General features: G+C 45.0%; 2 protein-coding genes across 2 annotated transcripts in view; both read left to right on the top strand.

Moving 5' to 3' along the window:
* The window catches only part of LOC128907313 (protein ELYS-like), a 20,467-nt gene extending 1,502 nt beyond the window's left edge, over positions 1 to 18,965 (top strand). Inside the window, exons 3-24 of the mRNA XM_054196019.1 lie at positions 1,311 to 1,491; positions 2,300 to 2,507; positions 3,224 to 3,340; positions 4,307 to 4,391; positions 7,404 to 7,551; positions 8,202 to 8,334; positions 8,422 to 8,603; positions 8,985 to 9,046; positions 9,880 to 10,008; positions 11,747 to 11,837; positions 11,926 to 12,015; positions 12,178 to 12,318; positions 13,095 to 13,199; positions 13,957 to 14,050; positions 14,932 to 15,055; positions 15,177 to 15,233; positions 16,202 to 16,348; positions 16,440 to 16,627; positions 16,797 to 16,941; positions 17,037 to 17,168; positions 18,388 to 18,535; positions 18,623 to 18,965. Of these exons, the coding sequence (XP_054051994.1) occupies positions 1,311 to 1,491; positions 2,300 to 2,507; positions 3,224 to 3,340; positions 4,307 to 4,391; positions 7,404 to 7,551; positions 8,202 to 8,334; positions 8,422 to 8,603; positions 8,985 to 9,046; positions 9,880 to 10,008; positions 11,747 to 11,837; positions 11,926 to 12,015; positions 12,178 to 12,318; positions 13,095 to 13,199; positions 13,957 to 14,050; positions 14,932 to 15,055; positions 15,177 to 15,233; positions 16,202 to 16,348; positions 16,440 to 16,627; positions 16,797 to 16,941; positions 17,037 to 17,168; positions 18,388 to 18,535; positions 18,623 to 18,777 (2,862 nt within the window). The 3' untranslated portion in view covers positions 18,778 to 18,965. The remainder of the gene's footprint in view (positions 1 to 1,310; positions 1,492 to 2,299; positions 2,508 to 3,223; positions 3,341 to 4,306; positions 4,392 to 7,403; positions 7,552 to 8,201; positions 8,335 to 8,421; positions 8,604 to 8,984; positions 9,047 to 9,879; positions 10,009 to 11,746; positions 11,838 to 11,925; positions 12,016 to 12,177; positions 12,319 to 13,094; positions 13,200 to 13,956; positions 14,051 to 14,931; positions 15,056 to 15,176; positions 15,234 to 16,201; positions 16,349 to 16,439; positions 16,628 to 16,796; positions 16,942 to 17,036; positions 17,169 to 18,387; positions 18,536 to 18,622) is intronic.
* Positions 18,966 to 30,901: 11,936 nt separating this feature from the next.
* On the top strand, positions 30,902 to 51,289 carry LOC128907326 (protein ELYS-like). Its single transcript, XM_054196057.1, has 24 exons — positions 30,902 to 31,043; positions 31,763 to 32,016; positions 33,714 to 33,894; positions 34,703 to 34,910; positions 35,627 to 35,743; positions 36,710 to 36,794; positions 39,810 to 39,957; positions 40,608 to 40,740; positions 40,828 to 41,009; positions 41,391 to 41,452; positions 42,286 to 42,414; positions 44,153 to 44,243; positions 44,332 to 44,421; positions 44,584 to 44,724; positions 45,499 to 45,603; positions 46,375 to 46,468; positions 47,350 to 47,473; positions 47,595 to 47,651; positions 48,620 to 48,766; positions 48,858 to 49,045; positions 49,215 to 49,359; positions 49,455 to 49,586; positions 50,787 to 50,934; positions 51,022 to 51,289. Exons 1-24 carry the CDS (start codon positions 30,923 to 30,925, stop codon positions 51,174 to 51,176), a joined length of 3,237 nt encoding a protein of 1,078 aa, XP_054052032.1. The 5' UTR covers positions 30,902 to 30,922; the 3' UTR covers positions 51,177 to 51,289.
* The last annotated feature ends 9,659 nt before the right edge of the window (positions 51,290 to 60,948 follow it).

A 60,948-nucleotide genomic window follows, 5' to 3' on the forward strand; every position in this document is an offset into this window, starting at 1 on the left:
TGAATCTCAGCCTAGCAAGCAGGCTGAGGAGAACACATTTTTCTGTTGACTTAGGAGAGGAAAAAAGAGCCTCTAGTGAGTTATCTGACAGATTGTTGGGAGGTCACCTTTCAGCCTGCAGTCCTTGAATCTCTGCTCTCTGACTAGTGTGTTTGTGTAGATGGGACACACTGGTGTAATGTTGCTGATGTTTTCTGTCTTCTGTAACCCAGAAACTCAAATGATGTGTGTCCCCTAGCCTCATTATCTTAATGTAAACAAGAATCGGTGGAAGTCAATAGAACATGAAGATTCATTTTTATCATCTTAGAATCTGCAACAACTAACTAACTAACTTCTTAGCCAGCTTTCCATCAGGTGCTTTGGTTTGACTTGCTAGAATACAGGTGGAGTTTTGTTTGTTTGTAATGCTACAGTGTGATGACTAGTAGTAAGCATTCGTATTGGGGTCACTGAGAGAGAGAAATACGTGCAGCTTTAGCGCAGGAGTCTTCGTGTGCTCGTGTCTCTGCTCTAGCAGTCAGTGTTGTCCTGGGATGTGCTGCAACGTGTGCTGAAAGGTCTGTCTTCGCCTTGTGAGACAGTTGCGTGCAGACTGCTGGGCACGTGAAAGAGCAGCGTGCGCTTCCTCCTTTAGGTGGAGTCACCTTTTTATCTGAGAAGCTGCTGCTTTAGGCTGGCTTTTAACATTTTTCTCAACATTCGTGAAAGCGCTGGTGTGCATTTAAAGCTTCTTTTCCTTTATGTGGTTGTTACTTTTCTTCTAAATGCGGACTAGTGTGAATTTTACTAAGCTGGTCTCTCCCTTCAACGCTTTCTAAATACGTTTCACTCCCATGGAAATGGTGTGTCTCCCATGCAACTTGGCCGCTGCCTCGTCTGACTCTCGAGCCCTGATTTATCCTAACGCCCGTTTGTCAAAGAAGGCATAGACTGTATCGCGGTGCTGGTGGGCTGTGAGCGGTGGGAGACCTCGATGTAGTTGTGTTTGTCTGTCTTAAGCCCCTTGAATACGATAAAGTTTCTTGCGTATAACTGATTTTCTGTGTTTTCCTCCAGTTAATTACTGCGAAGTAGGAAATGGAAATTGCTAAGCTGTACTAATAGAATGCCCCATGTAAGTTGAAGTTAAGTCACTTACCCGCAGGAAATCTAGTAAATGGAAGGCAGTAACAGGTTTTTGTACGGGGCTTTTTTGTCTTTGTCTCTTTTCTTGATCTAATTGCAAACAATGCTTTGATGCTCCTGGATTTACTTTTTCTATTGAGCTTGTCAAAGAGCTCAAATAGTAACTTGTAGTTTTCCTGTAGGTAACCGCTATAGAACCCATAGCGAATCACGGAGGACCCAGCGTGAGCACTCAGCACCTCCATCAGAGTCTGCGATGGCTCTTTGGGGTGGCAGCAGTGGCTACAGATGCTGGCCATCTCCTTCTGGTTGACCTTAGTTTGGATGATTGCTCCTGCACTCAGAATGATATCGAAGCATTGGGTGAGCCTGCAGTTTTTCCACGTGAATTTAAACGCAAGAAAACTTCTGTCTTCTAACGAAACAGTATGCATCCCACTTTGAAGACCCTTGTGTCAGACATTTCTGACGACTGGTTACAGGTGGCAGTTTGACATCGTATAGTCCTGACCTGATTAAACCTGGGAGTGTCTGACTGCTCCTCCCAGTGTTGTAAATGCCCCCTCCCACCAAGATCCCTGTGCCACTACGATTCTTGCCAGAGAGGTGTAGGAATTTTGCCACATGAGCCGGTGCGGCCGCCTGGTAGGAAGTTGTGTTGGAGGAGCCCTGTTTCCCGGGAATGCTCTTCTGCTTGTGTTAATTGACTTGGGGCAAATTTTGGGCTTGTTTTTTAAAATAAACCCGACTTACCAACACCCATGCATTTGGATGAATGAAATCTCGAATAGGTGTACTCAGATTGCATACACCGTTTTGGCTATTACAACAGCAGCTTCAGAAATTGGTGCCACTTCAAACACGAGCTGCCACTTCAAATTTCATCACGAGGCCCAGACTCCTGCTTTTCAGAGTCCAGGAAGAATTTGGTTACGTTATTAAGGTTACGTTTTTACCTAGCTTTCAAATGTGAGTGAGAATACTTGTCTTATCCGAGAGTTCTTATGTTCTTTGAAGACATACATAATGGAAATGGCAAAAAAAAGTGTTGCATAAATGGCTATTTTGCCTGGCACGGTAGCATTAGATGATAGGGGTTGTCACATCAGTGCCTAAAATGCAGCCTAAATGGCATAACGTATTCATTTATTGCTTGGTTTTGTGTGTGTAGATCTAGAAGTTGTCACTAAAAATCCTGCTGAAGTTGCACAAAGAAGAGAAACTGTGACCAGCGAAGGGAGACGTCTCTGTTTTCAACTACAAAATGCTTCCGGAACAGCAGTATCAGCCCTGTGCTACATAAGCAGAAGCAACCAGCTCGTTGTGGGTTTCTCGGATGGCTACCTGTCGCTCTGGAATATGAAAACTTTGAAGAGAGAGTAAGTAGGCCTTTACACTTGGCCATGCCTGGAGGTGTGGGGCTCTCGATTTGTTGCTTAAGGAAGTATGTGAATGTAAAGAGAACTTTTTCAGGGACTGACATGAGTATGAGTATAATCTTGGCACGTTCAGAAATCCTCTTCTGACATAACTTTTCAGTCATACCTGGATCAAGTGGTCCGCCTTCTCCCCAGTGGACTAGGATTGTTTTCCTTATTGTGCCTGTGGATTGAGGAACTGTGGAAAGCATGCTTCCTGGGGTTTTCAGAACCGGTTACTGCAACTGGGGCATCCATTGAAAGGCTGAAGTATGTCAGTGATGTGATTTTGGTGCCGATATTCTCTAAAGTGTCCAGGGTGAAACTAGTGAGACATGAAAACTCAATAGCTGACCTGTGCCTGAAAAATGTATTCTTTCCTGCATGTCAGCTTTGGCCGAAAGAGCAATCTCACCTGAAATATTTGGCTAACTTCTGGTCGGGATTCACTTCAGCAGATCTGCACTGACTCCCCAGAAGCTGTTGGATGCATAAATAGACAGTGGAGGAATAATTAGGTGGCAAGAGTAGAGTGTGGAGGTACAAATAAGGTTCAGAAGTCAGGAAGAACAATGCTTGACGTAGTCCAAGAAACGAGAAACTACCTGTGTTTGGGCCACTAGGCTCACCTTTTGTTTTCTTTTTCGTTTTGCTTTTTTTTTCCCCTAAACCTGTAGGCACCACTCTCAGCTTGAAGGAGGGAGGATTCCTGTCTATGCTGTCACTTTTCAAGAGCCCGAGAATGATCCTCGCAATTGTTGCTACTTGTGGGCTGTTCAGTCTACGCGGGAAAGGTGAATAAAAACTTTAACTATCAGCCACTGAATTAATTCTTTTTTTTTTTAAGGATATTTGTTCCCATACAGTTGAACATGTGTATTTGTTGTGTGTCTGCGATTCTTTCCGGTACGGAAGGTGTTAAACTTAGAATGCAATTTTTACAGGATTTACCAGACGTGAAGAGGGACCTACTAGTTCCTGCCTTCTGTCAGAAGGCAAAGCAACAGTGGCCATATTCTTCTGCTCGCATTCTCAAATGGTTTGCTTTTGTTCCTCGATGACCGCTTCATCATTTGTTTGATAGTCACACCGTGGTATTAAAATACCACTAGGAGCAGTTGAGGCTGCAGATCTAGAACACCAGATGTGCCCACACAACAGCCTGCCACCCCTAAAGGCGGCGGTGACAGTATTGCCGATGGCCTTGTGCCAGCGTCAGCAGTCTGTGGAGCCTTGGTGAGCCAGTGCAGCTCCCCGGGCAGAAAACGATTCAGCAGAAAAGCCAATGGGTTCCTGCTGTTCTGCTGAATCAAATCGGACTTGGAAGGGTGCAGAGTGTGCAAGAGGGGGAGGGGAACTTTGGTGGTAAGGGAAGGGCAGAGAGATCTCTCTTTCTGCATCAGCAAGCGATTCCATCAGCTCAGCTGTTGGTAGAGTGGCAGTCTTTTAAAATTTGACTTCAAAGCAGTTTTGATGGAGAACTCTTCATTGTGAAGAACTATTTCCAACAATTCTTAGTCCATACAACATATTACAGCTTTCCAAATGTACGGTTGGCTTTTGCCCCTGAAGCTGTTAGTGTCAAAACGCCCTCCTTCATGTTTCAGTGGCTAAATGTGGCCGATGATCATGTTTTGGGAAGAGGTGGTGTTCTTTTCAGCAGGAGCATGCTATTAAGAAAACGTCTAGGTCTACTAACACGACAATGAGGACTATAAAGCAGCTTTGTAACCAAATTTCATAATTTATCCCTTTTTCAGTGAAGGTGATGTGGTGAGTTTACACCTGCTGCAGTTAGCGTTTGGTGACAGAAAACGCGTGGCCTCAGGACAAGTCATGTATGAGGTAAGAGGTGCATGCGTGGGAAAAGCAGACAATAGTAATTTTCTCTAAGGGAGTATCAGTTGAGTTACAGGGGTGAGATTTACCATCAAACTTCAGAGCTGGCTGAAAAAATAATAATGTTTTGCTGAGTCTTCTTGGGCACGGCCTTTGTCCATACCTTTTGGAAAGAAGGCATACCATTTTATACTGCAGTGTCGTGTGTTCCAGCTAGATTCATCTGCAAAGAGCCCGTATAAATGAAATTCCTGAAGAGGACGCGGCTTTTGCAAATAAAATTATTCTGAAATACCAAATGAATGGCATGTAGGAAGAGAAGATTGGGCCTTGAATCGCTTGGTTTAACCAAGCTTCGGACTTGAATAAGCTTCTGTCTCTCTCCCTTTCTTAAAATACAGTCATACTCTATTCTTTGCTGATCTTCAGTTTTATATTCTTGGTTTCCCTTAGAGCTTTGTCAGCCGGACTTCTCACGTGAAATGCACCTACAGTGTCTCTTCAGTGTTGATCCTGACACTTAGTAGCTGTAAAGATAACTTGTTCTTCTTTTTGGCTGGGTGACCTATTCAATCTACTCTTAAAGCCAGGAAAATATGTAATTTGGTCAGAAGAGTGTACCTAAATGTTAGATCTGTCTCCAAGAGGATGCGTTTAAAATACAGATGTGAGGTATCCTTGTATCTCAGATAGCTAACAGAGACAAGGCGCATCTGTTAGATGTGTAATTCCATTCAGTTGTACGCCTGGAAGTCTTCCAAAATCTTTTTGAGGGGACAGTAATCTTAGTTCAGAGCAAGTCTTTCCTCCTGATTTGGTACTTTCTCTTGCATGTTCTCAATAGCTATGGAACGAAACAGGGGTGACTCTTGTATCGTGGTACTCTGGTTTTTGTAGGGACTGTGCCTTTTGATTTTTTTGGATTAATTTAGATTTTGAGTGTTTTGCTTATGTGTAGGAAAGGTGCTTCCTCATTTGCCACTGTTGCTTTTGCATAGAGAGAGGTTAGGTGTTTGGAAAAGGTGGTGTTTCTTTAAAATGCATTATCTATCACGGTGACCAAGTAGAAGGATCTTCCAGTGATTCATCGCGTGCTGGATGCTATCTCTTTATCTTTGTTGATGTGCGGGACCTGTGCTCCACAGCGGATGCTTTTAGTCTCAGAACACTTCCTTGTAGTCACAGATTGGTTAGTACTACATGACTGTCTGCCTGCATGGCTGTCTGAGTCAAGTTTCTTGTCCATCTTCAGGGGTAGAAAATTTAAGTGTCTCCCGTTTGCTAGGCCAAGTTTGAGTAAAGAAGGAGGAATCTACTGTTGATCCTTGTTCATTGGATAGAGTTCATAGGAGCTCAAAAGACTTTTTCAATACAGCAGTGCTTTTTGTTCCAGGAATTAGGTTTGAGGCTATGAAGCTCTTTGACTGTGTGTCATGGTAAAAGTCACAAATAGGACTTATGGAACATGTGGTACTGTGTTTTTCTATACGCGTGTCAAACTCTTGTCTCCATTGCCTTCAAGGCTGGTTTAAGTCTGCTTAAGTAATTAAACAGAAAGGTATGTTTAAGTAATGCTTCCAAAGACCTTTTTTGTACTGTCGCAGCAGTTGCTAAATCTGGTGCATCAAATCACGATCGTAGAGCGCATCTTTACCCTCGTTCTGCACAATGCTTGCGGATGGGCAGAGTATACACTCTCTACTTTGATACCAGAGTTTGACCAGTGCATCTCGTTTGAAAACTTGTTTTTGTGTTTTGCTAGTCAATGGAGTCATTACTTAACATCTCCCATACAATGGAGTTCCTTAGAATGACTTTGCCCGGCGTGGAAAGTTTAAAATGCACTGCTTTGCTTCAGAAGCATTTTCTTTTTAGTTATGAAAGACTTTTTTTAATTATTTAATTTTTCTTTTTAGACAACCTTCATATTTATTTGTAACACTTCCTGGAATCATTAAGAGAAAGCTCGCCTCTTCTCAGATTAGGTGAATTAGATGTATCCTATGAGATCATACGGGAATGTGTGGTTTCATGCCAGTTCGTTTCAGAGCTCTGCAAGTTTAGGAAACTTGGGTAGAATGTGGCGTTATCAGTTTATGGGTTGTGTGGGTTGGGTTTCTTTTTCCCTCTTTTTTTTTTTTTTTTTAATTATAGAGCTGCTATTTGTCCCCAGTACACCCATTCATGTGTTGTATGGTAGACAGTTTGAATGAATGCTGTATTTGGAAAGACGGTATTTCACTTCACGCTTACTTAAAAAATGGCGCTATCAGAGGTTCACCACAATCGTGCCGGGGTTTCTGTGTATCTCAAAATTAGTTTGTTTACTGTGTAGTAATTCGTGATGCTAAAAGCCTTGGCCACGTGCACCCCGTGTCCTTTCTGGTTTTCCCTTTTGCTGTTGGCTGTGCTTGGTGAAGGAGCTGAGGGATATTTCACCCGTTAGTCTCTGACAAGATGAGAGGAGGAGCTGTCATAGCTTACGTGGCTTGAAAGAAGATTGCTAATCAGTATGAAGTTCTCACAGTAACTAGAGAGGGGTGCACGGTCACTCTGGTGGTGTGCCCATAGAAAATACCTCTTGACAGCTTTAGCTGCTCTAATGCTGGGGCTTCTCTAACTTCATCAGTTCTGCAATCAAGACATGGAGCAAAGAGCTTTGCATGCATGTGTGTTGCATCATTTTAGATATCTCTTTGTAGCGATATATTTATTTTTATAAAGAACATTCTTGGATGTCACAAGGAATTCTGCAAAACATGTTTAGATCTGAATAATGTTAGGGAAATTCTAAATTTTGAAAAAGTGCAAAGCCTTTACAGCCAAACTTACCCGTTACGATTTGACACTGCATTCTCTTGCATGTCAGGCGTAGTTTCTGTTTACCATCAGAAATAGGCTCATGCGAAATACACAGTATAATAAGCCTATTCTGTTAGACTGTCTTTCATATTTAGCCATAATGTATGTTTTTATCTTAGAATGACCTTTGCTCTCTTCTCTGATTTTTTCCCCCAGGGTTTGGAATACCGTGGCAAAAAGTTCAGTTTAGATCTCACGGGTGGAGTCTTTCCCTTGAGAGGCCAGATGAGTACTAAATTAATCAGCTGCCAGAGTGTCGAAAAATTCCGCAGCGACGTTGACGGAGAGGATAGCGTAAATGAAGGTTTGTTCTGATGTCCGTGTTTGGTGATTTTAAAAGAAGTGCTTTTGGAACCTAAGCAACGAATGCTGTTCTGTCCCCACAGTCTGAAAGTCTTGCCTATCTGCATAGACTAGATTGTTGGGATTATTTACGAAGAAAAAATGGATGCTTAAGTTATGTGGGACTTCTTTAAGGGAAAATATATGTTTTATTTTATGCTTGCTGACATGCTATCGCGATGTATGGTGGGGCCGTTTGTATGATGATGGTCAGTCGTTTTACTCCTCCAGCTGCCATCTTTGAACAAGAAGTTCAAACTCTCCATTGCTTAGGAATGTGACCAGAATTTTTTCCCTTCTTCAAACCGATGTCCGCATCTGCATCCAGATGGTAGCCTGTCACAAGTGGTGCTCCCCAGGGCACTGCACTGGGGCCACTTCTCTTTAGTATCTTGACCAGTGATCTGGACGAGGGGACAAGAAAAAGGGGCAGTGTGACTGAAACCTATCACAGAGATGTTTGCTATTCCGTAAGTACTGTAATCACTCTTAGGAAGTGTTGTGTTTCACGAGTGACAGAACAGAATGAAGCCAAAATAGAAAGTGGTGTTTTAAAAATATCGGATCTATCGTATTTTCTACAAGTCAGAAACAATGTCTTGTCTTTTACAGTCACGTCTCCTGACACCAGTGTCTCAGTCTTCAGTTGGCAAGTGAATACGTACGGTCAGGGAAAACCATCTACTTACCTGGGTGTATTTGACATTAATCGCTGGTATTCTGCTCAAATGCCAGATTCACTAAGGTAGATTTTTCTTCAGTAGTTTTCCATATGCCTGCCAATAATTCATTTGAATGTCGGCATTTAGCTTACGCGCTTGTTTTCTTTAAGGCCGGAAGAATTCCCTCATGAGTGCCCCTATTTTGCACTGTGGTCGCTGGATACTGTAGTGAGCGTGACTTCTCCGAAGCTCCTTTTGGATATTCTGGTCCATGAGCGGAGTCTAAGTTGGGGAGTTCCTCCTTCTTATCCACCACCTGAGCAGTTTTTTCATCCAGGCAACTATAACTTTGGTAGGTATTTCACTGCTTTTGAGAGTGATAAGCCTAAAATGAGGTCAAATGCCATTCATTGGTTCTCTTGTTCAGTCATTGTTTGTCATTCAAAACCCAAACCAAACCAAAAAAACACCCAGTCCCCCACAAACCCAACTCTGATCACGTTGTACTGACAAGGTATTTACTATTGTGGAACATATCTGACAGCCGGCTGAGTTTTGGTGCTTTTGTAATGTAGGCGGTGAAGTGGTGCTGGTTATAGCCTGAAATGACTGTGAACTGAAGCTCAAAGCACTCAGTTATATGTTTCTAGATACCGGTGTGTAAAAAATGTAAACTGGTCATGCCATAACTGTGAGAGTACGGAAGGTTGTCAAACGTTCCCTGTTTCTGCAGATGGTACGTGCTTGCTGACCTCCGGAGTCGTTCACATGACTTGCACCGGCTTCCAGAAGGAGGTGATCTTTTACTGTATCTTTATTGCGAGTGGCAGGAGATGTAGCTTTTCTAAGTTTTCTGTTGCACTGCTTTCCGTGTTAGGGACCGTTTCACGCTCATCCTGCCCGTCCACACGCATAGTTGCAATTGTATCCTGTCGCCAGTTGTATGCAAATGGTAATGTTTTAGGTCCCCTCTTGGGACTGTACAACTGCCGTTGTCTCCTCTTGAAGCACGATCGGGGATTGAATGTCTAGAAAGGAATGCAACGTTGCTCCAGGAGCAAGAACAAAACCACTGTAGAAGGCAGGGAAAGGTGTTACTTCTTTATTGCCCCTCAGTCGAACTGCCTGCATAGTCTTGAGTTAGAGTTTTGATCCCCAATTCTTTTGAAAAAGGAGGGAATGGAGAAAATGAAAAAATCACATAACTGTTTGAGGAGTGAAAATTTTGTTTTCTCCCAAACTCGGCCAAATTATAACTTCTGAGCCACGGCACAGATTGTGACAGATAATTTTGAGTGAAGTTTCAGCTCACTAAATGTTTCCAACATGAATCGGCTTCCATATGAATAGGCATAGAAAGGATCTTCCAAAGCGTGAAGTTGCATGTTAGCTTAGCTTATATAGAATGTATTTTGTGTCAGTGTTGAGGGAAAGAGCAAGGCCTGTGTATAGACAGAGAAGGTAGAAAAGACTTAATTACACAGATTGCTAACCTAAAGCCTCTTAGTGGTTCAGGCTGTCTGACGGTGTCAGTGAACATTTAGATTCTTCCTTTTAGAGGTTATCCAGAAGCGTAGTGACGGAATAACAATGCTGTCTTAATCTGTGGTTTTCGATTGATGTTTCAGACCTTGAATTTTTTGAAGAAATCTGGCCCTTCAATATGGGAAGCCATTCAGGATAGCTACAATAGGTGTCTTGTAGCTGGCTTGCTGTCTCCAAGACCAGTTGATGTCCAGCCATCCAGTTTGAGTCAGGTGAGTGCCTATGAGGGAATCAAGGGGGAAATACATCCATCTGGTCTGACAGGGCTGGAGGGGCTACAAGACACGATACTCCAATTTGAAATACAGGTGTTGACCTGAGCTAGCAGAAGTAATCGTATCCTTAGATCCAAAGTAGTGACTTTGACTGGGAACAGCCCTAAGAGATCTGCCTTTAGAGACCCCTCTCTTAATTCGGTGCCACACACAGATGCGCACAAGGAAGCGTGCAGTCAGTGCTGGTCATGCCCAGCATAACGCATGTGTCCCCCAGAGTAACCCCCATCCCTGTCAGTTTCTCAAAGCAGTGGTTCAGTGCAGTAGCCGACGATGGGGGCGTCTCACTGGGATGCGAGCTCTTGCAGACGTCGGCTTGCTGCACTGTACGTGATCATTTGCTTCCAAGGAAGTGGGCTGTGGTAAAGGATTACTGCTGTCAGCTCTCCCTGGCAATTTCTTCACGGCTTGCCCTCGTTTTCCCTTCATCGGTAGGCTTTTCTGCATCCTCTCCGGGCGGATCTTCACCTCTGTAGCCTCTGCCTTGTGCTGCAGTAGCCCAATTTGCTCCTCTGAGACTGCCCTCTTGCAGCTGCAACACCTTAATCACCTTTATCTCATGACACTCGCTACCTTCTATGTGCTTTATGCCACCACAGTGACTTCACTCCCCCTGCCATAGGTTTTCCATTTGCAATGCACCAACCTTTCCCTGGAGCAATCAGCAGGAAGGGGAGAGCAGCCTTCCCGCTGCCCTCCTCTTCCTGTCTCCTGCATTCGTCACCACATTTGTGGACGTGTGTTAGGACATGAACGCTTCTGCACAGTGTGGTAGCTCAAAGAAATTTCTTGGCAAGCTGGCCAATGGTGTGTTTCCTTGTCTGAAACCAGTTTTCCGAAAAAGATGGCAATATCACATGTGTGTTCTACATGTGTAGAAGTCGCTTTGAATGTCATGATTTTGCCTAGAGGGCAAAGATACTTTTGAATGTGTTTAAAAAAACCCAACCAACCAAACAAATCCCATCCCAAAAACCAAAGTAAAAACTTATGAAGGGTCCTTTCACCTGAGAGAAGTACGAGAACACCAGCTGAGATAAGCTACTACTTAATATCGCGCGTCTGTGCATACCTGTGATTTATCCTTGTAAGGATTACCACTACACTATAATACAGTATTTGAAGAGCCTAACATTTAAACCATTAGGACGTAAATGTTTCGCTTCTTTTCTGTCACGTTACAAAATTCCAACGTACCGTTTTGAGTGTCAGAACTGCTTCATGTCTTCATAGTCTAGAAAGCTGCTTGGCCGTAGCTTCACTGTTTCCATGCAAACGTTGCACAGTTGTGTTTGTCCTGTCCCCTTCCTGCGTTCCTGATGGCAAACTTATATGCACAGATGTGTAACGCGTATTAGCAGAGGATGTTTCTGGACGTAGTAAGTTGGAACTCAGTACGTGAAGACTGTAATGCAGAGGCATGCGAAGAAAGATTAGAATTAGGCTGCAGTAAGTTGAAATGTCAGAGGAAAAGCGTGTTAATGTGTTCCTCAGAGCAGTGGGCAGTCCAGCCTGTGGCTGGAATTAAGAGAAAGGACGTGGCGTTCCTGGCCTGTGTCCTGATTGACTTTGTGATGTCTGAATGAGTATACAGTTAGAAAGAAACATTTACTGTTGATGGTTCACATGGTGCAAGTAGGTAAGATTCTCATTTGAGTTTGTCTGTTACGTTTAGGAGGAGCAGCTGGAAGCAGTATTGTCAGCTGCTGTCCAGACAGGTTCTGTGGGACTTCTGACTGGATGCATTAAACATTGGATATCTGAAGGTAATACTTGGAACGTTGTTTTTTTACGTGGTACCTCTTTGAGTTGGAGCCTGTTGATTCATTTCTTTTTTGTTCTCTTTGTTTAAAGAGCAGCCAAGGTCTGCTGGTAATTTACGGTTTGTTCTTGAGTGGACATGGAACCAAGTGATCTCTACAAAGGAAGAATTTGACCAAATCTGTGAGTACTAGTGTAGTCATTCTGCAATCCTAAAGTCGTTCTTTCTGATTGAGCTTCCTCAGTAATACGCCGCTATAGGATATTGCACGCGGTCCTTGAAGTGCGCCTTGAAACTCTGGAATTGCTCTGTCGGCTAACGATTTAATATTTATTCTTGAAAAGGTGTTCCGCTGTTTGATGGCTCTTGCAACTTCATTGACCCCCAGACATTACGGTCTCTCCAGCGCTGCCAGTTGCTTTTGAGCAACCTTAGCACGGTCTTAAACTGTTTTCTCACAGAAGCACAAGAGCTTACTGAAAAAGGTTTGTAGTAGTGCTACAAAATCTTTGGTATGTTTTATTAAGATTTGGAATTGTGGCAACATGGGCTTTTGTTGTTTTTGAGGATTGGAAGACAGTCACATTTAGCTGGGAGAAGGGGCTTAAAGCTGAGCGCTTGGGACCACCACAAAACACGCATTGAGTTCAGGGCAACAGTTTATGGTGGAGCTCATGCAAGGGGGTGGGGGAGGCTACGTTCAGAGAGAAGCTTTGTAGGCAACTGGGCTGAAATTACAGCAACCGAATGTGGTATTGCTGAAAAGTATTCCTTTGAATTCTTAGCTAGCAAGTTCTAGTTGCATGCAGACACCGTGTTGCAAATTGCTAAACAATACGAAGGAAGCGTAAACGAGTAACGTGTAAAGTAAGTTACTTGAGTTTCTACAGCTTTTTCTCTTAGAAATGGTTCTTGGCCTATTGAGAAAAGAAAAGAATATCCCTTTGCTATCAGAAGAATCTCTGCTACGTGAGAAACAGATGTCTTATTCCTGCGTGCATTTAGTAGTTCAGGCTTTGGGTTTTTTGTTTTTTTTTTTTTATTTTAGCCTTTAGTGAGTTTAGTTCTTTATAGGGGTTGCTTTTTGTTTTGGTGGTGATAGTGGGTTTTTCCTTCAAATAAGAAAGCGATACAGCATGAAAAACGCAAAGACAAAGATTTCTAATGTGCTATTTTTATACTTTTGGTTTAGTAGGATGAAGGGAGTTTTGTGAAAATGAACAGAATTGCATAACGCTAATCATCTCCTGCCTTTTTTCAGGTTTTGCAGACGTGACAAATAAGCAAGCGGTAACCGGCCTCATTTCTTTGTATGCACGAGTGGTCATCTGGTTCTGTCGATCCGGTCTCCTTCCAGGGGGTTTAGGTAAGCGTGACCTGTCATACGTTTGTCATACCTGTCATACGAACGCATGCTTAGCCATGTTTTTGTAACGGTTTCGTCAGGAAGAAGTCGTGCTGGTTCACTGGCAGGGTGTGCTGAAGTTCTGTGGGTGAAGTTGAGATTTTGCTGGGTTGTCAAGTACACAGCGTAGAATGAGGCAGGCAGTTTCTTTCCTGGGTGGATTTTAGGGATAGCAATGGACCCCTGACGTCAAGGCGCTGCTTGTGTCCACAGCTTGAACTACTTGAGATTTTAAACAAAGCACTATTAAACAACAAGTACCGGAATGCTTGTTTTTACAGTGAGAGCATTACCTGCATGTTTTGAACTTTCTATCAGTTGCTTGAGGAGAAAGTACACCTTGGAAATCCTTCTTTAGTTGGATGGATTATAAATTCCATTGTCAGCCTTAATTGTCTCACAAACAATTGTTTTAAACAATAGTTTTAAAACCATTCCCTTTGAGAACTGGGTGGTTTTTTTTATAGTGAACTTCAGCTTACCCTACATGTTGTGAATGCTGCGTGAACTGTAACCTTGAAACGGCACTTGGGGCAAGAAGGAATTGAGTCTTGTCTCTTAGAGTTCTTTTAGGAAAGGCAGAAAGAGGATTGGCTTCTTTCAGAGTTGGAGGCTTCTTGATGCTTAGCTTGTACGATCTTCTGTCTCTTTAGGCAAAAATTTTCGTTTACAAGTGTGATATGACTGCTTTAACTTGCTTCTACTTTGTTGCCTGTAGATGACGATACGCGTTTGTCGAGACCTTTCTACAATTATCCTCTGATTGAGAGCTACTATACTGGTCACCGACAGAAACTTGAGCGTTTATCAAGGTAAGAGCTAGAGGAAGACTCTAGAACACTTCCACGGCAAATTCAGAAGTGGAAGGGAATGGCTTTTATCTCAACAGTTGCATGGGCTATGCGTAATGGCGCTGCCAGCAATACTCTTGACTTCAGTGACATGTGTGTTCTGTTGAACAGAGAGGTTACTTTCCTGTGTTAAAATGTTGATATCTACCTCTGCTTAGTACCACTGGTTGGTATCATCATTTTTCGGTAGTCTACTTTATTCATTGGCTAATGTGTATAATTTCTGACTACTGAAAAAGGCCACGTGATTAGGACAGGATCAGTCACCTCCATATGACCGATTATGACCACATGACCAATAGAGGGTCATAACTGTATTGGCCTAAGTCCCCTTCTCACAAGTACGTGGTGTGATTTCGTAAGATGGTTGGAGTTACATGGAGTTGGCACGCCTCGCACTCTCCTGGCTGTCGGATAGAAGGCACTTGCTAACGTCAGCTCTCTTTCCTGGACTAGCTGCCTAGCACATAGGCGGCATGCCTTGGATTAGCCGATAATAGGTTTTTCTTTGGAAATTGTACTGAAAACTGAATAAAGACCTGACCAAGCTTCGGCGATGGCACTGTGACCAAGAGGCTGCAAGGTGAGTTAAGGTGGAAGCTGCAGGGTAGGAGGTATTGACTTCAAAGTTCATCTTCCTTGGCTTACTTCTCAAGTAACTTACATACAGGCTCGTGTGTTCCTTCGAAGCACAGAGCCTCTAGTGTCCTTTTTCTGCTTTGTGCCATCGGGAGATTAAAGGGCAGGGCTGCAGTCAGCAGAAGACCAGAGGAAAGCCGTCACACTGGGAGGCTGGAATTAGTGTTTAACTCTGTCCAAATCCTTGCTACCTTTTGTTCCAGAGGAAGATGGGACTCGGACTGCTTGATGGTTGATGGAATGGTTTCCCAGTTAGGAGACCAAGTGGAGAAGCTGTGGCGGAGAGATGCAGGAGGAACTGGGAAATACCCGCCTGCCAGTTTGCATGTGAGTGTCCTGTTCACTGAGAACAACAACAAACGGCCGCCCTCCCCGCCAAACCCCACCCAAAAGCCAATGATTTAGGGAAGACAGGCGTTTTTTCAGAACTTTTAATTTTTCATTTCAGGCACTGCTGGATCTCTATTTGCTAGAAAGCATTGAAGAAAACTGCAAACATGCAATTGTATCCTTTCTAGTTATTTTTATTACACCTTCAGGGGATGCACATAAATGTTCTTCAGTGTTGGTCGCTGACCTGTTTCATGACATTTTTTCATTTATGCTTCAAAGACGATGCAAGTGAAAACATTTAGTTTAGCGTTAAGTTGTAGACAGAAGCGCTGTTTTATTTCTTTGTACTGTGGATTTTTGATGACTTTTTTCTTAAACGTTTTGTTGCAAAAGTCTTCTCCGATAGGGAGAAAACAGTTTTAGTAATAAGGGTTGAAGATATAAAATGTCCTTAGTTTTTCTCCAAATTTAAACACCGTTTAAAATTTTCTAAAACACCCATGATGGGTTATAAAACAATTTCTGTTTCAGAGCAAAAGGATTTCTAAGAGTGGTTTACCAGTACCGGATTTTTGCTGAAATCACGGGTTTTCCAGCGCAGCTCACAGTGCTTGCTTTGGTTCTGTTGAAAGTGCAGGCACACGGAATAAGCAACAGGGAGAAGAGAAAAGTCATGGGGCAGAAACTTAATTTTTAAGCTGCTGAAATACACAGCCTTGCTTTTGCTGTTTGTTGCCTAACCCGCGAGGGGAGCCTAGAGAGCAAGGGGCTTAGAAACGCTTATAGCCCAGAGCTGTCTTGTTAGATGATGTCCCTAAAAACGGACGTCAGAAAGAGAAAATGACGCTACCAATGAGTGACCCGCATACTGGTTTAAATCCAGTTTTAATCATTCGGAGCTGAGCTGTACTGTAAGGATGCCACAATTCACACTGTTTTATAGACGCTGGACATGAGGGAAAAACCCAACTGTGGAATTTATTTGCTGTAATAATTGAGCATTGGATGCTCCAATGTTTTGAATGTATTTTCTGCTTCCTACCACTTTTATATTCTTACTTCATTATGTTTTTCTAAAGGTAATGTGATAAAGTTTTGGTCTTACAAACTGATTAGCCTTAATGAGATACCTGATGTCAGACAATTTACTTGCTGCTGGATATCAAGCGTTCCTTTCCGAGTGAGACAGAAACTTCAATCGACTCCTTTGCAACTGCCTTTGGCATGCCTTGGGGACTTGTTAAGCTTATTGAAGGTTTTTGGCTTCTAGATCACAATGATTACGAAGTAAGTATGGTAGAGTTGAGTTAGACATACATTGCAGTACAAAGCTATAATCTAGAAAATGATTTTAAAACCCGATCTCTAACTTGTACAGAATTCACTGGCCCTGCTCTTTCATCCCGCTACAATCAAAACCGCGTCATGGCAGCACAAGAGAATTATTCAGTCCCTCCTGTGCCAAGGGGAGCGTGGGCAAGCCCTCAGATACATCCAGCTGATGAGGCCACCCACGGCAAGCAGCGGGGAAGTGCAGCTTCTCCTCACTGTGTTGCTCTCCAATAGGTAAAGAAATATACCCCACCATTTTGTCACGCAAATCTTGTGAAAATGGAGAACAAAGAATAGAAATCATCATCCCCTAAGTTTCCTTTAAACTTTGAGTACAAGACTCTTGGGGCATCTCTTTGGTTATGCTATTAACATCCCTTTACCTCTGAAAAATTAATTACAGGTGCATGGTGGAGGCTTGGGGTCTGTTGCACCAACATGCCGCTCAGGCAAACTTAGAAGACCTCTTAAAACACATGTACGAAATGTGCCGTGAGATGGGCCTGATGGAAGACTTGCTGAAGCTGCCTTTCACAGACACCGAACAAGTAAGTGGGAGCAAGGAAAAATGTTCATCGTCTCTTTGAAAAGAGAAAAGGCAGAGCCATAACAGATTTTTGGAATGATTTTTTTTTTCTCATAGGAGTGTTTGGAGAAGTTTTTAAGGACCAGTGCCGGTGTTCAGAATCAAGAATTCCTTTTAGTCTACCATCTGCAGCGTGCCAACTACATTGCAGCACTAGAGCTGAATCAATCCATGAATGTAAATCTTATGGTAAGCGTGAAAGTTCTGTTCTGTCAAGCGTGCACGTTTCTGCTGGGTGTTACTAACTGGTTTTGATAGTACTCAATAAAAATCCTGCTTTGTTTTTTTCATACCAGTCTTTGAAACACTCGGAACAAGTTTCTACACCTTTGGTTACAGCTGAAGCTAAATGTTGACCAATATACGTCACTACTCCAAAGCTACTCTATGAAGCTATAAATTAAATGTTACACACCACTGTTGACCCCACTGAGAACAGTTTGTTTGCATCTGAGGAATAAACATGTATCTTTCCCATCAGCCAATCTTACCATTCCGTTATTGAGATACGTATGTTATGCGTGGCTTAGATTACTGGAAGTTGTTTGTGTCACTCCTTCCTGTGGGATGACGAGTAGGTTGTATGTCATCGCTTGTGTCTTGCACGCAACTGTATTTTTCTAGCTGAGAGCAGGCTAGGTGCCAATCCACAGGTTAAATTTCTGTGGGTTTTCTTTGTTTTTTTTAATTTCTGCGAGTTACAGTGTGCTCTCCAATTCCACAACTTTCATTTCACGGCTTTTATGACAAAAATTCTTGTCTAACCTCTATTTCTCAAAATAGCCAGATTACATTTTGTGTTACATGAACTTGTGTTCTGGATTTGTGACGCGTTTGCCGTTTTCTGGAATCATAGTTTTCCAGTGACTCAAACTTCTAAGGTGGTTTTGGAAGTCGTAGGTCCTGCATTTGAAAACTGTCATGTGGCCAGGTGGTGTGCGTAGGTCGCTTTTTCTTGCTTGTTTTAATCTTCACATCATGTTGTCCAGGGTAATTTCCAGTTGTCCCGTATATTCAGGGCACTGGCGTTTCAGGAAGAACAAGGGAAAGCCTGCTATGTAGTAAGTCGTTTGCAAATTGCAGGTGATATCAGAAAATTGCAGGTGATATCAGAAAATTGCAGGTGATAACAGGTGTATCAGAAGAAGGTTCTGCAGAGTGCCAGCATTGTTTTAACTTCAAGTTGTAGGCTCTGTTGCTATTCCAGTCTTCCTTCCACTTTGCTACAAGTACCAGGTGAAATCGGTGTGTGCGGATGGGTAGAACTTGCCCCTGTTCTGTGCAGTGGAGGTGTTTTACCACACCCGTAGAGGAAATCTGCTCACTAATGCGAAATAGCACGGAGAGGTCTGTGCAAGGAACTTCTTGTAATTAGTTAAGCTTTTGCTTTGCGCTTTTCCTTCATCAGAACGACGGCGATCATCGCTTGACCGACAGAGCAGTTGCCAGAAATTCTCTATTAGCCCAATATGGCAAGATCCTTCCACGAATTGAAAGGCAGCTGGCCGTAGAGAGAGCCAAGCTTTACCATTTGCCTGCATTGGCCTCAAGAGAAGGTAACTTTTAGCGGGGGGAAATAGAGGGGAGAATTCCCTGTCACTTGGATGACACCAGGCTGAAATTTTTCCCCTCTTGCTTTACAGTCTCAAGACCAAAGCCATTAACTCCAGTAAGAAAACAAGCTAAAGCAGGAAATGTGCGTCGAAGACCAAATTTTCTGGCGAAAATATTGTCCAGAATTAAAGAATCCTGGGCAGGAATGAAGGAGAAAACCGGTTTCTCACAAGGTGGATTTTAAAGATGATGTCGTTTTTATAGCTGCTAAACGTGCTGTTTCTTCAGCAGGATGTTTCTAAAATTGAGGATGTTTCTAAAATGGGACCTGTTGAGATCCAAACAGGAGAGCAAGCAGTTGGGTTTCAACAGCACCCGCCAGTCCCTCACTAGAGACAGGAACAAGAAGAGACCTTAGATGCATTCACTTATTCAGCTCATCTCGGCTTTGGGATTTAGGACAACACTGTAGAGAAGACGGGGCTGGACTTGGGAATACGCAAATCCCTCATGGGAGTCAATGGAAAATTTGGGATGGGAAGAAGGCAGCAGGTCACAAAGCTTCCGCAGTCATTCCCGTAGCAGTGCAGTGAAGGTGTTTCTGCTTTCGTTATAGCTGGTGGGTACTGATTTAGATGTAAGCGCCTGGTTTTGGCTTGTGGGCCCTCACTGAATTTAGGACAAACTGCTTACTGCTTTCTTGTTCATAGATTTGTAAGCATAAAAGGAAAGTTTACGCAGACTAGTATTTCTTGACTTTAGTTTTGAAGCATGGCATGTTGCTAATAATATATCGCTTTAGCAAGTTTTGACGAGGCGGGAGGCAAGAAAATAAGCTGATTCTATGGAGACTGCTGTTGAGGGGCTGCTTCCTTCTGCCGTTGTTGGCTAGCACTGCAACTTAGAGGGCTGGGCAAAGGTCTTTACACGTGGATTCAATTATCCCGACCATCCGAGTCCCTGGAAATAAGTAACGGTTACTGCTTTTGTTCTCACCATAAAACCCCGAGTATCTTCACGTGGATCTAGAAGGAACGAATACTTGCTCAGCACAGGGAACGGGAAGAGACGAGGTGGAGCTATTTAGAATATACTGTGTTGTCTCAGGCAGTCCAAGCGATTCCTTGAAGTGCAGGGTTGAGCTGTCGGATGTGAGGGCTGGCTAGTTTGACAAAGTGTTGCCGACTGGAACTTTCAGCTTTTCTCTCATCGTTGCCTTTTACCCTGTTAGATGCAGAGTGGGTCACCGTGTGGGCATTTGTCGTCAGTGCAGGAAGTACTGCAATGGGATGATTTCTGCCAGTTGTGGCTACAGCTCGCATTGTAAAACTGCTCACTTTGTCCAGGAGTGGCGGCAAATCGTAGTCAGGAACAGAAATACCAGAAACGGGGCATGCGATGGCGTACACTGAACACTCTCTTCTCCGTCCCTTAAACACAGAAGCTGTCATCGGTAGCAGAGAGTACACTGTATGTTTCTGACTTTACACCCAGCAGTGATCTGAAAGGAAAAGCGGCATTTCACTGTCCTCAGTTTCATCTGTGTGAGTGTGAAGTCAGTCTGTTTGGTAATGACTATTGCATTAACAGGCTTTTTTTTAACTGTAGGTGATGGAAGATAGTGCGCTTAAGTCACCAACCTCAGAAGCAGCACCGGCAACACCAGGATAAAGTGAAGGACATCCATCGGGCGATCGTCCATACAGCTAGGATTCTACAGAGTCATAGTTAGCATGTTGTTTGACTGTCAATAAACATTGTTGAATGTGATGCAGCTGAAGGAGACGGAGAGCTTTTTACACCTCAGAGTAATTTTCAGAGACAAGCGTTGTAATAAGGAATGCCCCCCAGCCCTCCTCCTCTCGCTTAGCTTTTGTAGCTGAGCAGACGGCAGAGGGTATGGAACATCCCTTTGGTCAGTTTGGGTCAGCTGTCCTGGCTACGTGCCCTCCCAGGATCTTGTCTTTTTTCCTCCTGAGTCCTTTCTCAGACCCAGCCTTCGCACCGCACCCCTAGCAGCTCCCTCTGCATCTCCGGGATGATCAGTTTTCCCTCCTCTACGAGCAAAGGAACCCAGAATATCTTCCAGGATGGAGAACTCGAACCCCACGTGGACTGATGGAGTAAGGTGGGCTGTAGTTAGTGATTTTTCCAGTTAAAGGCTTTACAGACCGTGATTACACTTGCAGTTTTATAGAGTTTGCTCAAACTGCTTACGTTGAGAACTGGAACTGCAAATCAGAATGGCAGACTTGAATTTGGTCTTAAACGGCTATGTTAGGCCTTCTGTAACGTCACCTGCCTGCCTGCAGGAACACTCGGAATTAGGAGAATTTGAGATTTGAGGTTTGTGCGGTGATGTCATCCTGGGAGCTTCGTCCAGTTTTGTATAGACTGTATCTATTTCATTATTTCCCTTTTTATTTTATTATTAGGATTTCATGAAAGCAGTTTAGTTTCTCCTACGCTCGTAAATCTCTCTCTACCTCTCCTCCTCCTCTCCGTGTACGAGAGGTTGGGGGGGAGCATCTGTCGCCGGCCATTGGCCAATTCGGCCAAAACCACGACAGATTTATTGGCGCCCGACGTGGGGCATGAATGCAGCTCTGATAGATTGCCTGAATAGTTTGAATTCCAGCTTGTTCAGGGAGAACAGAGAGTTCACAGCATGTCGGTCTTACGTGAAATCTGGTATCGTGCCTTTAGAGAGCTTTGTATGAAGTTAATGGATGCAGTGGGGTTTAACCGGTCAAATATATTGCATGGCCTGTTTCTCGTTTGTGTTTGGACGCGGTGGTCTAAGCGTGCCACGTTGGCGTGGGTTTGCCTTCAGAGGTATAAAATAATTGCTTGGATAACGGTTCTGCCTGCCTATCTTGGGCATCTCGTGATGGAGGCTTTTCCTAATTACACTTTCGGGATGGATTCTTTTCCTAATTACGCTCTTGGTCGTACCTGGGGAAAGTTGACTTTGCCCTTCGGTGATGATGCCAAAGCGACAGTAACAGAATCGGGATGAGAAACGTTCGGGCCGTTTCGAGAGTGAACGTTACTTTCATTCGTACGTGATCCTGTTGTCGGTTTTCCCGAGTGTGTTGCAGGGCTGGTTTATTGTTAAATATCGGTGCAGGAGTGAGTATGATGTGACATGTGATGGTGCTACTCAGACCCCGGGGCCAAAGCCAAAGACAGCAGAAACTCGGGCAGCCCTGCCACCGAAAGCTGCAGTAGGAATTCAGACAACCCCCCCACGGAAAGCTACAGCAGAAACTCAAACAACTCAGATGACTGCCCAAGCCGCAACACAGGCACAAACAACGCCACCGGCCCCGACACCAGCCCGAGCGGCATCGGCTGCCCCCCACCGGCCCCGGCATCGGCCAGGCCCACGGCGGCTGCGCCCCCCAGAGGCCCCGGCGAAAGCCACGCCTCCGCCCATGCAGGCCAAAGCCACGGCCTGGCCGTAGGGACACCGCCGCCAGCGGCATGGGCTGCCCCCACACGGGCCCCGGCAAACGCCACGGCTCCGGCCCGGAGGCGGTGGAGAAAATGACTAAGACAATAGCTGAGCAAAATGAGAAAAGTGCTAAACTTCTTCATGAAATGCTTGAAAAAGTGTCTGAGAAGGGGAAAGAATCCCACTCTTCCCCTGAACAGAGCCAGGTTGCAGTCATTAAGAAACAATGGTAGCGATTCAGCTTTTGGCCACCTCACTTGCTCTTCCTCACTTGGCGGTACAGTTCTGCTCTGACTTTGCGAGCCTGTCCAGCTTGCTGGTCTCCTGGGCACCGTTTTCCCCACTTCACGGTTCAGTTTTCTATTGGAACCAGAAGAGGGAGGGGCTAGGAAAGGCCAAGTGGATGCTACTCTTTGCAATGATGGCGTGCTCTCCTGTCATTCCACCTTACGAAACCACGCTCTTACGGTCTTTAGTTCCCCATAGAAGGCAGGAGTGGGTCAGACAACGAGTAAAGAGAACGTCTTGTTTCTGGCCGTGTTTTCTGGTTCCTTCTGGAAAACCGTCTGGGGAGAGTTGCCTCTTAAAATCAGGGCGTGGGGGCGCTCAAAAAGCTCACGCGAATAGTGAGTGAGAATGCTTGGGACAGTCTGGTAAGGAACGAAAGCAAAAGGAAGCTTGTTTCTGTATGTTTTCTGCCTTGACCCTATCTTCAAAGACGCCCATAAATAATTCTTTGGCATCGATTTTGTAATTCCAACATTGCAAAACGTTTTCCTCTATTGAATATTGTTGGTAATCAAAAAATCAATTTGATACTTCTCTTTCTTTTCAGGACCACAAGAAAAGGAGGCTCTTGGTCACCTCCACCAGTGGAAATAAAATTCGTCTCTCCTTTTGGAAGTGCACTGGATAAAGCCATGGATCGTATTGCAAGAATATGCCCAGTGTGCAAATATGTCTGAGGATAACCGAGCAGTTTAATCCCCCATCAGAACTTCCCCTCGTGGAACACTACTCTCAGGCTTGTTATTTCAATAAAATTGTTTGCTGCAATTTCATCAGTTCCCATGTAACCACTCGTAAATAGCTTTGTTGTTGATTTCTGGTGGGGAAAACAAGCTACGGGCAGAAACCAATCCATAGTGTCTCACGAGTCATTTACTTCTTATCCGTAGTCTTACTGGTACAGAACAGGTTTCTTTTTGGCGTTGGTGAACTTAATACTGCGAAGCTTAAAGCTTGATGCCGGTGTCTGCCAAGTAGCGAAGGGTTGTTACAAATCTGCTGAGCCGGGGCTTCGTCCTTCCTGGCGGCAGGAGCCCGGCCTGGTGCACCCCAGACCTGGGGGTGTCTCTGTCCCAGACCCTTGGATGCGGCTGCTGCTTTCCCGTTTGCAGGTCAGGCCAGTAGCAAGGCTGAGGGTGCACCACACACATGCACGACAGCAACGCGGCTGGCTACGCAGGCTGCCAGAGACGGGGCCGTGCCTTTACCACCTGCCATCTTGCACTGGGGCAGCTCACAGAAAGCCGCCTCTCTGGCTTGTTGCAGTTGAAGCTCACGAGTGACACCAGAGGCATGCTGTCACTCTGCAGGTTCCCCCACGCAGCCACATTTGCAGAGCCCCAGAGGATCAGCAGAGCCTTGAGCCCAGCTGTCGTCTGTGCCCCAACTCTGGGCTCCGTCTCTGACCTCTGGCTGAGACACCGCATCTTTCCAGAGATGGCTTTTCCTCCTGCTCACTGGCTAGCCCACCCTGAGGTCTGCTAGCGGTTTCCTCGTGCACATTTGGCTAGGGGAAAATACAACAAAAATACAATAAAATGGTGTACTGAAACGTATGTTACGATGGAGTTTAGAAAGTCTTCTCTGATAAGAGAAAACAGTTTTAGTAGGAAATGTTGAAAATATCAAATCCCTTAGTTTCTCTCAGAGTTTAAACACCGTTTTAAATTTTTTAAAACCCTCCTATCTGTAGCAAATGGCTTCTTACTAGAATGATGTGGTGAAATATCCTGTTTCAGAGCAAAAGGATTTCTAAGAGTGGTTTACCAGTACCGGATTTTTGCTGAAATCACGGGTTTTCCAGCGCAGCTCACGGTGCTTGCTTTGGTTCTGTTGAAAGTGCTGGCACACGGAATAAGCAACAGGGAGAAGAGAAAAGTCATGGGGCAGAAACTTAATTTTTAAGCTGCTGAAATACAGAGCCTAGCTTTTGCTGTTTGTTGCCTGTCTCTTTTACCTTCTAATTACTTCTTGTCTTTACAGAACACTTTCAACGTGCTGGAAATCTATAATGACCAGGTAATGAGGTCGCTTTGCTTCCGTATTAACAAATCTTAGTTTTCTGTGTACGTTGATTTCTTTTTTGCTCATTGTAATTTGAAAATCATCCTTTATGCTCTCTTAACGTGACCCTTCTGGGCATGTTGGCTGAAGTGTGTGGGTGCTGCCTGGACCTAAGAGCATCGTTTTGCTGCTTGAGCCACCCGGCTGCTCTGCCGTAACACTGGCCAAGCTGTTTCATCTCTTGTAGTACATTCCTTCTTTCTCTTTTCTGGGTTGTCCTCCTTTTTTGAAGAAAAAAGGGGGTTAAGAAGGAAGATCCGAGGGCTGGAGCACCTCTCCTATGAGGACAGGCTGAGAGAGTTGGGGTTCTTCAGCCTGCAGAAGAGAAGGCTCTGGGGAGATCTTATAGCAGCCTTCCAGTACCTAAAGGGGGCCTACAGGAAGGATGGGGAGGGACTCTTTATCAGGGAGTGTAGCGATAGGATGAGGGGTAACGGTTTACAGCTGAAGGAGGGTAGATTTAGATTAGATATCAGGCAGAAATTCTTTACTGTCAGGGTGGTGAGGCACTGGAACAGGTTGCCCAGGGAAGCTGTGGCTGCCCCTTCCCTGGAAGTGTTCAAGGCCAGGCTGGATGGGGCTTTGAGCAGCCTGGCCTAGTGGGAGGTGTCCCTGCCCAGGGCAGGGGGGTTGGAACTACATGATCTTTAAGGTCCCTTCCAACCCAAACCATTCTATGATTCTAAAAGATTCGTACCACTATTAATGCATCACTCAAATGGAGACCATTTCTGTTTTCAGAACAGAAACGTGGCTGACACAAAATCGATCTCTCGCTTTCTACGTTAGAGATTGAAACCCCACTTCTTTTGCAAGAGTTCTCTGCATATTTGGAAAAATTTAACTAAATAGAGATAAATGCAGCTATAAAACTATAAGCACCTGTTTTATATAAACGCCGTGTTCTTTACATAAAGCGAGGCAGTATTATAAAACAAGTAGTTTTGTTTCCTGGAATCTGAGATTACTGTTGGTCCTGTGCACCAGATGTTGCATTCCTAAATAAGATGAAACCCCCACAGGGTCCTCTTTGTCTCGGGTGAATTAACTGTATACTCCAGCACCTTTGAAGAGGTATTTTTTCTTAAAGCAAGTACTATCAAATGAAAGATGGAAGAATACAAATAGAAAACGTGCACATGTGAAAATGTTGACTGTAAATGCTGACAGTCTTCAAACAGCTTACCTGAGTTTCTTCAAATGCTAACTTTCTTACTGTTCTGAAGAAATTTAAGGACAGATTCTTCAACTGTTACTTGTACCAATACCATCGACGTGGTTTTGAGGGTTTTTTTACGTTGGCGCTAGCGTAAGGCAGAGTTACCAGGATTTGAGCACCTTCAGTATTCACTTTGACAAAAACCACCTCTGTCTTCTCATCTGTCTGTCTCTCTTTCTCCTAAATTGCTAACCTGCTAAAAAGAGTTAGTTTATAGCCAGATTGCTAAGACACTAGGATTCTTCTTTTATGTTTAAGGACTTTATGGTCATCTTTTCCATGTTAATCCCTATCTCATTTTTGGTAGGGTTTAAAACTAATTTTAAAAACCTCCTTCAAAATCCAATGGCAGGTAATACGTTTGATACGCTCACAGACTGCAGCCGAGACTCCAGCAGACCTCTGTTACGAAGGAACTCTGTCAACCTGACGATACGCTGAAAGGCACACTTTCATAGTTTTTCCCGCTCTGGTCTCGGTGCCAATTGCGGTCAGGTGCTGGGCAAAATGAGAAGAGATACCAGCTCAAAGTGACTGACAGCTGAGGAGGAAGGAAAGGGTGAATGTGCCAATAAGGGAGGGCAGCATATTAAGAGCTTATTCTGTATTCTTATTAACGCACGGCGTATATTTTGACAGCTAAGTTATGTGACGGAGGTAGCTCTTTTTCCTGAGAATTCTGGGTCTCTCTCGTGTGCGTGGCTTAATTCAGCTTCTTTCCTTCCCTTTCTCTCCCGGCAATGCAGCACAGAGTTGAAACGTAGAGCGTACAGATGACCCCTGCTGCCAGGCGTTGGTTGTCTCTGCTTCCCGATGCCGGATCCCAGCGACAGTGCCACACAGAGCTATTCCTTCCTGCCCAGGAGCAGTTTGCTTCCCGGCCACTTCCCCAGTCCCTCGTCTCCTTCTGCAAGAGAAGGTTCCCTCTCTCCTCCTGGCCTTTCTGGGGCTCAGAACTGAAAACGGCCCTCTTTGCAGTCCTTCCAGACAGGCTTTCGCTGGGACTCCAGCACTAATTATTCCTTCTTATTCCAGCTCCCCTGAAAAGAGCTCAGGCACTTAGATGTCTGCTGTCCCAACGCGGTTCATGGCTCAGTGACCGCGTGGCTGCAGCTGCCTGGCTACGAGGAGATATCAGGAGCAGAATCACGGAATCACGGAATCTTCAGAGTTGGAAGGGACCTCTAGAGATCATCTAGTCCAACTCCCCTGCTAGAGCAGGATTGCCTAAACCACATCCCTCAGGGCTGCATCCAGGCGGGTCTTGAAAATCTCCAGAGAAGGGGACTCCACAACCTCCCTGGGCAGCCTGTTCCAGTGCTCTGTCACCCTCACTGTAAAGAAGTTTTTCCGTGTATTTGAACGGAACTTCCTATGTTCTAGCTTGTGCCCATTGCCCCTTGTCCTGTCGCTGGGAACCATTGAAAAGAGCCTGGCTCCGTCCTCCTTAAACCCACCCTTTAGATACTTGTAAACATTAATCAGGTCCCCCCTCAACCTTCTCTTCTCCAGGCTAAAGAGTCCCAGCTCTTTCAGCCTTTCCTCATAAGGGAGGTGCTCCAGTCCCATAATCATCTTGGTTGCCCTACGCTGGACTCGCTCCAGTAGTTCCCTGTCCCTCTTGAACTGGGGAGCCCAAAACTGGACACAGTACTCCAGTTGTGGCCAGAAGATTTAACGTTTCCCGCACCAGTTCAGTCCTGCAAAGAGCTGAATTGCTTTCACGTGCCGATGAACGCAGACCCCTTGTTGTGTCTGAATTAGGACTCCATCTGACCCGGAGATGAGGCCCATGTGAACCAAGACCCCCAGAAGCCTTGTCTGGGGTGGGCGCTCCCTGACAGCGGCTACTCTCCCCTTACTGCCTGCTGGCCAGCTCGTGCTCTGCTCTATTAAGGCATCTTAGCAGCACTGCTGCATTTCTGCCTGGCGATACAGGAGTAGTACTTAATATCTGTGACTTGGGATTTTTTTTCAAAGGTGTTCTGTTGGGTTTTTTTCTCCACAGACACATTGTTTTTAAAAACTTGAGAAGAAAAGAAGACAGCTCTGCCTTTGAGAAATGGTCCCTGTCCTCATCCGCAGCACTGGCGTGGGCACATCCAGTTGCTCAGAGTCAGTTCCCTTATCAAGTGCTGATCAAGACAAAAGCCCAAACCCAGTGTAAGTAAGGCTATTGCAGGCAGGAGGGAGAAGAGTTTCTGCTGGCTGGGAATGAGTGGCGGATCCGGAGCACACAGGCCACGTGGGAGTCCCGTCCGGAGGAAGCCTGGAAGGAGTGGGAGCACCAGTACATTGCTGTGGCTCAGGCGAGTTTCCCAGTAACGGGCATTGCGGCCAGATCCATTAACCTCTGGTCTTCTGAGTCTGATGTTTTCCCCTTTTTGTCATCTTTAAGATTTGTTACTCACGCTCCTCTCTGCCCTTCCTTAATAAACCGTGACTCCAGGTCTGGAACTTCTGCCAATAGAAAGGAAGCGTGGCGTCAGTCTTTCAGATCTAATAATTGCTTCCTGATCATGTTTGATAAAATGATGGGGGTTTGATAAAAATTAGGGAGTTAATTCTGTCGGGAATGCTGAGCCCTGTGTGGGGTGTATGGCTAACCGGGGTCGTTCAGGTGCTCCCTCTGGATGGTTGTATCGGTCTTGGCTGGCAGCTGGCACAGGCGTTTGGGCACACAGTACCGTACCCTGTTCTGCTGAGGACAGCTTCTTGTTCACCTGCTGCATCAACTGGTTTTCCTGCATTGACCTGCCTGGGCTTTGCTTTGTTAAGACAGTGAAACGAACATAATCAGGCTTCTGTTAATTTTGTGCCTTCTACCTAGGAAGCTGTCGGATACAGTTTTAGAGAACTAATGGTGACAAGGCTTTGCTGGTGTGGTATTGCTTGACTTGTGTGGTGGAGAGAAGCCTTAAATTGGCAGGAGAGAGTCACCAACAAGCCAGGCCTGTTGCACGTGTTGCAAATGCATTTGGAGTTGGGCTTGTCAGGTTGCTCTTTGTCAAAGTATGTTTCAGAATGAGATACGCAAAAGCCGCCTGGACACGGTCCTGGGCAGCCTGCTGTAGGTGACCCTGCCTGAGCAGGGGGGCTGGACCAGAGGACCTCCAGTGATTCTGGAAGGCCTTTCTCTTCATTGTGATGCTGGGATTCTGGAATTCGTGCTGGGATTCTGGAATTCGTGCTGGGAGAGGCGAGCGGTGTGGTGTGCTGGGAGTGCCTTGCTCACCACTGTCTCCCTGTGCTGGGAAGGCTGCGTGTATGTTCTGTCCTGAGACACTCAGCGCCTACGTCTGTCTGTCCAGGTGCACCGAGCAAGGTAAAAAAGAGCGTAAGGTCAGAAGTGCCTTTGGGAACTGCTGCGAGCTTCGCCACGGTAGACGGGGACTGCAACTCTTGAACGGAAGTATAGTCGTGTTGGGGAATAACCGCAGGAGGTAGCTGGGTAAAGTGGCTCCAGCGTCAAGTTCTGATCTGTGTTGGTTTTGTTTGTTTTTTCATGGAGAGGGATGTCAAATCTGTGGTCTGCATCAGACACAGGGTCTTCGCTGTTGGGGGCTGTTGGGGTAGAGAGCTAAAATTCTTTCCTCGTCTCACCTTCTGCTGTAGCTTTGTGCTTGTGGAGCATCTGCACAAACTCTGCAAGACAATCTGTAGGCTGCACTTGAGTGAAATAAGGCCGATTGTAGGATTCTGGTACAGACCGTCTCTGTCACGCTGGTGGCTTTTTAGACTACAGCTTAGGGCTTGGATGAAATGTAGGGTTTTTGCCTAAACCGCCGGGAGCGGGGAGGCTTTCTGCCTAAGCGGGAAAGACCTGACCCGGTGGTACTCCCTAAATCACCTGCTCACTCACTCGCTAAATCCTCTTTCTGCAGGAGTAAAATCCGGCAAAGTGCAAATTCACTGAACCTGACGACTACGAGAGTGCAGAAAGTGACTTTTCCATCTGGTGCTCCTCCAGTGCTTGTGAGTTGCTTCCTGTTTCTCTGGGGAAAATGTCATGGAACCAGTCATTAACAACAATTCAAAAATTGGTATAACTTTTATAAACCCTTTTATAACCCTTCCCTGAAATCACTTTAGCTTCCACCTCTGGCGGAAGGAAAGAACGACGCCTGTCAGCTGCAGCCTTTCCCAGAGAGCTAGGGAGTCTCTCCGTGCAAGAGGGAGTTAAAAGTTGCCTTAAAAGATGCCTGACTGTGTCCTGGGTGGTGTCCTTTCTAAAAGTAAAGGGGTTTTTAGCCCTCCCTGCAAACGGAGTGTGTCGTTTCACCCGGGTATGAGCTAGCAGCCCGGGCTGACTGCCACAAAAAGGAGATGGACAAATTCCCTCTCCTTCTTCCCGATGCGTGGTCCTGCCTCCTTCCTTGTGCCACCTCTTATGCTTGCTGGTTGTCTCTGCAAGGCAGTTGAGCTCTCGAAGCTGGTGGAACACCACCTGCTTTTCTGGGTGAGTTTCCTGCCTGCTCAGGGAGTGAACTTGGCTCCTAAAGTGCTCTAAGGCACTGTTAAGGCAGTGCGAGGTGAGCCACAGGAGTACGGTAGTAGAACAAAGGAGCAGATGGAGAGATGGGAGGCGGCGGCAAGTCCTCTCTTTTGGTGGCAGGGAAGTCAGCATGTTTTGTGAAACCATCTCTTCAGCTGCAGCTGGCCATATTTTTAGCTTTTTCGTCAGTAAGCCCATTGCATTGTTGGCCCTTGAAACGGATTTTCAGGTACTACCGTCAGTCAAAACTGACGTCCCTGAACCCTGACGTGGCTATATGCGATTCTGCTTGAACATGTAATTTCTCCATGTTTATTTTTCTTGGAGCTTTTTAATGCAAAAATCTATCCTCAGCCTGTGACTCGTGGTACGCTCCTTTCTTTGGAAATAGTTTGGAAGTCCTAAGTACCTAAGGTGAAGAACAATGGTAATTTTGGCTGCTAGAAGACAACTGACAATAAGTAACAAAGGGTAAAGTACGAAATCAAGGGAAAGGACAAATGGAAAGTTGTACCTGTTACTGAGAAGCTTTTTAAAATCTGATTTTTCTCAGCTCCCATCTTCCTAACCTGTGTGAGTAGACTTGAACTCAGTGTATTGGGCTTTTTCCTGTTATTTCTCTGTTGATACGTCTGGGTCACTTTTTGTTGGTGATCTCACAGGCATCAGAAAAGCAAAGGATTCTCCTTTTGCTCTGCTGGGAGAGCAAAAAGTCTCCCGAGTGCCATTATTTGCAAGAAAAAGAGCTAGAGGTGACGTCTAGGGGATTTTTCACTGCATACTGATGAAACTTGTGTCACTCTCAAGAATATTTCTGGCTGGCGTGAGTCTAGTTGTGCAATTTTTTCCTGTATTTACAGTGAAGAATGCAAGACCTAACAGCTGAGGTAACGAGCAGTCTGCTGCAGTTTCCAGAGGTGACTCTTCAGGCACTTGGGGAAGATGAGGGAACCCTCGGCTCTGTGCTGTGCGGGAGGTTTTCTGGAGGTGAGCATTTTCCTTTAAATTTGGTCTCGGTATAAAGCTGTTCTTGCCTGGAGGCTACCTGAAGCCTCAGGTCATCGTATCAGCTGTGTCAGGTTGGTGCTGTTAAGGGGCATCCTGTTTAGAGAGAGAGAACAAAAAGGGTGCTTCAGCGATGACAAATGCTAATATTAAAACGTGAGTGTAGTTAAACTTTGAAGTGGACTTTCCAGGTGATGTGACAGTAGAGCTGGGTGCCTATCTGGAGGTCTAGGCTTCTGTTAAGACCAGGTAGAATCTATCTACCTGAGTGTAAATGCAGGAATTGAGCTCATACTTCCTTTGGGCTGGCAGTAGTTCAGTGAAACAAAATGCCTTCAATTCTTCCTCTACGCTCCAAGACTTGTATTCCCATATGCGTTTAGATCATTTCTAGCAAAACCAAGGCGAATATGGTATAAAGGCTGTCGATCAGGACCTTGTAATCTTTATCCCAAACAACCCAGATTCTTCGGTGCGGGAATGACAAGTACAAATGCAAAATAACAAGGTGGTTAATTTTAGGAGGGATTGCTTGGGGATTTCAACGGGTGATTTTGAATCATTGACTAGAATGAGGTAGGTCGGTCTTCCTCTGCTAGGTACGTTTATTGAAGGAAAGGGGCAGGCACTGTGATTTTTTTTCAGCTGTTTTCAGTCTTCCGTTGGACATTTGCTTCAGTCCTCTTTCTTTTCTCTCACAGGGAGAAACGGCCTGGCGTGGTTGGCACGTGGTCCTCACCTTGAGGTGGTGAACTCTGTGACAGGAGAGCGGCTCTCTGCGTACCGTTTCAGTGGAGTCAATGAACAGCCTCCCACTGTTCGTGTGGTGAAGGAGTTTTCCTGGGAGAAGAGAACTGGACTGCTGGTTGGGTTGGAAGACGCAGAGGGAAGTGTTCTCTGTCTGTACGACCTTGGACTCTCAAGAGTGGTTAAAGCAGTTGTTCTTCCCGGGAGGGTAGGTACTTTTTAATTGGAGAAACGAAGCTTTGATGTTGTTAGGTGCTGCGTAGGCCTGTTTTAGGACAAGCTTTGGAGCGTCTCTTTGTAGGAGGTATTTTTTCTATTGTGCGTTAACATCCTGTCACTTGAGAGTATCCAGTCAAGACGGTGTTGCTGTAAAATCTTGGGCTTAATGTGCCATTATTGTTTGAGTTTACTGAGAGTAAAACAAGTTTTCTGGTTTTATTGTAGAGCACAAAGTTACCTGATTCTCTCCTTCCACAAAAAGGCATTGAAAAGCACCTTTTTTTGGCCCTAATTGCTTGATTTCCATCAGAAATACCGTCTTTAAAATGGCTCAGAATTCCATAGCTGTGCTGTAAATGACTTCGACACATTGCCTTGAATCTCAGCCTAGCAAGCAGGCTGAGGAGAACACATTTTTCTGTTGACTTAGGAGAGGAAAAAAGAGCCTCTAGTGAGTTATCTGACAGATTGTTGGGAGGTCACCTTTCAGCCTGCAGTCCTTGAATCTCTGCTCTCTGACTAGTGTGTTTGTGTAGATGGGACACACTGGTGTAATGTTGCTGATGTTTTCTGTCTTCTGTAACCCAGAAACTCAAATGATGTGTGTCCCCTAGCCTCATTATCTTAATGTAAACAAGAATCGGTGGAAGTCAATAGAACATGAAGATTCATTTTTATCATCTTAGAATCTGCAACAACTAACTAACTAACTTCTTAGCCAGCTTTCCATCAGGTGCTTTGGTTTGACTTGCTAGAATACAGGTGGAGTTTTGTTTGTTTGTAATGCTACAGTGTGATGACTAGTAGTAAGCATTCGTATTGGGGTCACTGAGAGAGAGAAATACGTGCAGCTTTAGCGCAGGAGTCTTCGTGTGCTCGTGTCTCTGCTCTAGCAGTCAGTGTTGTCCTGGGATGTGCTGCAACGTGTGCTGAAAGGTCTGTCTTCGCCTTGTGAGACAGTTGCGTGCAGACTGCTGGGCACGTGAAAGAGCAGCGTGCGCTTCCTCCTTTAGGTGGAGTCACCTTTTTATCTGAGAAGCTGCTGCTTTAGGCTGGCTTTTAACATTTTTCTCAACATTCGTGAAAGCGCTGGTGTGCATTTAAAGCTTCTTTTCCTTTATGTGGTTGTTACTTTTCTTCTAAATGCGGACTAGTGTGAATTTTACTAAGCTGGTCTCTCCCTTCAACGCTTTCTAAATACGTTTCACTCCCATGGAAATGGTGTGTCTCCCATGCAACTTGGCCGCTGCCTCGTCTGACTCTCGAGCCCTGATTTATCCTAACGCCTGTTTGTCAAAGAAGGCATAGACTGTATCGCGGTGCTGGTGGGCTGTGAGCGGTGGGAGACCTCGATGTAGTTGTGTTTGTCTGTCTTAAGCCCCTTGAATACGATAAAGTTTCTTGCGTATAACTGATTTTCTGTGTTTTCCTCCAGTTAATTACTGCGAAGTAGGAAATGGAAATTGCTAAGCTGTACTAATAGAATGCCCCATGTAAGTTGAAGTTAAGTCACTTACCCGCAGGAAATCTAGTAAATGGAAGGCAGTAACAGGTTTTTGTACGGGGCTTTTTTGTCTTTGTCTCTTTTCTTGATCTAATTGCAAACAATGCTTTGATGCTCCTGGATTTACTTTTTCTATTGAGCTTGTCAAAGAGCTCAAATAGTAACTTGTAGTTTTCCTGTAGGTAACCGCTATAGAACCCATAGCGAATCACGGAGGACCCAGCGTGAGCACTCAGCACCTCCATCAGAGTCTGCGATGGCTCTTTGGGGTGGCAGCAGTGGCTACAGATGCTGGCCATCTCCTTCTGGTTGACCTTAGTTTGGATGATTGCTCCTGCACTCAGAATGATATCGAAGCATTGGGTGAGCCTGCAGTTTTTCCACGTGAATTTAAACGCAAGAAAACTTCTGTCTTCTAACGAAACAGTATGCATCCCACTTTGAAGACCCTTGTGTCAGACATTTCTGACGACTGGTTACAGGTGGCAGTTTGACATCGTATAGTCCTGACCTGATTAAACCTGGGAGTGTCTGACTGCTCCTCCCAGTGTTGTAAATGCCCCCTCCCACCAAGATCCCTGTGCCACTACGATTCTTGCCAGAGAGGTGTAGGAATTTTGCCACATGAGCCGGTGCGGCCGCCTGGTAGGAAGTTGTGTTGGAGGAGCCCTGTTTCCCGGGAATGCTCTTCTGCTTGTGTTAATTGACTTGGGGCAAATTTTGGGCTTGTTTTTTAAAATAAACCCGACTTACCAACACCCATGCATTTGGATGAATGAAATCTCGAATAGGTGTACTCAGATTGCATACACCGTTTTGGCTATTACAACAGCAGCTTCAGAAATTGGTGCCACTTCAAACACGAGCTGCCACTTCAAATTTCATCACGAGGCCCAGACTCCTGCTTTTCAGAGTCCAGGAAGAATTTGGTTACGTTATTAAGGTTACGTTTTTACCTAGCTTTCAAATGTGAGTGAGAATACTTGTCTTATCCGAGAGTTCTTATGTTCTTTGAAGACATACATAATGGAAATGGCAAAAAAAAGTGTTGCATAAATGGCTATTTTGCCTGGCACGGTAGCATTAGATGATAGGGGTTGTCACATCAGTGCCTAAAATGCAGCCTAAATGGCATAACGTATTCATTTATTGCTTGGTTTTGTGTGTGTAGATCTAGAAGTTGTCACTAAAAATCCTGCTGAAGTTGCACAAAGAAGAGAAACTGTGACCAGCGAAGGGAGACGTCTCTGTTTTCAACTACAAAATGCTTCCGGAACAGCAGTATCAGCCCTGTGCTACATAAGCAGAAGCAACCAGCTCGTTGTGGGTTTCTCGGATGGCTACCTGTCGCTCTGGAATATGAAAACTTTGAAGAGAGAGTAAGTAGGCCTTTACACTTGGCCATGCCTGGAGGTGTGGGGCTCTCGATTTGTTGCTTAAGGAAGTATGTGAATGTAAAGAGAACTTTTTCAGGGACTGACATGAGTATGAGTATAATCTTGGCACGTTCAGAAATCCTCTTCTGACATAACTTTTCAGTCATACCTGGATCAAGTGGTCCGCCTTCTCCCCAGTGGACTAGGATTGTTTTCCTTATTGTGCCTGTGGATTGAGGAACTGTGGAAAGCATGCTTCCTGGGGTTTTCAGAACCGGTTACTGCAACTGGGGCATCCATTGAAAGGCTGAAGTATGTCAGTGATGTGATTTTGGTGCCGATATTCTCTAAAGTGTCCAGGGTGAAACTAGTGAGACATGAAAACTCAATAGCTGACCTGTGCCTGAAAAATGTATTCTTTCCTGCATGTCAGCTTTGGCCGAAAGAGCAATCTCACCTGAAATATTTGGCTAACTTCTGGTCGGGATTCACTTCAGCAGATCTGCACTGACTCCCCAGAAGCTGTTGGATGCATAAATAGACAGTGGAGGAATAATTAGGTGGCAAGAGTAGAGTGTGGAGGTACAAATAAGGTTCAGAAGTCAGGAAGAACAATGCTTGACGTAGTCCAAGAAACGAGAAACTACCTGTGTTTGGGCCACTAGGCTCACCTTTTGTTTTCTTTTTCGTTTTGCTTTTTTTTTCCCCTAAACCTGTAGGCACCACTCTCAGCTTGAAGGAGGGAGGATTCCTGTCTATGCTGTCACTTTTCAAGAGCCCGAGAATGATCCTCGCAATTGTTGCTACTTGTGGGCTGTTCAGTCTACGCAGGAAAGGTGAATAAAAACTTTAACTATCAGCCACTGAATTAATTCTTTTTTTTTTTAAGGATATTTGTTCCCATACAGTTGAACATGTGTATTTGTTGTGTGTCTGCGATTCTTTCCGGTACGGAAGGTGTTAAACTTAGAATGCAATTTTTACAGGATTTACCAGACGTGAAGAGGGACCTACTAGTTCCTGCCTTCTGTCAGAAGGCAAAGCAACAGTGGCCATATTCTTCTGCTCGCATTCTCAAATGGTTTGCTTTTGTTCCTCGATGACCGCTTCATCATTTGTTTGATAGTCACACCGTGGTATTAAAATACCACTAGGAGCAGTTGAGGCTGCAGATCTAGAACACCAGATGTGCCCACACAACAGCCTGCCACCCCTAAAGGCGGCGGTGACAGTATTGCCGATGGCCTTGTGCCAGCGTCAGCAGTCTGTGGAGCCTTGGTGAGCCAGTGCAGCTCCCCGGGCAGAAAACGATTCAGCAGAAAAGCCAATGGGTTCCTGCTGTTCTGCTGAATCAAATCGGACTTGGAAGGGTGCAGAGTGTGCAAGAGGGGGAGGGGAACTTTGGTGGTAAGGGAAGGGCAGAGAGATCTCTCTTTCTGCATCAGCAAGCGATTCCATCAGCTCAGCTGTTGGTAGAGTGGCAGTCTTTTAAAATTTGACTTCAAAGCAGTTTTGATGGAGAACTCTTCATTGTGAAGAACTATTTCCAACAATTCTTAGTCCATACAACATATTACAGCTTTCCAAATGTACGGTTGGCTTTTGCCCCTGAAGCTGTTAGTGTCAAAACGCCCTCCTTCATGTTTCAGTGGCTAAATGTGGCCGATGATCATGTTTTGGGAAGAGGTGGTGTTCTTTTCAGCAGGAGCATGCTATTAAGAAAACGTCTAGGTCTACTAACACGACAATGAGGACTATAAAGCAGCTTTGTAACCAAATTTCATAATTTATCCCTTTTTCAGTGAAGGTGATGTGGTGAGTTTACACCTGCTGCAGTTAGCGTTTGGTGACAGAAAACGCGTGGCCTCAGGACAAGTCATGTATGAGGTAAGAGGTGCATGCGTGGGAAAAGCAGACAATAGTAATTTTCTCTAAGGGAGTATCAGTTGAGTTACAGGGGTGAGATTTACCATCAAACTTCAGAGCTGGCTGAAAAAATAATAATGTTTTGCTGAGTCTTCTTGGGCACGGCCTTTGTCCATACCTTTTGGAAAGAAGGCATACCATTTTATACTGCAGTGTCGTGTGTTCCAGCTAGATTCATCTGCAAAGAGCCCGTATAAATGAAATTCCTGAAGAGGACGCGGCTTTTGCAAATAAAATTATTCTGAAATACCAAATGAATGGCATGTAGGAAGAGAAGATTGGGCCTTGAATCGCTTGGTTTAACCAAGCTTGGGACTTGAATAAGCTTCTGTCTCTCTCCCTTTCTTAAAATACAGTCATACTCTATTCTTTGCTGATCTTCAGTTTTATATTCTTGGTTTCCCTTAGAGCTTTGTCAGCCGGACTTCTCACGTGAAATGCACCTACAGTGTCTCTTCAGTGTTGATCCTGACACTTAGTAGCTGTAAAGATAACTTGTTCTTCTTTTTGGCTGGGTGACCTATTCAATCTACTCTTAAAGCCAGGAAAATATGTAATTTGGTCAGAAGAGTGTACCTAAATGTTAGATCTGGCTCCAAGAGGATGCGTTTAAAATACAGATGTGAGGTATCCTTGTATCTCAGATAGCTAACAGAGACAAGGCGCATCTGTTAGATGTGTAATTCCATTCAGTTGTACGCCTGGAAGTCTTCCAAAATCTTTTTGAGGGGACAGTAATCTTAGTTCAGAGCAAGTCTTTCCTCCTGATTTGGTACTTTCTCTTGCATGTTCTCAATAGCTATGGAACGAAACAGGGGTGACTCTTGTATCGTGGTACTCTGGTTTTTGTAGGGACTGTGCCTTTTGATTTTTTTGGATTAATTTAGATTTTGAGTGTTTTGCTTATGTGTAGGAAAGGTGCTTCCTCATTTGCCACTGTTGCTTTTGCATAGAGAGAGGTTAGGTGTTTGGAAAAGGTGGTGTTTCTTTAAAATGCATTATCTATCACGGTGACCAAGTAGAAGGATCTTCCAGTGATTCATCGTGTGCTGGATGCTATCTCTTTATCTTTGTTGATGTGCGGGACCTGTGCTCCACAGCGGATGCTTTTAGTCTCAGAACACTTCCTTGTAGTCACAGATTGGTTAGTACTACATGACTGTCTGCCTGCATGGCTGTCTGAGTCAAGTTTCTTGTCCATCTTCAGGGGTAGAAAATTTAAGTGTCTCCCGTTTGCTAGGCCAAGTTTGAGTAAAGAAGGAGGAATCTACTGTTGATCCTTGTTCATTGGATAGAGTTCATAGGAGCTCAAAAGACTTTTTCAATACAGCAGTGCTTTTTGTTCCAGGAATTAGGTTTGAGGCTATGAAGCTCTTTGACTGTGTGTCATGGTAAAAGTCACAAATAGGACTTATGGAACATGTGGTACTGTGTTTTTCTATACGCGTGTCAAACTCTTGTCTCCATTGCCTTCAAGGCTGGTTTAAGTCTGCTTAAGTAATTAAACAGAAAGGTATGTTTAAGTAATGCTTCCAAAGACCTTTTTTGTACTGTCGCAGCAGTTGCTAAATCTGGTGCATCAAATCACGATCGTAGAGCGCATCTTTACCCTCGTTCTGCACAATGCTTGCGGATGGGCAGAGTATACACTCTCTACTTTGATACCAGAGTTTGACCAGTGCATCTCGTTTGAAAACTTGTTTTTGTGTTTTGCTAGTCAATGGAGTCATTACTTAACATCTGCCATACAATGGAGTTCCTTAGAATGACTTTGCCCGGCGTGGAAAGTTTAAAATGCACTGCTTTGCTTCAGAAGCATTTTCTTTTTAGTTATGAAAGACTTTTTTTAATTATTTAATTTTTCTTTTTAGACAACCTTCATATTTATTTGTAACACTTCCTGGAATCATTAAGAGAAAGCTCGCCTCTTCTCAGATTAGGTGAATTAGATGTATCCTATGAGATCATACGGGAATGTGTGGTTTCATGCCAGTTCGTTTCAGAGCTCTGCAAGTTTAGGAAACTTGGGTAGAATGTGGCGTTATCAGTTTATGGGTTGTGTGGGTTGGGTTTCTTTTTCCCTCTTTTTTTTTTTTTTTTTTTTAATTATAGAGCTGCTATTTGTCCCCAGTACACCCATTCATGTGTTGTATGGTAGACAGTTTGAATGAATGCTGTATTTGGAAAGACGGTATTTCACTTCACGCTTACTTAAAAAATGGCGCTATCAGAGGTTCACCACAATCGTGCCGGGGTTTCTGTGTATCTCAAAATTAGTTTGTTTACTGTGTAGTAATTCGTGATGCTAAAAGCCTTGGCCACGTGCACCCCGTGTCCTTTCTGGTTTTCCCTTTTGCTGTTGGCTGTGCTTGGTGAAGGAGCTGAGGGATATTTCACCCGTTAGTCTCTGACAAGATGAGAGGAGGAGCTGTCATAGCTTACGTGGCTTGAAAGAAGATTGCTAATCAGTATGAAGTTCTCACAGTAACTAGAGAGGGGTGCACGGTCACTCTGGTGGTGTGCCCATAGAAAATACCTCTTGACAGCTTTAGCTGCTCTAATGCTGGGGCTTCTCTAACTTCATCAGTTCTGCAATCAAGACATGGAGCAAAGAGCTTTGCATGCATGTGTGTTGCATCATTTTAGATATCTCTTTGTAGCGATATATTTATTTTTATAAAGAACATTCTTGGATGTCGCAAGGAATTCTGCAAAACATGTTTAGATCTGAATAATGTTAGGGAAATTCTAAATTTTGAAAAAGTGCAAAGCCTTTACAGCCAAACTTACCCGTTACGATTTGACACTGCATTCTCTTGCATGTCAGGCATAGTTTCTATTTACCATCAGAAATAGGCTCATGCGAAATACACAGTATAATAAGCCTATTCTGTTAGACTGTCTCTCATATTTAGCCATAATGTATGTTTTTATCTTAGAATGACCTTTGCTCTCTTCTCTGATTTTTTCCCCCAGGGTTTGGAATACCGTGGCGAAAAGTTCAGTTTAGATCTCACGGGTGGAGTCTTTCCCTTGAGAGGCCAGATGAGTACTAAATTAATCAGCTGCCAGACTGTCGAAAAATTCCGCAGCGACGTTGACGGAGAGGATAGCGTAAATGAAGGTTTGTTCTGATGTCCGTGTTTGGTGATTTTAAAAGAAGTGCTTTTGGAACCTAAGCAACGAATGCTGTTCTGTCCCCACAGTCTGAAAGTCTTGCCTATCTGCATAGACTAGATTGTTGGGATTATTTACGAAGAAAAAATGGATGCTTAAGTTATGTGGGACTTCTTTAAGGGAAAAAGTGGGTTTTATTTTATGCTTGCTGACATGCTATCGCGATGTATGGTGGGGCCGTTTGTATGATGATGGTCAGTCGTTTTACTCCTCCAGCTGCCATCTTTGAACAAGAAGTTCAAACTCTCCATTGCTTAGGAATGTGACCAGAATTTTTTCCCTTCTTCAAACCGATGTCCGCATCTGCATCCAGATGGTAGCCCGTCACAAGTGGTGCTCCCCAGGGCACTGCACTGGGGCCACTTCTCTTTAGTATCTTGACCAGTGATCTGGACGAGGGGACAAGAAAAAGGGGCAGTGTGACTGAAACCTATCACAGAGATGTTTGCTATTCCGTAAGTACTGTAATCACTCTTAGGAAGTGTTGTGTTTCACGAGTGACAGAACAGAATGAAGCCAAAATAGAAAGTGGTGTTTTAAAAATATCGGATCTATCGTATTTTCTACAAGTCAGAAACAATGTCTTGTCTTTTACAGTCACGTCTCCTGACACCAGTGTCTCAGTCTTCAGTTGGCAAGTGAATACGTACGGTCAGGGAAAACCATCTACTTACCTGGGTGTATTTGACATTAATCGCTGGTATTCTGCTCAAATGCCAGATTCACTAAGGTAGATTTTTCTTCAGTAGTTTTCCATATGCCTGCCAATAATTCATTTGAATGTCGGCATTTAGCTTACGCGCTTGTTTTCTTTAAGGCCGGAAGAATTCCCTCATGAGTGCCCCTATTTTGCACTGTGGTCGCTGGATACTGTAGTGAGCGTGACTTCTCCGAAGCTCCTTTTGGATATTCTGGTCCATGAGCGGAGTCTAAGTCGGGGAGTTCCTCCTTCTTATCCACCACCTGAGCAGTTTTTTCATCCAGGCAACTATAACTTTGGTAGGTATTTCACTGCTTTTGAGAGTGATAAGCTTAAAATGAGGTCAAATGCCATTCATTGGTTCTCTTGTTCAGTCATTGTTTGTCATTCAAAACCCAAACCAAACCAAAAAAACACCCAGTCGCCCACAAACCCAACTCTGATCACGTTGTACTGACAAGGTATTTACTATTGTGGAACATATCTGACAGCCGGCTGAGTTTTGGTGCTTTTGTAATGTAGGCGGTGAAGTGGTGCTGGTTATAGCCTGAAATGCCTGTGAACTGAAGCTCAAAGCACTCAGTTATATGTTTCTAGATACCGGTGTGTAAAAAATGTAAACTGGTCATGCCATAACTGTGAGAGTACGGAAGGTTGTCAAACGTTCCCTGTTTCTGCAGATGGTACGTGCTTGCTGACCTCCGGAGTCGTTCACATGACTTGCACCGGCTTCCAGAAGGAGGTGATCTTTTACTGTATCTTTATTGCGAGTGGCAGGAGATGTAGCTTTTCTAAGTTTTCTGTTGCACTGCTTTCCGTGTTAGGGACCGTTTCACGCTCATCCTGCCCGTCCACACGCATAGTTGCAATTGTATCCTGTCGCCAGTTGTATGCAAATGGTAATGTTTTAGGTCCCCTCTTGGGACTGTACAACTGCCGTTGTCTCCTCTTGAAGCACGATCGGGGATTGAATGTCTAGAAAGGAATGCAACGTTGCTCCAGGAGCAAGAACAAAACCACTGTAGAAGGCGGGGAAAGGTGTTACTTCTTTATTGCCCCTCAGTCGAACTGCCTGCATAGTCTTGAGTTAGAGTTTTGATCCCCAATTCTTTTGAAAAAGGAGGGAATGGAGAAAATGAAAAAATCACATAACTGTTTGAGGAGTGAAAATTTTGTTTTCTCCCAAACTCGGCCAAATTATAACTTCTGAGCCACGGCACAGATTGTGACAGATAATTTTGAGTGAAGTTTCAGCTCACTAAATGTTTCCAACATGAATCGGCTTCCATACGAATAGGCATAGAAAGGATCTTCCAAAGCGTGAAGTTGCATGTTAGCTTAGCTTATATAGAATGTATTTTGTGTCAGTGTTGAGGGAAAGAGCAAGGCCTGTGTATAGACAGAGAAGGTAGAAAAGACTTAATTACACAGATTGCTAACCTAAAGCATCTTAGTGGTTCAGGCTGTCTGACGGTGTCAGTGAACATTTAGATTCTTCCTTTTAGAGGTTATCCAGAAGCGTAGTGACGGAATAACAATGCTGTCTTAATCTGTGGTTTTCGATTGATGTTTCAGACCTTGAATTTTTTGAAGAAATCTGGCCCTTCGATATGGGAAGCCATTCAGGATAGCTACAATAGGTGTCTTGTAGCTGGCTTGCTGTCTCCAAGACCAGTTGATGTCCAGCCATCCAGTTTGAGTCAGGTGAGTGCCTATGAGGGAATCAAGGGGGAAATACATCCATCTGGTCTGACAGGGCTGGAGGGGCTACAAGACACGATACTCCAATTTGAAATACAGGTGTTGACCTGAGCTAGCAGAAGTAATCGTATCCTTAGATCCAAAGTAGTGACTTTGACTGGGAACAGCCCTAAGAGATCTGTCTTTAGAGACCCCTCTCTTAATTCGGTGCCACACACAGATGCGCACAAGGAAGCGTGCAGTCAGTGCTGGTCATGCCCAACATAACGCATGTGTCCCCCAGAGCAACCCCCATCCCTGTCAGTTTCTCAAAGCAGTGGTTCAGTGCAGTAGCCGACGATGGGGGCGTCTCACTGGGATGCGAGCTCTTGCAGACGTCGGCTTGCTGCACTGTACGTGATCATTTGCTTCCAAGGAAGTGGGCTGTGGTAAAGGATTACTGCTGTCAGCTCTCCCTGGCAATTTCTTCACGGCTTGCCCTCGTTTTCCCTTCATCGGTAGGCTTTTCTGCATCCTCTCCGGGCGGATCTTCACCTCTGTAGCCTCTGCCTTGTGCTGCAGTAGCCCAATTTGCTCCTCTGAGACTGCCCTCTTGCAGCTGCAACACCTTAATCACCTTTATCTCATGACACTCGCTACCTTCTATGTGCTTTATGCCACCACAGTGACTTCACTCCCCCTGCCATAGGTTTTCCATTTGCAATGCACCAACCTTTCCCTGGAGCAATCAGCAGGAAGGGGAGAGCAGCCTTCCCGCTGCCCTCCTCTTCCTGTCTCCTGCATTCGTCACCACATTTGTGGACGTGTGTTAGGACATGAACGCTTCTGCACAGTGTGGTAGCTCAAAGAAATTTCTTGGCAAGCTGGCCAATGGTGTGTTTCCTTGTCTGAAACCAGTTTTCCGAAAAAGATGGCAATATCACATGTGTGTTCTACATGTGTAGAAGTCGCTTTGAATGTCATGATTTTGCCTAGAGGGCAAAGATACTTTTGAATGTGTTTAAAAAAACCCAACCAACCAAACAAATCCCATCCCAAAAACCAAAGTAAAAACTTATGAAGGGTCCTTTCACCTGAGAGAAGTACGAGAACACCAGCTGAGATAAGCTACTACTTAATATCGCGCGTCTGTGCATACCTGTGATTTATCCTTGTAAGGATTACCACTACACTATAATACAGTATTTGAAGAGCCTAACATTTAAACCATTAGGACGTAAATGTTTCGCTTCTTTTCTGTCACGTTACAAAATTCCAACGTACCGTTTTGAGTGTCAGAACTGCTTCATGTCTTCATAGTCTAGAAAGCTGCTTGGCCGTAGCTTCACTGTTTCCATGCAAACGTTGCACAGTTGTGTTTGTCCTGTCCCCTTCCTGCGTTCCTGATGGCAAACTTATATGCACAGATGTGTAACGCGTATTAGCAGAGGATGTTTCTGGACGTAGTAAGTTGGAACTCAGTACGTGAAGACTGTAATGCAGAGGCATGCGAAGAAAGATTAGAATTAGGCTGCAGTAAGTTGAAATGTCAGAGGAAAAGTGTGTTAATGTGTTCCTCAGAGCAGTGGGCAGTCCAGCCTGTGGCTGGAATTAAGAGAAAGGACGTGGCGTTCCTGGCCTGTGTCCTGATTGACTTTGTGATGTCTGAATGAGTATACAGTTAGAAAGAAACATTTACTGTTGATGGTTCACATAGTGCAAGTAGGTAAGATTCTCATTTGAGTTTGTCTGTTACGTTTAGGAGGAGCAGCTGGAAGCAGTATTGTCAGCTGCTGTCCAGACAGGTTCTGTGGGACTTCTGACTGGATGCATTAAACATTGGATATCTGAAGGTAATACTTCGAACGTTGTTTTTTTACGTGGTACCTCTTTGAGTTGGAGCCTGTTGATTCATTTCTTTTTTGTTCTCTTTGTTTAAAGAGCAGCCAAGGTCTGCTGGTAATTTACGGTTTGTTCTTGAGTGGACATGGAACCAAGTGATCTCTACAAAGGAAGAATTTGACCAAATCTGTGAGTACTAGTGTAGTCATTCTGCAAACCTAAAGTCGTTCTTTCTGATTGAGCTTCCTCAGTAATACGCCGCTATAGGATATTGCACGCGGTCCTTGAAGTGCGCCTTGAAACTCTGGAATTGCTCTGTCGGCTAACGATTTAATATTTATTCTTGAAAAGGTGTTCCGCTGTTTGATGGCTCTTGCAACTTCATTGACCCCCAGACATTACGGTCTCTCCAGCGCTGCCAGTTGCTTTTGAGCAACCTTAGCACGGTCTTAAACTGTTTTCTCACAGAAGCACAAGAGCTTACTGAAAAAGGTTTGTAGTAGTGCTACAAAATCTTTGGTATGTTTTATTAAGATTTGGAATTGTGGCAACATGGGCTTTTGTTGTTTTTGAGGATTGGAAGACAGTCACATTTAGCTGGGAGAAGGGGCTTAAAGCTGAGCGCTTGGGACCACCACAAAACACGCATTGAGTTCAGGGCAACAGTTTATGGTGGAGCTCATGCAAGGGGGTGGGGGAGGCTACATTCAGAGAGAAGCTTTGTAGGCAACTGGGCTGAAATTACAGCAACCGAATGTGGTATTGCTGAAAACTATTCCTTTGAATTCTTAGCTAGCAAGTTCTAGTTGCATGCAGACACTGTGTTGCAAATTGCTAAACAATACGAAGGAAGCGTAAACGAGTAACATGCAAAGTGAGTTACTTGAGTTTCTACAGCTTTTTCTCTTAGAAATGGTTCTTGGCCTATTGAGAAAAGAAAAGAATATCCCTTTGCTATCAGAAGAATCTCTGCTACGTGAGAAACAGATGTCTTATTCCTGCGTGCATTTAGTAGTTCAGGCTTTGGGTTTTTTGTTTTTTTTTTTATTTTAGCCTTTAGTGAGTTTAGTTCTTTATAGGGGTTGCTTTTTGTTTTGGTGGTGATAGTGGGTTTTTTCTTCAAATAAGAAAGCGATACAGCATGAAAAACGCAAAGACAAAGATTTCTAATGTGCTATTTTTATACTTTTGGTTTAGTAGGATGAAGGGAGTTTTGTGAAAATGAACAGAATTGCATAACGCTAATCATCTCCTGCCTTTTTTCAGGTTTTGCAGACGTGACAAATAAGCAAGCGGTAACCGGCCTCATTTCTTTGTATGCACGAGTGGTCATCTGGTTCTGTCGATCCGGTCTCCTTCCAGAGGGTTTAGGTAAGCGTGACCTGTCATACGTTTGTAAGAAGGCGACCATCCAGTGAGTGACTCCCACGAACGCATGCTTAGCCATGTTTTTGTAACGGTTTCGTCAGGAAGAAGTCGTGCTGGTTCAGTGGCAGGGTGTGCTGAAGTTCTGTGGGTGAAGTTGAGATTTTGCTGGGTTGTCAAGTACACAGCGTAGAATGAGGCAGGCAGTTTCTTTCCTGGGTGGATTTTAGGGATAGCAATGGACCCCTGACGTCAAGGCGCTGCTTGTGTCCACAGCTTGAACTACTTGAGATTTTAAACAAAGTACTATTAAACAACAAGTACCGGAATGCTTGTTTTTACAGTGAGAGCATTACCTGCATGTTTTGAACTTTCTATCAGTTGCTTGAGGAGAAAGTACACCTTGGAAATCCTTCTTTAGTTGGATGGATTATAAATTCCATTGTCAGCCTTAATTGTCTCACAGATGCTCACGTGGCATGTTTAGAAACCATTCCCTTTGAGAACTGGGTGGTTTTTTTTATAGTGAACTTCAGCTTACCCTACATGTTGTGAATGCTGCGTGAACTGTAACCTTGAAACGGCACTTGGGGCAAGAAGGAATTGAGTCTTGTCTCTTAGAGTTCTTTTAGGAAAGGCAGAAAGAGGATTGGCTTCTTTCAGAGTTGGAGGCTTCTTGATGCTTAGCTTGTACGATCTTCTGTCTCTTTAGGCAAAAATTTTCGTTTACAAGTGTGATATGACTGCTTTAACTTGCTTCTACTTTGTTGCCTGTAGATGACGATACGCGTTTGTCGAGACCTTTCTACAATTATCCTCTGATTGAGAGCTACTATACTGGTCACCGACAGAAACTTGAGCGTTTATCAAGGTAAGAGTTAGAGGAAGACTCTAGAACCCTTCCACGGCAAATTCAGAAGTGGAAGGGAATGGCTTTTATCTCAACAGTTGCATGGGCTATGCGTAATGCCGCTGCCAGCAATACTCTTGACTTCAGTGACACGTGTGTTCTGTTGAACAGAGAGGTTACTTTCCTGTGTTAAAATGTTGATATCTACCTCTGCTTAGTACCACTGGTTGGTATCATCATTTTTCGGTAGTCTACTTTATTCATTGGCTAATGTGTATAATTTCTGACTACTGAAAAAGGCCACGTGATTAGGACAGGATCAGTCACCTCCATATGACCGATTATGACCACATGACCAATAGAGGGTCATAACTGTATTGGCCTAAGTCCCCTTCTCACAAGTACGTGGTGTGATTTCGTAAGATGGTTGGAGTTACATGGAGTTGGCACGCCTCGCACTCTCCTGGCTGTCGGATAGAAGGCACTTGCTAACGTCAGCTCTCTTTCCTGGACTAGCTGCCTAGCACGTAGGCGGCATGCCTTGGATTAGCCGATAATAGGTTTTTCTTTGGAAATTGTACTGAAAACTGAATAAAGACCTGACCAAGCTTCGGCGATGGCACTGTGACCAAGAGGCTGCAAGGTGAGTTAAGGTGGAAGCTGCAGGGTAGGAGGTATTGACTTCAAAGTTCATCTTCCTTGGCTTACTTCTCAAGTAACTTACATACAGGCTCGTGTGTTCCTTCGAAGCACAGAGCCTCTAGTGTCCTTTTTCTGCTTTGTGCCATCGGGAGATTAAAGGGCAGGGCTGCAGTCAGCAGAAGACTGGAGGAAAGCCGTCACACTGGGAAGCTGGAATTAGTGTTTAACTCTGTCCAAATCCTTGCTACCTTTTGTTCCAGAGGAAGATGGGACTCGGACTGCTTGATGGTTGATGGAATGGTTTCCCAGTTAGGAGACCAAGTGGAGAAGCTGTGGCGGAGAGATGCAGGAGGAACTGGGAAATACCCGCCTGCCAGTTTGCATGTGAGTGTCCTGTTCACTGAGAACAACAACAAACGGCCGCCCTCCCCGCCAAACCCCACCCAAAAGCCAATGATTTAGGGAAGACAGGCGTTTTTTCAGAACTTTTAATTTTTCATTTCAGGCACTGCTGGATCTCTATTTGCTAGAAAACATTGAAGAAAACTGCAAACACGCAATTGTATCCTTTCTAGTTATTTTGATTACACCTTCAGGGGATGCACATAAATGTTCTTCAGTGTTGGTCGCCGACCTGTTTCATGACATTTTTTCATTTATGCTTCAAAGACGATGCAAGTGAAAACATTTAGTTTAGCGTTAAGTTGTAGACAGAAGCGCTGTTTTATTTCTTTGTACTGTGGATTTTTGATGACTTTTTTCTTAAACGTTTTGTTGCAAAAGTCTTCTCCGATAGGGAGAAAACAGTTTTAGTAATAAGGGTTGAAGATATAAAATGTCCTTAGTTTTTCTCCAAATTTAAACACCGTTTAAAATTTTCTAAAACACCCATGATGGGTTATAAAACAATTTCTGTTTCAGAGCAAAAGGATTTCTAAGAGTGGTTTACCAGTACCGGATTTTTGCTGAAATCACGGGTTTTCCAGCGCAGCTCACAGTGCTTGCTTTGGTTCCGTTGAAAGTGCAGGCACACGGAATAAGCAACAGGGAGAAGAGAAAAGTCATGGGGCAGAAACTTAATTTTTAAGCTGCTGAAATACACAGCCTTGCTTTTGCTGTTTGTTGCCTAACCCGCGAGGGGAGCCTAGAGAGCAAGGGGCTTAGAAACGCTTATAGCCCAGAGCTGTCTTGTTAGATGATGTCCCTAAAAACGGACGTCAGAAAGAGAAAATGACGCTACCAATGAGTGACCCGCATACTGGTTTAAATCCAGTTTTAATCATTCGGAGCTGAGCTGTACTGTAAGGATGCCACAATTTACACTGTTTTATAGACGCTGGACATGAGGGAAAAACCCAACTGTGGAATTTATTTGCTGTAATAATTGAGCATTGGATGCTCCAATGTTTTGAATGTATTTTCTGCTTCCTACCACTTTTATATTCTTACTTCATTATGTTTTTCTAAAGGTAATGTGATAAAGTTTTGGTCTTACAAACTGATTAGCCTTAATGAGATACCTGATGTCAGACAATTTACTTGCTGCTGGATATCAAGCGTTCCTTTCCGAGTGAGACAGAAACTTCAATCGACTCCTTTGCAACTGCCTTTGGCATGCCTTGGGGACTTGTTAAGCTTGTTGAAGGTTTTTGGCTTCTAGATCACAATGATTACGAAGTAAGTATGGTAGAGTTGAGTTAGACATACATTGCAGTACAAAGCTATAATCTAGAAAATGATTTTAAAACCCGATCTCTAACTTGTACAGAATTCACTGGCCCTGCTCTTTCATCCCGCTACAATCAAAACCGCGTCATGGCAACACAAGAGAATTATTCAGTCCCTCCTGTGCCAAGGGGAGCGTGGGCAAGCCCTCAGATACATCCAGCTGATGAGGCCACCCACGGCAAGCAGCGGGGAAGTGCAGCTTCTCCTCACTGTGTTGCTCTCCAATAGGTAAAGAAATATACCCCACCATTTTGTCACGCAAATCTTGTGAAAATGGAGAACAAAGAATAGAAATCATCATCCCCTAAGTTTCCTTTAAACTTTGAGTACAAGACTCTTGGGGCATCTCTTTGGTTATGCTATTAACATCCCTTTACGTCTGAAAAATTAATTACAGGTGCATGGTGGAGGCTTGGGGTCTGTTGCACCAACATGCCGCTCAGGCAAACTTAGAAGACCTCTTAAAACACATGTACGAAATGTGCCGTGAGATGGGCCTGATGGAAGACTTGCTGAAGCTGCCTTTCACAGACACCGAACAAGTAAGTGGGAGCAAGGAAAAATGTTCATCGTCTCTTTGAAAAGAGAAAAGGCAGAGCCATAACAGATTTTTGGAATGATTTTTTTTTTCTCATAGGAGCGTTTGGAGAAGTTTTTAAGGACCAGTGCCGGTGTTCAGAATCAAGAATTCCTTTTAGTCTACCATCTGCAGCGTGCCAACTACATTGCAGCACTAGAGCTGAATCAATCCATGAATGTAAATCTTATGGTAAGCGTGAAAGTTCTGTTCTGTCAAGCGTGCACGTTTCTGCTGGGTGTTACTAACTGGTTTTGATAGTACTCAATAAAAATCCTGCTTTGTTTTTTTCATACCAGTCTTTGAAACACTCGGAACAAGTTTCTACACCTTTGGTTACAGCTGAAGCTAAATGTTGACCAATATACGTCACTACTCCAAAGCTACTCTATGAAGCTATAAATTAAATGTTACACACCACTGTTGACCCCACTGAGAACAGTTTGTTTGCATCTGAGGAATAAACATGTATCTTTCCCATCAGCCAATCTTACCATTCCGTTATTGAGATACGTATGTTATGCGTGGCTTAGATTACTGGAAGTTGTTTGTGTCACTCCTTCCTATGGGATGACGAGTAGGTTGTATGTCATCGCTTGTGTCTTGCACGCAACTGTATTTTTCTAGCTGAGAGCAGGCTAGGTGCCAATCCACAGGTTAAATTTCTGTGGGTTTTGTTTGTTTTTTTTTAATTTCTGCGAGTTACAGTGTGCTCTCCAATTCCGCAACTTTCATTTCACGGCTTTTATGACAAAAATTCTTGTCTAACCTCTATTTCTCAAAATAGCCAGATTACATTTTGTGTTACATGAACTTGTGTTCTGGATTTGTGACGCGTTTGCCGTTTTCTGGAATCATAGTTTTCCAGTGACTCAAACTTCTAAGGTGGTTTTGGAAGTCGTAGGTCCTGCATTTGAAAACTGTCATGTGGCCAGGTGGTGTGCGTAGGTCGCTTTTTCTTGCTTGTTTTAATCTTCACATCATGTTGTCCAGGGTAATTTCCAGTTGTCCCGTATATTCAGGGCACTGGCGTTTCAGGAAGAACAAGGGAAAGCCTGCTATGTAGTAAGTCGTTTGCAAATTGCAGGTGATATCAGAAAATTGCAGGTGATAACAGGTGTATCAGAAGAAGGTTCTGCAGAGTGCCAGCATTGTTTTAACTTCAAGTTGTAGGCTCTGTTGCTATTCCAGTCTTCCTTCCACTTTGCTACAAGTACCAGGTGAAATCGGTGTGTGCGGATGGGTAGAACTTGCCGCTGTTCTGTGCAGTGGAGGTGTTTTCCCACACCCGTAGAGGAAATCTGCTCACTAATGCGAAATAGCCCGGAGAGGTCTGTGCAAGGAACTTCTTGTAATTAGTTAAGCTTTTGCTTTGCGCTTTTCCTTCATCAGAACGACGGCGATCATCGCTTGACCGACAGAGCAGTTGCCAGAAATTCTCTATTAGCCCAATATGGCAAGATCCTTCCACGAATTGAAAGGCAGCTGGCCGTAGAGAGAGCCAAGCTTTACCATGTGCCTGCATTGGCCTCAAGAGAAGGTAACTTTTAGCGGGGGGAAATAGAGGGGAGAATTCCCTGTCACTTGGATGACACCAGGCTGAAATTTTTCCCCTCTTGCTTTACAGTCTCAAGACCAAAGCCATTAACTCCAGTAAGAAAACAAGCTAAAGCAGGAAATGTGCGTCAAAGACCAAATTTTCTGGCGAAAATATTGTCCAGAATTAAAGAATCCTGGGCAGGAATGAAGGAGAAAACCGGTTTCTCACAAGGTGGATTTTAAAGATGATGTCGTTTTTATAGCTGCTAAACGTGCTGTTTCTTCAGCAGGATGTTTCTAAAATTGAGGATGTTTCTAAAATGGGACCTGTTGAGATCCAAACAGGAGAGCAAGCAGTTGGGTTTCAACAGCACCCGCCAGTCCCTCACTAGAGACAGGAACAAGAAGAGACCTTAGATGCATTCACTTATTCAGCTCATCTCGGCTTTGGGATTCAGGACAACACTGTAGAGAAGACGGGGCTGGACTTGGGAATACGCAAATCCCTCATGGGAGTCAATGGAAAATTTGGGATGGGAAGAAGGCAGCAGGTCACAAAGCTTCCGCAGTCATTCCCGTAGCAGTGCAGTGAAGGTGTTTCTGCTTTCGTTATAGCTGGTGGGTACTGATTTAGATGTAAGCGCCTGGTTTTGGCTTGTGGGCCCTCACTGAATTTAGGACAAACTGCTTACTGCTTTCTTGTTCGTAGATTTGTAAGCATAAAAGGAAAGTTTACGCAGACTAGTATTTCTTGACTTTAGTTTTGAAGCATGGCGTGTTGCTAATAATATATCGCTTTAGCAAGTTTTGACGAGGCGGGAGGCAAGAAAATAAGCTGATTCTATGGAGACTGCTGTTGAGGGGCTGCTTCCTTCTGCCGTTGTTGGCTAGCACTGCAACTTAGAGGGCTGGGCAAAGGTCTTTACACGTGGATTCAATTATCCCGACCATCCGAGTCCCTGGAAATAAGTAACGGTTACTGCTTTTGTTCTCACCATAAAACCCCGAGTATCTTCACGTGGATCTAGAAGGAACGAATACTTGCTCAGCACAGGGAACGGGAAGAGACGAGGTGGAGCTATTTAGAATATACTGTGTTGTCTCAGGCAGTCCAAGCGATTCCTTGAAGTGCAGGGTTGAGCTGTCGGATGTGAGGGCTGGCTAGTTTGACAAAGTGTTGCCGACTGGAACTTCCAGCTTTTCTCTCATCGTTGCCTTTTACCCTGTTAGATGCAGAGTGGGTCGCCGTGTGGGCATTTGTCGTCAGTGCAGGAAGTACTGCAATGGGATGATTTCTGCCAGTTGTGGCTACAGCTCGCATTGTAAAACTGCTCACTTTGTCCAGGAGTGGTGGCAAATCGTAGTCAGGAACAGAAATACCAGAAACGGGGCACGCGATGGCGTACACTGAACACTCTCTTCTCCGTCCCTTAAACACAGAAGCTGTCATCGGTAGCAGAGAGTACACTGTATGTTTCTGACTTTACACCCAGCAGTGATCTGAAAGGAAAAGCGGCATTTCACTGTCCTCAGTTTCATCTGTGTGAGTGTGAAGTCAGTCTGTTTGGTAATGACTATTGCATTAACAGGCTTTTTTTTAACTGTAGGTGATGGAAGATAGTGCGCTTAAGTCACCAACCTCAGAAGCAGCACCGGCAACACCAGGATAAAGTGAAGGACATCCATCGGGCGATCGTCCATACAGCTAGGATTCTACAGAGTCATAGTTAGCATGTTGTTTGACTGTCAATAAACATTGTTGAATGTGATGCAGCTGAAGGAGACGGAGAGCTTTTTACACCTCAGAGTAATTTTCAGAGACAAGCGTTGTAATAAGGAATGCCCCCCAGCCCTCCTCCTCTCGCTTAGCTTTTGTAGCTGAGCAGACGGCAGAGGGTATGGAACATCCCTTTGGTCAGTTTGGGTCAGCTGTCCTGGCTACGTGCCCTCCCAGGATCTTGTCTTTTTTCCTCCTGAGTCCTTTCTCAGACCCAGCCTTCGCACCGCACCCCTAGCAGCTCCCTCTGCATCTCCGGGATGATCAGTTTTCCCTCCTCTACGAGCAAAGGAACCCAGAATATCTTCCAGGATGGAGAACTCGAACCCCACGTGGACTGATGGAGTAAGGTGGGCTGTAGTTAGTGATTTTTCCAGTTAAAGGCTTTACAGACCGTGATTACACTTGCAGTTTTATAGAGTTTGCTCAAACTGCTTACGTTGAGAACTGGAACTGCAAATCAGAATGGCAGACTTGAATTTGGTCTTAAACGGCTATGTTAGGCCTTCTGTAACGTCACCTGCCTGCCTGCAGGAACACTCGGAATTAGGAGAAGTTGAGATTTGAGGTTTGTGCGGTGATGTCATCCTGGGAGCTTCGTCCAGTTTTGTATGGACTGTATCTATTTCATTATTTCCCTTTTTATTTTATTATTAGGATTTCATGAAAGCAGTTTAGTTTCTCCTACGCTCGTAAATCTCTCTCTACCTCTCCTCCTCCTCTCCGTGTACGAGAGGTTGGGGGGGAGCATCTGTCGCCGGCCATTGGCCAATTCGGCCAAAACCACGACAGATTTATTGGCGCCCGACGTGGGGCATGAATGCAGCTCTGATAGGTTGCCTGAATAGTTTGAATTCCAGCTTGTTCAGGGAGAAGAGAGAGTTCACAGCATGTCGGTCTTAGGTGAAATCTGGTATCGTGCCTTTAGAGAGCTTTGTATGAAGTTAATGGATGCAGTGGGGTTTAACCGGTCAAATATATTGCATGGCCTGTTTCTCGTTTGTGTTTGGACGCGGTGGTCTAAGCGTGCCACGTTGGCGTGGGTTTGCCTTCAGAGGTATAAAATAATTGCTTGGATAACGGTTCTGCCTGCCTATCTTGGGCATCTCGTGATGGAGGCTTTTCCTAATTACACTTTCGGGATGGATTCTTTTCCTAATTACGCTCTTGGTCGTACCTGGGGAAAGTTGACTTTGCCCTTCGGTGATGATGCCAAAGCGACAGTAACAGAATCGGGATGAGAAACCTTCGGGCCGTTTCGAGAGTGAACGTTACTTTCATTCGTACGTGATCCTGTTGTCGGTTTTCCCGAGTGTGTTGCAGGGCTGGTTTATTGTTAAATATCGGTGCAGGAGTGAGTATGATGTGACATGTGATGGTGCTACTCAGACCCCGGGGCCAAAGCCAAAGACAGCAGAAACTCGGGCAGCCCTGCCACCGAAAGCTGCAGTAGGAATTCAGACAACCCCCCCACGGAAAGCTACAGCAGAAACTCAAACAACTCAGATGACTGCCCAAGCCGCAACACAGGCACAAACAACGCCACCAGCCCCGACACCAGCCCGAGCGGCATCGGCTGCCCCCCACCGGCCCCGGCATCGGCCAGGCCCACGGCGGCTGCGCCCCCCAGAGGCCCCGGCGAAAGCCACGCCTCCGCCCATGCAGGCCAAAGCCACGGCCTGGCCGTAGGGACACCGCCGCCAGCGGCATGGGCTGCCCCCACACGGGCCCCGGCAAACGCCACGGCTCCGGCCCGGAGGCGGTGGAGAAAATGACTAAGACAATAGCTGAGCAAAATGAGAAAAGTGCTAAACTTCTTCATGAAATGCTTGAAAAAGTGTCTGAGAAGGGGAAAGAATCCCACTCTTCCCCTGAACAGAGCCAGGTTGCAGTCATTAAGAAACAATGGTAGCGATTCAGCTTTTGGCCACCTCACTTGCTCTTCCTCACTTGGCGGTACAGTTCTGCTCTGACTTTGCGAGCCTGTCCAGCTTGCTGGTCTCCTGGGCACCGTTTTCCCCACTTCACGGTTCAGTTTTCTATTGGAACCAGAAGAGGGAGGGGCTAGGAAAGGCCAAGTGGATGCTACTCTTTGCAATGATGGCGTGCTCTCCTGTCATTCCACCTTACGAAACCACGCTCTTACGGTCTTTAGTTCCCCATAGAAGGCAGGAGTGGGTCAGACAACGAGTAAAGAGAACGTCTTGTTTCTGGCCGTGTTTTCCGGTTCCTTCTGGAAAACCGTCTGGGGAGAGTTGCCTCTTAAAATCAGGGCGTGGGGGCGCTCAAAAAGCTCACGCGAATACTGAGTGAGAATGCTTGGGACAGTCTGGTAAGGAACGAAAGCAAAGGGAAGCTTGTTTCTGTATGTTTTCTGCCTTGACCCTATCTTCAAAGAAGCCCATAAATAATTCTTTGGCATCGATTTTGTAACTCCAACATTGCAAAACGTTTTCCTCTACTGAATACTGTTGGTAATCAAAAAATCAATTTGATACTTCTCTTTCTTTTCAGGACCACAAGAAAAGGAGGCTCTTGGTCACCTCCACCAGTGGAAATAAAATTCGTCTCTCCTTTTGGAAGTGCACTGGATAAAGCCATGGATTGTATTGCAAGAATATGCCCAGTGTGCAAATATGTCTGAGGATAACCGAGCAGTTTAATCCCCCATCAGAACTTCCCCTCGTGGAACACTACTCTCAGGCTTGTTATTTCAATAAAATTGTTTGCTGCAATTTCATCAGTTCCCATGTAACCACTCGTAAATAGCTTTGTTGTTGATTTCTGGTGGGGAAAACAAGCTACGGGCAGAAACCAATCCATAGTGTCTCACGAGTCATTTACTTCTTATCCGTAGTCTTACTGGTACAGAACAGGTTTCTTTTTGGCGTTGGTGAACTTAATACTGCGAAGCTTAAAGCTTGATGCCGGTGTCTGCCAAGTAGCGAAGGGTTGTTACAAATCTGCTGAGCCGGGGCTTCGTCCTTCCTGGCGGCAGGAGCCCGGCCTGGTGCACCCCAGACCTGGGGGTGTCTCTGTCCCAGACCCTTGGATGCGGCTGCTGCTTTCCCGTTTGCAGGTCAGGCCAGTAGCAAGGCTGAGGGTGCACCACACACATGCACGACAGCAACGCGGCTGGCTACGCAGGCTGCCAGAGACGGGGCCGTGCCTTTACCACCTGCCATCTTGCACTGGGGCAGCTCACAGAAAGCCGCCTCTCTGGCTTGTTGCAGTTGAAGCTCACGAGTGACACCAGCTGTCACTCTGCAGGTTCCCCCACGCAGCCACATTTGCAGAGCCCCAGAGGATCAGCAGAGCCTTGAGCCCAGCTGTCGTCTGTGCCCCAACTCTGGGCTCTGTCTCTGACATCTGGCTGAGACACCGCATCTTTCCAGAGATGGCTTTTCCTCCTGCTCACTGGCTAGCCCACCCTGAGGTCTGCTAGCGGTTTCCTCGTGCACATTTGGCTAGGGGAAAATACAACAAAAATACAATAAAATGGTGTATTGAAACGTATGTTACGATGGAGTTTAGAAAGTCTTCTCTGATAAGAGAAAACAGTTTTAGTAGGAAATGTTGAAAATATCCCTTAGTTTCTCTCAAAGTTTAAACACCGTTTTAAATTTTTTAAAACCCTCCTATCTGTAGCAAATGGCTTCTTACTAGAATGATGTGGTGAAATATCCTGTTTCAGAGCAAAAGGATTTCTAAGAGTGGTTTACCAGTACCGGATTTTTGCTGAAATCACGGGTTTTCCAGCGCAGCTCACGGTGCTTGCTTTGGTTCTGTTGAAAGTGCAGGCACACGGAATAAGCAACAGGGAGAAGAGAAAAGTCATGGGGCAGAAACTTAATTTTTAAGCTGCTGAAATACAGAGCCTAGCTTTTGCTGTTTGTTGCCTGTCTCTTTTACCTTCTAATTACTTCTTGTCTTTACAGAACACTTTCAACATGCTGGAAATCTATAATGACCAGGTAATGAGGTCGCTTTGCTTCCGTATTAACAAATCTTAGTTTTCTGTGTACGTTGATTTCTTTTTTGCTCATTGTAATTTGAAAATCATCCTTTATGCTCTCTTAACGTGACCCTTCTGGGCATGTTGGCTGAAGTGTGTGGGTGCTGCCTGGACCTAAGAGCATCGTTTTGCTGCTTGAGCCACCCGGCTGCTCTGCCGTAACACTGGCCAAGCTGTTTCATCTCTTGTAGTACATTCCTTCTTTCTCTTTTCTGGGTTGTCCTCCTTTTTTGAAGAAAAAAGGGGGTTAAGAAGGAAGATCCGAGGGCTGGAGCACCTCTCCTATGAGGACAGGCTGAGAGAGTTGGGGTTCTTCAGCCTGCAGAAGAGAAGGCTCTGGGGAGATCTTATAGCAGCCTTCCAGTACCTAAAGGGGGCCTACAGGAAGGATGGGGAGGGACTCTTTATCAGGGAGTGTAGCGATAGGATGAGGGGTAACGGTTTACAGCTGAAGGAGGGTAGATTTAGATTAGATATCAGGCAGAAATTCTTTACTGTCAGGGTGGTGAGGCACTGGAACAGGTTGCCCAGGGAAGCTGTGGCTGCCCCTTCCCTGGAAGTGTTCAAGGCCAGGCTGGATGGGGCTTTGAGCAGCCTGGCCTAGTGGGAGGTGTCCCTGCCCAGGGCAGGGGGGTTGGAACTACATGATCTTTAAGGTCCCTTCCAACCCAAACCATTCTATGATTCTAAAAGATTCGTACCACTATTAATGCATCACTCAAATGGAGACCATTTCTGTTTTCAGAACAGAAACGTGGCTGACACAAAATCGATCTCTCGCTTTCTACGTTAGAGATTGAAACCCCACTTCTTTTGCAAGAGTTCTCTGCATATTTGGAAAAATTTAACTAAATAGAGATAAATGCAGCTATAAAACTATAAGCACCTGTTTTATATAAACGCCGTGTTCTTTACATAAAGCGAGGCAGTATTATAAAACAAGTAGTTTTGTTTCCTGGAATCTGAGATTACTGTTGGTCCTGTGCACCAGATGTTGCATTCCTAAATAAGATGAAACCCCGACAGGGTCCTCTTTGTCTCGGGTGAATTAACTGTATACTCCAGCACCTTTGAAGAGGTATTTTTTCTTAAAGCAAGTACTATCAAATGAAAGATGGAAGAATACAACTAGAAAACGTGCACATGTGAAAATGTTGACTGTAAATGCTGACAGTCTTCAAACAGCTTACCTGAGTTTCTTCAAATGCTAACTTTCTTACTGTTCTGAACAAATTTAAGGACAGATTCTTCAACTGTTACTTGTACCAATACCATCGACGTGGTTTTGAGGTTTTTTTTACGTTGGTGCTAGCGTAAGGCAGAGTTACCAGGATTTGAGCACCTTCAGTATTCACTTTGACAAAAACCACCTCTGTCTTCTCATCTGTCTGTCTCTCTTTCTCCTAAATTGCTAACCTGCTAAAAAGAGTTAGTTTATAGCCAGATTGCTAAGACACTAGGATTCTTCTTTTATGTTTAAGGACTTTATGGTCATCTTTTCCATGTTAATCCCTATCTCATTTTTGGTAGGGTTTAAAACTAATTTTAAAAACCTCCTTCAAAATCCAATGGCAGGTAATACGTTTGATACGCTCACAGACTGCAGCCGAGACTCCAGCAGACCTCTGTTACGAAGGAACTCTGTCAACCTGACGATACGCTGAAAGGCACACTTTCATAGTTTTTCCCGCTCTGGTCTCGGTGCCAATTGCGGTCAGGTGCTGGGCAAAATGAGAAGAGATACCAGCTCAAAGTGACTGACAGCTGAGGAGGAAGGAAAGGGTGAATGTGCCAATAAGGGAGGGCAGCATATTAAGAGCTTATTCTGTATTCTTATTAACGCACGGCGTATATTTTGACAGCTAAGTTATGTGACGGAGGTAGCTCTTTTTCCTGAGAATTCTGGGTCTCTCTCGTGTGCGTGGCTTAATTCAGCTTCTTTCCTTCCCTTTCTCTCCCGGCAATGCAGCACAGAGTTGAAACGTAGAGCGTACAGATGACCCCTGCTGCCAGGCGTTGGTTGTCTCTGCTTCCCGATGCCGGATCCCAGCGACAGTGCCACACAGAGCTATTCCTTCCTGCCCAGGAGCAGTTTGCTTCCCGGCCACTTCCCCAGTCCCTCGTCTCCTTCTGCAAGAGAAGGTTCCCTCTCTCCTCCTGGCCTTTCTGGGGCTCAGAACTGAAAACGGCCCTCTTTGCAGTCCTTCCAGACAGGCTTTCGCTGGGACTCCAGCACTAATTATTCCTTCTTATTCCAGCTCCCCTGAAAAGAGCTCAGGCACTTAGATGTCTGCTGTCCCAACGCGGTTCATGGCTCAGTGACCGCGTGGCTGCAGCTGCCTGGCTACGAGGAGATATCAGGAGCAGAATCACGGAATCACGGAATCTTCAGAGTTGGAAGGGACCTCTAGAGATCATCTAGTCCAACTCCCCTGCTAGAGCAGGATTGCCTAAACCACATCCCTCAGGGCTGCATCCAGGCGGGGCTTGAAAATCTCCAGAGAAGGGGACTCCACAACCTCCCTGGGCAGCCTGTTCCAGTGCTCTGTCACCCTCACTGTAAAGAAGTTTTTCCGTGTATTTGAACGGAACTTCCTATGTTCTAGCTTGTGCCCATTGCCCCTTGTCCTGTCGCTGGGAACCATTGAAAAGAGCCTGGCTCCGTCCTCCTTAAACCCACCCTTTAGATACTTGTAAACATTAATCAGGTCCCCCCTCAACCTTCTCTTCTCCAGGCTAAAGAGTCCCAGCTCTTTCAGCCTTTCCTCATAAGGGAGGTGCTCCAGTCCCATAATCATCTTGGTTGCCCTACGCTGGACTCGCTCCAGTAGTTCCCTGTCCCTCTTGAACTGGGGAGCCCAAAACTGGACACAGTACTCCAGTTGTGGCCAGAAGATTTAACGTTTCCCGCACCAGTTCAGTCCTGCAAAGAGCTGAATTGCTTTCACGTGCCGATGAACGCAGACCCCTTGTTGTGTCTGAATTAGGACTCCATCTGACCCGGAGATGAGGCCCATGTGAACCAAGACCCCCAGAAGCCTTGTCTGGGGTGGGCGCTCCCTGACAGCGGCTGCTCTCCCCTTACTGCCTGCTGGCCAGCTCGTGCTCTGCTCTATTAAGGCATCTTAGCAGCACTGCTGCATTTCTGCCTGGCGATACAGGAGTAGCACTTAATATCTGTGACTTGGGATTTTTTTTCAAAGGTGTTCTGTTGGGTTTTTTTCTCCACAGACACATTGTTTTTAAAAACTTGAGAAGAAAAGAAGACAGCTCTGCCTTTGAGAAATGGTCCCTGTCCTCATCCGCAGCACTGGCGTGGGCACATCCAGTTGCTCAGAGTCAGTTCCCTTATCAAGTGCTGATCAAGACAAAAGCCCAAACCCAGTGTAAGTAAGGCTATTGCAGGCAGGAGGGAGAAGAGTTTCTGCTGGCTGGGAATGAGTGGCGGATCCGGAGCACACAGGCCACGTGGGAGTCCCGTCCGGAGGAAGCCTGGAAGGAGTGGGAGCACCAGTACATTGCTGTGGCTCAGGCGAGTTTCCCAGTAACGGGCATTGCGGCCAGATCCATTAACCTCTGGTCTTCTGAGTCTGATGTTTTCCCCTTTTTGTCATCTTTAAGATTTGTTACTCACGCCCCTCTCTGCCCTTCCTTAATAAACCGTGACTCCAGGTCTGGAACTTCTGCCAATAGAAAGGAAGCGTGGCGTCAGTCTTTCAGATCTAATAATTGCTTCCTGATCATGTGTGATAAAATGATGGGGGTTTGATAAAAATTAGGGAGTTAATTCTGTCGGGAATGCTGAGCCCTGTGTGGGGTGTATGGCTAACCGGGGTCGTTCAGGTGCTCCCTCTGGATGGTTGTATCGGTCTTGGCTGGCAGCTGGCACAGGCGTTTGGGCACACAGTACCGTACCCTGTTCTGCTGAGGACAGCTTCTTGTTCACCTGCTGCATCAACTGGTTTTCCTGCCTTGACCTGCCTGGGGTTTGCTTTGTTAAGACAGTGAAACGAACATAATCAGGCTTCTGTTAATTTTGTGCCTTCTACCTAGGAAGCTGTCGGATACAGTTTTAGAGAACTAATGGTGACAAGGCTTTGCTGGTGTGGTATTGCTTGACTTGTGTGGTGGAGAGAAGCCTTAAATTGGCAGGAGAGAGTCACCAACAAGCCGGGCCTGTTGCACGTGTTGCAAATGCATTTGGAGTTGGGCTTGTCAGGTTG

This window comes from Rissa tridactyla, chromosome 3 (assembly GCF_028500815.1).
Source record: "Rissa tridactyla isolate bRisTri1 chromosome 3, bRisTri1.patW.cur.20221130, whole genome shotgun sequence".
Classification (NCBI taxonomy): Eukaryota; Metazoa; Chordata; class Aves; order Charadriiformes; family Laridae; genus Rissa; species Rissa tridactyla.

Excerpts from the sequence above, each read along its gene's own strand:
- LOC128907326 (XM_054196057.1), top strand. The coding sequence starts at position 30,923 with ATGCAAGACCTAACAGCTGAGGTAACGAGCAGTCTGCTGCAGTTTCCA. Across the intron at positions 39,958-40,607 it reads AGAGGATAGCGTAAATGAAG|TCACGTCTCCTGACACCAGT; the intron begins GTTTGTTCTGAT and ends TGTCTTTTACAG. Across the intron at positions 50,935-51,021 it reads TGCATTGGCCTCAAGAGAAG|TCTCAAGACCAAAGCCATTA; the intron begins GTAACTTTTAGC and ends CTTGCTTTACAG.